A 72,089-nucleotide genomic window follows, 5' to 3' on the forward strand; every position below is an offset into this window, starting at 1 on the left:
ACTCCATGATGAGATTGTCATCAATGAATAGACTGTAAAAAAACCACAAGGAATAACATTAAGACGATCTCAAAAAGGAGATCTGTTATTCCGGATGACTATGTTGTATAATTGCAAGAATTTGATTTTGATTGATTTTCTGAATGTGAGTTTAGAAAGAGAAAGTCTATATGGAATAACTTGAAGGCTTCACATTATAGAGTAAAGAATACATGGTCTGTAAACTTAAGATGTCAATATATGAACTTAAACAAGCTTCCTGAGAATGGTATATTAAGTTTAATGATACCATTATTTCTTTTGGTTTTAAGTAAAACACTGTTGATCAGTGTATATACTATAAGGTTAGTGGGAGTAAGTTTATATTTATGATTCTATATATATTGATGGTATTTTGTTTGGTAGTAGTGATCTTAGTTTATTATATGAAACTAGAAATTATCTCTAAGAACTTTGAAATGAAATATATGGATGAGGTATGTTACGTGATAGAAATAGATCACGTGAATTTTTAGGATTATCTCAGAAAGCATATATTGAAAGAGTTCTAGAAATATTTGGCATGGAATATTGTTCAACCAGTATTGCTCCATACATAAAAAGGGGATAAATTCAGCCTAATGCAATCCCAAAGAATGAGTTAGCTAGAAGGTAAAAAAACGAAAAATATTCCTTATGCATATATTGTGGAGTTTGATGTATATATAAGTTGGTATGGGACAAAAGATTATATGCTCACACTTAGGAAGACATTTTTTTTTAATTGGTTATTTGTTCCTTTTGACTGAAAGAACAATATTATGAAAAAGTGCAAAGTAATTTTTTATTACTTTATCTATTATGATTTTTTTATTTTATTTTATTTTTAATTTGTATTAAGATTACAATTTATGATTGTAGAATTTATTTCAGGACTTGAACTTATGGGTACTATTTTTAAATTGTTGAAAATTTATTCTGCAATTGTTGATTTTCTTGTATAAAAAATTATAGGTATTCTAAAGTTGAAATACTTTATCACTAAAGAAGATATTTAGAAACAATGAATGTCTATTGAACATATAAGCACACAACTTATGAGTGCAATCCATTAACGAATGAACTACCACTTAAGATATTTATAGAACATATTGAAAAAATGGGTCTTGAATATAGTCAATGTTAATTATTTTTTAATTGTTGGATTGCTTAACAATGCTTATATATATTTGACATTTTGCGCTCATTAAATGTGTTTCTGATATTTTCTATTAATTAATGTACATGTACGTATTGCTTTAATAAGTGGTAATAGGAATAGTCTTGGAAAAGACATTATTGTTAGATCATTATTGATACTTCACATTTATAGACTATGTTGAATAGGTTACTAGTGTTATGGTACATGGAAGGGAATGTGTCATTTAGTGATATATAACCGCCAGAACTCGCATTAGTAATTTATTTACTATGGTATTTATGATGACCAACTTAATAAGTCAATCTGATTTATGGTGCACACTAATGACTATTTTACTAAATCAGAAGTTATCATATGGGCCAAGTGGGAGACTGTACGATATTTTCTTATATTTGTGGCGTACATGGTTTAGACACGTAATTTACTTCTATTATTTGGTGGTTAAATCAAATAGATATCAGATTAATATTATATTATTTGGTAAGTTATAAATTACCTTTATGATAATTAATTATTGGAGAAGTATTTTCCTATTTATTCCTTACTTTGATGGAAAGTGGAATTAATGTTACTAAAAAGGAAAACTGGTCATCTCTCTACCTTTATAAAAGTGCATATATCCCATCAATTATGTACGCTAATGAAATAACACGTATAATGTTTATGTGTGCAAAAGGTCAACAGAGAGAAATCGGTTTCCACGCTTTGCTCTTGTAGTTTAGCATGTTGTTCGTTCCGCAGAAAGGATCTCAACGTTTGTTTTGATCTCTTCGAGTTTTACAATTACAGATCGAGGTATTTATATCTAACTATTTATTTATGCATTATAGATATGTGAAAATTATGAAGTTCTAAGATATGGGATTCATATAAATTTGTGATTAATGGTTTTCACGAATTATTAAAGTTTACAGTACTACCTATATATATATAATTAATTAATCAAAATCAATGTGTCCAAACGTACGTATCAAGAATCAAGATTACTCTTTTCCGTTAATTAATTGAGCTTCAGTGGGGTTCTCCATCATCATACTGTTCATCATGTTATGGATATATTGTATTTTAAGATTATTTTGATTGTTTATTGGGCTAATTAATTATGTCTAAAGTAATTGTTATTGATAGACTATATTTTAAGATTATCTTTGATTATTTATTGGGCTAATTAATTATGTCTAGGTTAGCTAGCACTATCTAGTGGTGGAAGATATATACAATGCATTCATCTATGCAGGAAAATAAATAATGTTACAATTCTAGCGTCGGATCCCGATAGAAATTGTAATGGGTATATATATGATTGGGTAATAATTTTACCTAAAAAGTTAAGTTATGAACCAAGTAACCTTGACAAGGTGTATCTTGGTAATGAAGCCTTACAGCGTCGTTGGCAAAAGTGAAGTGCAAATCGAGCTAAATGGATCGGTTTAGAAACTGAAGGATGCGAGGCACATCCCTGACTTGAGAAAGAATCTGATTTCGGTGGGATAATTGTCAGAGGAAGGTTTTGTTACAACCTTCAATGGAGACTCATGGAAAGTTTCCAGAGATGCTATGACCATTGCACGTGGTAAGAAATCTGACATTTTCTACATAACTATCAGTATTTATGGGTTTATAGAACTTGTAGAAAACAGAGAATATCATAACCTTTGGCACCAGAGACTAGGTCACATGAGTGAAAGGGAGTTCAAGATTATGCACTCAAAGGGAAAACTACCAGGCATATGGGCGATTGATATTGACTTCTGTTAGAGTTGCATGATGGGCAAACGAAAAAGGTCAATTTCAGGAAGAGTGGCAGAGATCTCAGAAAGGAGAAACTTGAGCTAGTTCATACAGATGTTTTGGGGCAGCCATAGTCTTATCCATTGGCGAAAAATCGTACTTCGTGACTTTCATTGATGACCATATGAGGAAGGTATGTGTTTATTTTTTGAAGCATAAATCTGAGGTATTTGATGTGCTCAAGAAGTGGAAGATCATAATGGAGAATGAGATGAGTTTGAAGATCAATAGGTTGAGGTCAGACAATGGTGGTGAGTATGAAGACATCGGGTTCAAGAAGTTCTGTTTTGAGAATGTGATCAAATTAGAGAAGATTGTACAAGGAACCCCACAACAGAACAGGGTGGCAGAATGGATGAAACAAATATTGACAAAGAAAGCCAAAAGAATGCATATACATTCGAGTCTACCCAAGCAGCTTTGGGTAGAAGCAGTCAATAAAATAGCCTACCTAATTAATCGTGGACTATCGATGCCTTTAGAACATCGAATACCGGAAGAGGTATGGAGTGATAAAGAGGTAAATATTTCATAGTTGAAAGTTTTTGGTTGTATTGCATATGCACTTATTAGTGACCATGCTAAGGGAAAGTTCGACCCTAAGTCACTAAAATGCATCTTCGTTGGGTATGGCAGAGATGAGTTTGGTTATCGACTCTGGGATAACTAAAACAAGAAAATCATCAGAAGTAGAGATTTTGTTTTCAATGAAAATGTGATGTACAAGGATAGAGATACAGCATAATCAACTAGTCATGTATAGAGTAAGGCTAAGTTTGTCGAGTTGGATGATGAGCCAGAGAGTATTGTTGCGGAATAGACAAGTGAGGGTTCATGGTCAAAATTCATAGAGCATAATTCACTGCGGATTCCAATTCCTTCACCTGGCATGGACCTAGAAGGATCGTGCGTCCTTATGTACCAAATCGGCGGTATATGGATTATATATTGCTCACAGATGGTAATGAGCCTGAATGCTATGAAGAAGCATGTTAGGTTAAAGATGCTAGCAAGTGGGAGCTTGTAATAAAAAATGAGATTAAATCCTTTTATCTCCAACAAAACGTGGAAATTAGGGAAAAGAAAATTCTTCACAACAAATGGGTGTACAGGGTAAAAGAGGAACATAATGGTTCCAAGAGATACAAGGCAAGATTGGTGGTCAAAAGGCTTTCAACAAAAGTAAAGCATTGACTACACACATATTTTTTTTCTCGATTGTGAAACAAAGTACAATTCGCTCAGTTCTTAGCATTATTACAGTAGAGGAGTGCACCTTGAGCAATTAAATGTCAAAACTACTTTTCTCAATGGTGACCTAGAGGGGGAGATTTATATACAACAACTGGAGGGTTTCTCAGTCAAAGAAAAAGAGAAACTAGAGTGTAAGTTGAAGAAAAACTTGTATGGTTTGAAACAAGTTTCGAGGCAGTGGTAAAAAAAGTTTGATGGTTTTATGAAGCGATATGGCTACAACAATTGCAACACTAACCATAATTGCTATTTTAGGAGGTTTAAGTCAAATTTTACTATCTACTACTTTATGTTGATGACATATTAGTGGCTGGTTGGATACTCAAGTGCTAGATTAAATACTAAGTAGAAAATTATAGACAAATATAGTTGGATACATTTAATAGTGGTTAATTACATATGCAAGGTTGACATTGATGGGTACCAAAAATTAATACTTTTGTCGGTGCAATTAACAATAATGGAGCCCAAAGTATTACTAATGCTAATACTTTTGTCCTTACCATTAATTATGGAGCCCATAAATTGAAGTGTTACCTACCACGTAAATTGATATGTGTTTATCTTGTTGCTAAGGTACACACTTTTTTTATATTTTATTTTATTTTATTTTATCTTTTTTGAAAGCTAGATTACTATTTTACAAAAGTAAGGGTTCAGGCAGGGCCGGCCTTGGGCCTTAGAATTTTGGGGGCCTCAAATTTTATAGGCCCATGTATGATGGGCTACAACAGAAAAAAAAAAAAAAAAAAAAAAAAAAAAAAAAAAAAATTGTAACTAAATGTATCAAATCATTTAAGGGGCCTCAAATTTTATAGGCCCATGTATGATGGGCTACAACAGAAAAAAAATAAAAAAAAATAAAATAAAATAAAATTGTAACTAAATGTATCAAATCATTTAAGGGGCCTCAAATTTTATAGGCCCATTAATGTTGGGCCACAAAAAAAAAAAAAAATTATAACCAAAATGCAACAAATAAAGGACCTCAAGAATGATGGGCCATAAAAAAAAAAAAAAAAAATTATAACCAAACCATAGCAATTGAAACTCGCCTCCAAATTTAGGGCCATCAAAATGGAGCAAGAATGATAGGCCAACCTCCAAATGCAACAAGAATGATGGGTCATCATCTTCTACTAGGGCCTCACATTTAAAGTTTGCCTAGTGCCTCTCAAGAATTTTTCAATCTCAGGGCCGGCCCTAGGTTCAGGTAGGTACTAAAATACGCTTTTGACTACACTCGAACTTAAACCTCCCTTCCTCCTTGTTGTCCTTAAGAATCTACAGTTCTTTAGGTAAAGCAATGCGGAAATCTCATACACACACACTCCATATTATTACAAAGCATAGTCGCTCAATGGCTATTCCACAACAAGTGTTGATTCTATTAGCTAGCAATTATATTGGCTATCTATTTTGTAGGGTATTGCATACTGATATAAAATTAATATATTGTAATAATATATAAATTAATTGAAAAGAGTTCATGAGACTATTTTGAAGATACAACAAATGACATGGGCTGAGTACGATCCAGAGGGTGAAGAGTGGGATAAACAAGAACAATTATTCAGGACCAAGCCTCCATTTGTCAAGCCCATAACCGGAGAACCATGCTGAAAGCCCAACTTTAGATAGACGGAATTAAGCCCATAATCAAGAAGAGCCCGGAATAACAGCCCAATGCAAGGAGTTAGTTAGAAATTATCTAGAAGGTCTGTAACAGTCTATAAATAGACTGAAAATAGAGGGAAAAAAGGTTGGAAAATTTTGAAGTGTAGAATTATTCTTTCTAATTTGAGAGAGAAATTTCTTGCATCTTTAATGGCGCCATCCGTAGGAACTAAACAAGGTTGATTCGCATTCAATCAAGGTTGATTAGATCAAGATTGATTCGTGAAGAAGAAGCTCGATATCGGTCAATTGGATTCAGATCGGTGAGATTGTGCTCTATCTTGCAAAGACCTGGTTTTGGTTGATCTTTGGAAAGTGGACTTAGATCTGAGAAATATCGATCTGTTTACTGAGATCAGATTTGACAAATTCACGGCAAGGACAGAATCAATAGACTGTAGATCAACTATGGTAGAAAGAGGTTGAATTTCAGCCAAGTTTCAGGCTAGATCTGGTGCATTCGCATTAGTAGCGGTCAAATTCGATCAAGAATTTGCAGTTGATGACTCTGCTTCGATCAGGAACAATGATAGGAGGCGAAAGTTCTAATCTACAGGAGAATGGCCAGTAGACGAAGTTTGATGAGTTGATGAGCATGATTGAAGCTCTGAGAAAAGAGAATGCAGAATTGCGAGCTGGAATGGAGCGTCGGGAGGCCCCGGCGATTCCACGGCCACCTCCAGTAGGGGAGCGTGCCTTGCAATCCGATGTTGCTCACCATGGCAAGCAAGAAAGGAACAATCACGTGGATCTTCACCGCGAATAGATCAGACCAGGAGATTTACCGCCAGGTGCTCATCGAGTGGAGGATCGAGAGGGATCTATTTATTTTGATCCGCATCACAAGCGGATCAGGCGAGAAGAAGCCATGGAGTCTGGATGTCACAGGGCTATGTCACCATGGCAGAGAGAACTCATAGAGGAAAGGTCATTCAATCCGCCCTACCGGCCTTTAATGGCTACGCACGATTATAGGAGTTCAGATGGTAGATCTGCAGATCAGAGAATTTTCCTAAGGCTTCAGAGGGAGAATGAGGCCCTTATTTCCTCAGCACGAACGGTTGATTCAGCGTTTACTTATGACATCCTGAACGCACCAAATCCGAGGAAGTTTTCTATGCCAGTTTTCATTCTATTCGATGGAACAACCGATCCGATCGATCATGTTTACCATATCCAGTTGAAGATGGCTCTGAACACGAAGAATGATCCTTTGATGTGCAAATGCTTTCCTACGAGCCTGACTGAACCAACGTTCAATTGGTTCAAGAATTTGGCGAAAGGCTCAATTGTAAACTTCTAGGACCTGTGTGACAAGTTCATAAGCCATTATTATAGGAACAAGCGCCCAGCCAAAGATATCTCAAGCCTGTTTATAATGAAGCAGCATGCAGATGAGCGTCTTCAAGCTTTCCTCACCAGGTTCAACCTCGTCAAGAGCATGGTAATGGAATGTCACCTATCCATAGTGGTTCAAGTATTCAAGTTAGCAATGAATCAAGGGACACCATTCCACACAAGTCTGGTGGTAAATACGCCAAAGACCATGAACGAGCTGAACGAAATGACTGATGGATTTGTATGTTTAGAAGAAGAAGAAGCAGCCAATGCAAGAAAGACATCAATTATCTCTACGGAGAAGAAGTCCAAAGCCAAGATCCGACAAAAAAAGCTCTGTCACAGAGTTAGACCTCCTGGAAAGCAGAGAAGAGGCCAAGAGAGGACGACTTGGTAACTCCACTTAAAGTCACCCTGGCACGGCTGTACTAAGAGAACAAAGATAAGTTTTGCTCCCCCTACCAATCAGACAACCTCTCGAATAGAGAGATCAGTCTAAACATTGTGCTTTTTATAGCGATTTTGGTCATTAGACTAATGAATGCAGGAACTTGAGGAGGCAAGTGGAGATGCTGATAGCAAGGGGAGAATTCGCAGGATATGTCCAAGGGCCGGCAGTAAAGCAGAACCGACCGGCTGAACAAGTGAAACGAAGTCAGAAGCCCAGTCAGTATAACATCCAACTTGTTTGGATCATTAGTGCAATTCATGGCTAACTTGAGCAAACAGAAGAGTCAGAAGAGCTGCTCAGAACGCGTCTCCGCCAAGCCCAAATGAAGAAGAGAATAGGCAGTGTGAATGTTCTGCACCAGCAGAACGTATCAGAACAAATAAAGTTTGACAGAACAGATCTGTTGCGCATTTAGACCCCTCGCGAAGATCCACTGGTCGTCAGCTTGACAGTGGTAGAGTGCCTGGTATGGAGAGTTTTGATTGATCCAGGGAGCAGTGCGAATGTCATGCCACGAATAACGTTTGACAAGGCTCGAGATCAAATCAGAAAAGCTCAAACCTACCGGAAATCCATTGCTTGGGTTCGATGGGAAATAGGTGGAACCCATTGGTATGGTGGAGTTGACAATACAAGTTGCTAAAAGAGTTCTGATAGAAAGCTTTGTGGTTGTTGAGATCCATCCGTCTTACAACCTTTTGATGAGAACAGGGTGGATTCACAAGTCCAGGGTGTCCAGTCGACTCTGCACCAGGTGATGCGATACTTAGGCCCAGATGAGAACTAGGTGATTGATATTCACGGAGACCAGGTCGCGGCCAAAGAATGTACTTTGTAACTTTGAAAGTTGCTGGAAAGGGAAAAGCTCTTATCCATTCTGCTAGCCCAAAATAGCAATTACAGGAGCCTCCACCCAATGAGAATGGGGAGAAGGAGCCTCCGGTCCTAACCAAAGAACCTGTCATTGATGTGCAGATCGATTATGAGAAGCCAGACCGAACCACAAGGGTTGGATCAGGCCTTGCATAAGGGGAAAAACAACAGTTGATTGATTTCCTGACTCAGAACGCAGATGTGTTCGTTTGGAGCCATACGGATATACCGGGGATCGATCCCTCTATCTCTTGTCATTCACTTAATGTAGACCCGAACATCAAGCCTGTAAGACAGAAGTAGAGGAGATTCGCGCCGGAGCGCAACCAGATCATAGCTGATGAAGTTGACAGATTGTTGGAGGCATGGTTTATTAGAGAGGTTCAGTACCCATCCTGGCTCTTGAACGTGGTTGTAGTGCAAAAGAAGAATAGGAAATGGAGAATTTGTATTGACTTTACCAACTTGAACAAAGCTTGCCAGAAGGATAGTTTTCCATTACCAAAGATTGATTAAATGGTCGATGCAACTACTGGGTACAAACGGCTAACCTTTCTGGATGCTTACTCAGGTTATAATCAGATCCCAATGGATCCAAATGATGAGGAAAATAATTCATTTGTAACTGAATGAGGAACCTATAGCTACAAGGTTATGCCATTCGGATTGAAGAATGCTGGGGCCACTTACCAGAGGTTAGTCAACAAGATTTTTAAAAGTCAAATGGGAAAGACTGTAGAGGCCTATATTGATGACATAGTGGTAAAGAGTAAGAAAAAGGACGATCACTTGGGGCATCTGAACGATGTGTTTGGTGTATTAAGGAGGTAAGGAATGAAGCTAAATCCAACCAAGTGTTCGTTCGGTGTGGGCTCAGGGTAGTTCCTAGGACACATCATCAATAACAGAGGAATTGAGGTTAGCCCAGCCCAGGCAAAAGCTCTGATAAAAAATGCAGAACTGAAGACGGTTAAAGAGGTGCAAGCACTCGCAGGACGGGTGGCCGTATTGAGTTAATTTATTTCTAAGCTGTCAGACTACTGCAAACCATTCTTCGATACAATAAGAGGCCATGGAAGGCTGGCGTGGGGGGACGAGTAGCGGTAAGCGTTAACTAGTTTGAAGGAATACATGCGGAACCCTCTAGTATTGACTGCTCCCGAGCCGCGTGAAAAGCTCTTTCTGTACCTTGGTGTATCCAGCATAGCGACAAGTGCCGTTCTGGTGCGCTGTGTAGAAGGAAGGCAATTCCCAGTGTTCTACGTTAGTAAAACAATGGCTGAGCCAGAAACAAGGTATTCAAAGGCCGAACGAGTCATCTTGTCCTTGGTGAATGCAAAAAGGAAGCTCAGGCATTATTTTGAATCCCATCCAATCGTCATTCTGACTACTTTTCCTATAAGGGTGATCCTGCATAAGCTAGATTTGTCAGCAAGAATGACAAAATGAGCTATAGAGTTGAGCTCATTTGACATAACGTATGAACCCAGAACGACCATAAAAGGGCAAGCGGTGGCTGATTTCCTGTTAGAATGCAATGCAGAAGTCATAGAAGAAGATCTTGGAGATTCTTCATGGAAGCTCTTTGTGGATGGCTTTTCTAATCAAATAGGGGCAGGAATTGGGATCAAATTGCAAACACCAGAGGGAACCACGCTGAGTCAAACGATCAGACTTGAATTTGGCGCAACCAATAATGAGGCAGAATATGAAGAATTGTTGGCTGGACTTAAATTGGCAAAAGAATTGAAGATTAAAAGTCTGGTTGCTTTTAGTGATTCACAGCTGGTCATTCGGCAAGTGAATAGAGAGTATGGAACAAAAGATGAAACAATGGAGGCATACTGATCTGTCGTTCTGCGCGAGGCAAACGATTTCGATCAAATTAAGTTCATCCAACTGCCGAGGGAATGTAATGAGGATGCCGATCTATTGGTTTGTAGCGCATCAAATTCTAGAGAAACATTGGCTCGGGTAATACCAGTTGATGTGCTATCTCAGCCATCCATTTTTGAGGAACCGTCCGGCTCGAACCCTAGGCAAGTAAATGTTATACCATATGTGTAATACCCCTACTTTTACAAAGGATAGTTCTGGAATTTCATTAATTATTTAATTGCAATTTTTAATGGTTAATTGTCATTCTTTGATTTATTTGAATTACTTATGATTATTTGAATGATGCGTCAGTTTACTTGATTATTTAATTAATTGGTTTTAATTGCATTCATTGTTTACGTTAATTAATTAATTGTTTCATTTGGGTTTATTTAATTAAATTTCATTATTGTTTTGCCTTAACGTGTCTGTTTATTGTTGCATATATATAGTCACATTAGGTTTAAACTTGGTATGGGTAGCCGACGTTGTTTATATCACAGGATGGTTTATGGGCTGAGTTGGGCTCTGTCTCTAATCTTACAGGGATTAGGGTTTTAGGGATTAAAGCTTATAAATACATCATAATAATATAGGTCTAGGGTTACGATCAAAGCACTTAGTCCACAGACATAACCTATGTTCTGTAAACACATAAACATAGGGTTGAGAGTAGAGTATTGAAAGGTCTGCCAAGGGGAAAAGTTAGGAGGGCAACGAGGAAAGGCTAAAGGAAAGTTCTAATCTCACTCTTTCCCTTTTACTCATGTTCTTTGCATGCTTAAGCAGTTCCAGGAAATCATTAAACGGAATTAATTGACTATGCATGTTAAAAAACTTATTACATTAGTATGTGTTGAAACGAGTTGTAATTTGCTTATCTTGTGTTCGACTGTGTATTAATTCTTGTATTTGCTGTTAATCAATGCCTAAAGGAGTTAGATAGATCTTCTCTGGTTAAGTCTGAACATAATTAAAAGCGTTAGAGACTGTAACAAAGAGGGACGGAAGCCATGGAGTTCATCGGAGACGAAACAAGTAGATAGAAGGAGAGAGGGAAAGAAAGGCAGCTCTATGGAATCATGGAGCCGGCCAAATGACTTGGAGGCAGCTCTAAGTGGTTTGGAGCCGGCTCCATCTTGTTTGGAGCCGGCTCCTTTTATGTTTTCTCCAGTTTTGTTTTTCCTACGAGACCTGGGCTACTGTGGGTGGATTTTTAAAGTTCCAGGTGGAATTAGGGGTTATTCTGGGGAATTACAGTGATGTCTAAACCCTTAATAAAGCTTCAGAAGGCATGGTAATACTTCAGACACCATAGGAAGCTAATATAGAAAACAGTAGGAATTTCTACTGAAAGTTTGAGGGTTGGCTTGGATGTGAATGAATCAAGTTACTTAGGTTTAAAGTAACAATTGACATAGGGATTTTATGATTGAAATCATGTCGCAGTAACACAAAAATAAGCATGCTAATTGTGATAATTCTATGGATGCTTAATGGGAACTCAGTTGTTAACTATACAATGTTGTATCTTACCAACTTACGTGATATCGTAGAATAGTTTTCAGTGAGTATGTTAATTCTGATATTGTTATTTTTATGCTCATAGTGGAATTACAGGATGGATTATACCTATTCTTGATGTTTTAAACTGATTGGAGAACCATGTATCAGTAGTACAGAACAAACATGTTATATACATATTCTTATTTTACTTGTGATGGGTTCTTGTTATATTTTTTAGGATGGACTAGTTGGTTTTTACTTCAGTTATTAGTATAATCAACTGGTAAATGGAGTAGTTGGTATTTACTTTCATTACTAGTATAATCGACTGTTGGATGGATGGATTGTATGCACCAGTATGGGACGGTGACATACTAGGGACGGATTAGTTTCAAATACTACATCTTACCTATACGGAATAAGGAAATGAATTATAAAATAAATCCTACTTATATTTAAGTCAAAAAAGCTGCACAAGTTAAATAACTAGATGGATTACTTGTTATCTAAATTAAGTCAAAGAAGTTGCACAAGCTGAATGACTAACAGGATTGGTTTGGATGGATAGGATAGGACTTTAAGTATATATTTATGATACTGCGATTTGAGCTTGAGTCTCAGAGTCGTCGGTTAGGGAGCGTATATGCAATAGGATACATAGTTGGATATGAGAGGTTAAGGTATACCCTGTTAGGTCTAGGTACTCATGCCCACCTTTGGGTGTGTTTTCGTATGTGGCCTTCTATTCAGGTTAAGACCCCCTCCGTAGTTCAGTGAGAGTCCTTAGTGTGGTTATACTTATGTACGGACTATTAGCTATTGTTGAATTGCTTAGGATGTATATGCGTATCGAGTTTCTGCTTGGATTGTAGTAGGTTAGAACTTGTTCGTGGGCCTGACCCACTTTTATATTTCAGGTACTCGTCAGTATCAGACTTAGACCTGATTGTGCTAAGCAGAGACTACTACTCACTCTTCCGACCACGTAGGATTCTCTCCACAACTTATTTCTAGATATTTCTTTCAATTGTTTTATTTCAGTTTGGATTATTATTAGGGGTCCACTAGAGATGGATTCCCGAGTTGTAATCATAGAGGTTTTGGAAGTTGAATTTTATTAAGTTTTATCAGTTGAGGATTTTATATTAGTATTCTTTTCAGCTTTTAATATTTATTCTTATTTCATTTTGTCATCTGTGTTCATTTTTAAAATATTAATTGTTTGATATTCCCTCGGGTTTGGGCCTAGGTCTGATCAACCCGTGTCTCGAATCTGAGGGATATCACAATATGAGCCGAGCTGGATTAACCCAATCATAACTTTCATAAGGGATGGTGTGTTGCCCGAGCAAAAAGATGAAGCCAGGAAGATCAGGTCAAATGCCACAAAGTATGCTATTGTGCACGATCAGTTATACAGAAAGGTTTTTTTAGGTCCGTACTTGAAATGTGTAACTCCCATAGAAGCTAGACAGATCTTGCAAACCATCCATGAGGGAGTGTATGGCAATCATTCAGGAAGGAGATCTCTAGCGCACAAAGCAATGACACAAGGATCCTTTTGGCCGAACATGTCACGGGATGCAGAAGAATTCTCTAGAAGATGCGATAAGTGGCAAAGGTTTGGACCGTTGATTCATCAACCACCTGAAGACCTGCACGTAATGGCCAAACCATGGCCTTTTGCGCAGTGAGGGATGGATGTGGTTGGCCCTTTGCCGACCGTAAGGTCATAAAACAAATATGTTCTGCTAACAACAAACTACTTTACCAAATGGGTAGATGCAGAGCCGTATCCTAGTTTAACCTAAAATCATGTAAGACGTTTCATCTAGAGTAATATTATTTGTCGCTTTGGCGTGCAAAGATCAATCATAATGGACAATGGGATTAATCTCGATAGCAAGCAAGTGAGGGAGCTACTAGAAGAGTATGGAATCAATCAAAAGTTGGCAACGGTCAACCATCCGTAGGCCAATGGTCAAGCTGAGATCACGAACAGAATAATCTTTGCTTGCATCAAGAAGAAGCTTGAAGATGAAAAAAAAAATGGTTGGATGAGTTTCTGAACGTCTTGTGGGCTTATAGAACAACCTCGAGACAGTCGACCGGGGAGAGTTCATTCGCTATGGCATACGACACTGAGGCAGTAACACCAGTTGAACACTTAGTTCCGACTGTTCGAAGTTTAGCATGGAATCAAGAGCAGAATAATAACATACTGAGGTTTAACCTTGATCTGCTGGAAGAGAAAAGAGATACAGCGGCGATAAGGCTCGCATCTTATCAGCAGACATTCGTAAATAGCCAAAATAAAAAAGTAAGGCATAGAGGCTTTGCACTTGGTGACTTCATTCTGAAAAAGAAGGTGGGGATTGTCAAAAAGATGATGTCATTATGGGAAGGCCCATACAGAGTGGCAGAAGCCATAGGAAAAGGGGCATATACTTTAGAAACTATGGCTGAAAGGTTATTCAGCAAACCATGGAATGCCACATCACTGAAAAGGTACTACCAGTAGATATTGAATTGCATTTTAAGCAATACTCATTTGAGGTTATGTTGTTGCAAGTGTATGAACTTTTCAAAGATTTATAAAAAGAGTTTATTCAGTTTCAAAATTTGATTTGAACCAAACACTTGACTAAAAAAGTGTGTGAAGTGGCAAGTGGCATTCTAGTCGAGCGCCAAACACTTAGCAAAGTAAGTGGCAAGTGACACTCTAAGACGAACGCTAACCACTTGCCCAAGAAAATGCCAAGTGACAAGTGGCATTCTAGCCGAGAGCCAAGCACTTAGCAAAATAAGTGGCAAGTGGCACTATTAGCCGAACGCCGAACACTTACCCAAAAAAGTGTGTGAAGTGGCAAGTGGCATTCTAGCTGAGTGCCAAACACTTAGCAAAATAAGTGGCAAGTGGCATTCTGAGCCGAATGCCTAAACACTTGCCTAAAAAAGTGTGTGAAGTGGCAAGTGGCATTCTAGCTGAGTGCCAAGCACTTAGCAAAGTAAGTGGTAAGTGGCACTCTGAGCCGAACGCCAAAACACTTGCCCAAGAAAGTGCCAAGTGGTAAGTGGCATTCTAGCTTAGCGCCAAACACTTAACAAAGTAAGTGGCAAGTGGCACTCTGAGCCGAACGCCAAACACTTGCCCAAGAAAGTGCAAAGTGGCAAGTGGCATTCTAGCTAAGCGCCAAGCACTTAGCAAAGTAAGTGGCAAGTGGCACTTTGAGCCGAACGCCAAACACTTGCCCAAAAAAGTATGTAAAGTGGCAAGTGGCGCTAAACACTTAGCAAAGTAAATAGCAAGTGGCACTCTGAGCCGAACGGCAAAACACTTGCCCAAGAAAGTGCCAAGTGGCAAGTGGCATTCTAGCCGAGCGTTAAACACTTAGCAAAGTAAGTGGCAAGTGGCACTCTGAGCCGAATGCTAAACACTTGCCCAAGAAAGTTCCAAGTGGCAAGTGACATTCTAGCCGAGTGTCAAATACTTAGCAAAGTAAGTGGCAAGTGACACTCTGAGCCGAACGCCAAAACACTTGCCCAAGAAAGTGCCAAGTGACAAGTGGCATTCTAGCCGAGCGCCAAGCACTTAGCAAAGTAAGTGGCAAGTGGCACTCTGAGCCGAACGCCAAACACTTGCCCAAGAAAGTGCCAAGTGGCAAGTGGCATTCTAGCCGAGTGCTAAGCACTTAGCAAAGTAAGTCGCAAGTAGCACTATTAACCGAACACCAAACACTTGCCCAAAAAAGTGTGTGAAGTGGCAAGTGGCATTCTAGCCGAGCGCCAAGCACTTAGCAAAGTAAATGGCAAGTAGCACTATTAGCCGAATGCCAAGCACAAATGCAGACTAAAAGTCAAGTGGCAAATGACACTAATAGCAGAATTCTGAACACCTATGAAATGAAAGTCAAATAGGAAAATTAAGTTATCAACTCATTCAAAATTGAAGAGTGTGAGTTTTGCAAAACAAAAATATCATTTCATTCATCACAGGATAAGTTCTTGGAGTACATAAGTTAATATTTCCTTAAAAAAAAAATCTACAAAGATCAACAGAGCGCTAGTCTGCAGTTTCTTCCCCTAGTCTGGATCTATTGTCTTCCCCATCATTACCAATTAGCTCGTTGCTGTTATCTTCACCATTGACTGCATCACCATCTCTTGGGGGAGAGTTAAGATGAATGACCTCCTCGGTCAGCAAAATTATGTCAAAAGCAACTGATATGGAAGGAACGATGGTGGTGATGGGAGGCACGATCAAAGGGCGGAAGGGTGGAATGATCCCTGAAGTTGTGATCTCTTGGCACTTAACAAAAATATTCTCAGCAGGGGCAGAGGGTGGATCCTGGTAAGTGTTTGGATGGTCAATGTTTAGACAGGTATCCAGCTCATCTGGACCAGCACAGGAGCTCGATTCGCCCTCGAGGGGAAAACGGTCAATAAAACCATCTCTATACCCCTTAGCATACTTAAGAGCCCCAATCCTGGTGAAGCGAGCATGGAGAGCTCTCATGCCACCATCAACTCTGCCTATGACATTCAGCAGAGCAGAGCATTCGTTTGAGAACTTCTCCTCAGAATTGGAACGGGATAACCGTTCAACAATCAAGGTACGCTGGAGGTCCCCCTTCTTGGCTTTCAGTGTAATCCTCTCTATCTGCACGACGTTCCTCTCTGTCTTTAGAACGTTCGCATCATCTTGAAGAACATCCCGCTTAGTTTTTAAAGCATCCTGCTCAGCCTTAAGAGCGTTCCTTTTAATCCTCAGAGCGTTCATCACCTTTTCTGATTCATTCAGCTTAACCAGCAACTCAGTGTTTTTGTTTTCAGTTAGTCTCTCTGAGTCGACAGATCTTTTGAGACCAGCGGAGAGGGATTTGATCTTCTTGTTTAGAACTTTAATGCTTTTTGAAATGTGAACATCCCAAACAGAGTCTGCACAAAGGCAAATGTGTTCTATTAAATATAACAGTCAAGTAATCAGAACGAGGAAAAATATATAAAGAGGAAAAGAAGAGTTACCTCAACAGTAGCTGCCGGGAATCTCTGATATATTTCATTGAAGGTCATTTTGTTCCGAACTTCAATGTCTTTAAGAATCCAAAAGCCTTTGTAGAAGGCAAATGATGTGTGAGGATCCTTCAACAAGGAATCTATGGGGGCAATGATTGACCCATCCTTACGACTAAGTAGGGGGCGCCATAGGGTTACTGTTGGTAAAGAACCGGAGGTTCTGGCTGATTTGCCTTCCGGAATGGAGAGTTGAGGAGAGGGGGTAGGGTTAGTGACCCTGAAAAGGGTACGGGCCGTCTGGGTTGGAGGAAGGTCACTCTGATCAAGACCTCCTTCAGGCATGAGTCTTTTTCCCAAGCTCTTCTCTGAAACACCAACCTGGGCAGGAGGAGATCCTCCACTGTTCTGAGAAGAATCCTCAACATCCTGAGCACCATTTGGGGAAGCCTCAGTCAGAATGTCAGAGGGTTCATTGTTCAGCACAGCAGGCTGAACTTCAACAGAGGTAGAGACAGCGGGCTCAGTGGTTAGATGCTCGGTAGTTGGAGCCAAAATAGGGGCAGCTGAGGTGGTCGTTGTAGGGGCTGGTGCAGTTGAAGGAGTAAGAGCCGAATGTCTTCTCCTGCTGAAAGAAGGAATTTGAATACTCTCTATGGTGGATCCCAGAACTGATATGTCAGAGAGGTTTTCAGGGGTGAGCAAGTCAGCAGCTGAGGGGATATTGTTCTGAACCCATTCATTCAGAGTATCAAGCCTGGCCCTACAAACGCTATAAACTAACTCATTATGATTTATTTGAAGGCAACTACAAAGAAAAGTACCGAAACGAGGAAGACAGGATTCACAATGGCAGTCGGAAAGATTTTTTTAAATTTCTTATATTGAAGGACAGAACACTCTCCAAAAGTGGTTGGGATAGGGAAAGTCTGAACGAATGGAGTTCGCCAATTTCCACTGATCCCAATTAAGTTTTTCTTCCAGCCCTTTTCAAATGAGAGCTTATCCGTACAGATGGATCGTTTCTCGATAGGATGGAAGTGAAAGTACATTTCATTGCTTCTGGTTTTGACGATTCGGTAACAAAGGATAAGGTATATGATATCTAGGTTAAGACCCCTATCATGATTCAAAATTAAAAGGACTGAAATCACCTTAAGGAGTTAGGGTTAACCTGAAGAGGGGAAAACTCTAATTTGCTAAAGACATAACAGAAGAACGGGCGTAGAAGAAATCTGATTACATTTAATGAAGAGCCGAGAAGAGAATCTCCCAAGGAAGAAGACCCTCACTAGTGCTCTTATCTAGATTCACCAGATAAACCCTGAGGCAGACATCATTTGGGATATTATTTTTTTAATGAATCGCGTTCAGACCAAGGGGAGCCATTTGAAAGGGGGGGGGGGGGAATTTTTAAAGGGTAAAAATCTTTTCTTCTAAAAAGAGAGCAGCAAGAGTAAGGAACTGACCTTGAAAAGGGAGTTTGCAGAGTATCCAGTCACAAAGCAAGAGTCAAATCGCAACAGGAAAAACTCGCCGGTGAAAATAAGGGAAGCTCGCTGGAAAATACAGGCAAGAGACAAAAGTAATCGAAGAGAACGACACTAGAAGATGGAGAAGAGAAAGGTTGAAGAAGGACAAAAGATAGGAAGTTGGGGTTTTTTAAAGGACAAATGATTCAACATTCAAGGGGTTGTGTTGAAGATGGTGCAGCAAATCTCAAAGCATGGGTCTCTGAGCCAACCGTTCACTTCCCTATGTCACCACTTCGAGTCGTCAGGTCATGATTATGTCCTTTCGATAATCTCACCTTAATTAATGAGGGAGAGATTATGGGGGTAGATGAAGATACCAAAAATGACATGGGCCGAGTACGATTCAGAAGGTGAAGAGTGAGCTAAACAAGAACAATCATTCAGGACCAAGCCTCTATTTGTCAAGCCCAGAACCAGGGAACCATGTTGAAAGCCCAGCTTTAGATAGACAGAATTGAGCCTATAATCAAGAAAAGCCCAGAATAACAGCCCAATGCAAGGAGTTAGTTAGAAATTATCTAGAAGGTCTGTAACAGTCTATAAATAGACTAAAAATAGAGGGAAAATGGGTTGGAAAATTTTGAAGTGTAGAATTATTCTTTCTAATTTGAGAGGAAAAATTTCTTACATCTTCATATTTATATTCAATAAAAAAATAAAATCAGTAATTATTTCTTTTCTTATAAATTGACTTTTCTTGAAAAAACAAACAAAAATAGAAAAATATAGTTTAAAATGCATGTAATTGCACGGCTATGATGGAATTTAGATTAGGAATGTCAAAATAAAGTGAGGGCTTGAGACCGGAGTGATCTTAGTTGAATCGAGAGCTAATGCCACACCCCGCCAAGTAGGAGGAAGTAACACGCAATTAGTGAAAAATAAATAAATAAATTTGCACGAAGCCTGCATGTCAAACTTTGGAACAAGTTTTTAGAGTGTTCATAATTGTGTACAAATTAGTAGATTGTGGTGGTGAAGTGTCACACCCTAAATTTTTAGCACAATAACCCTTTGTTCCGTATATAAAATTTAGAGTACGTACGACTTATAAAAAATCTCAACAATCTTCCACCATAAATAATAAATTGAGGTAAAACTCCATCTAACAGTTTATTACATAGATACTTCCAAAATAATAATAACATCATCTAAATTAATCCAAGTTCTCTGAACCAACTAAATACGGTTCTACAAAAATAACATAAGCCTTATTATAATGATCATAATAAGGAAAAGCTAAACTAAAACAAATCAATGCGCAACGAGCTAATATCCATCGCTGCAATATGATTCCATCATGTTCCTACTCAACGTGTACCTAAAATATTATAATGGGGTAAGCTCACAAACTCAGCAAGAAATGCTAAACACAATCATTGTTCAGCAAGCTAACCTTACCTTATATTTTCATATATATATATATATATATATATATATATATACGCAACTCAAATAAGTGCATTAATAAATATAAAAAAATGGTTAACTCCAGTTAATTACAAACTCAATAAATAACCATCATTTACTTTTGTTAAATTCACATATCTCACATAAGCCCTGAACTCCCATCCAATAAAGCGGTGTGAATCGTATAGTTCCAGACTACCGAAAACACACGTATGGCTGGGTTGTACGTCTACTCCTTAGATGATCCCGGATCACGTCCACACACTAAGGGCACATTAAGCCCATGGCCATAGGCACCTGACCATACCCAAAAAGTCATTATAGGGTCAGTCCCTGACTACCCCTCCTACTAATCCAACTCATCCATTAAATATCAATTATGATAAATTCTAGAAGACATTAATATTTAATAATCCGAATTAATAATTAAAGTACCAAAATACACTTTTAATTCAAAAACAGAAACTAATGACCCAACCACTAAGAGTACAAAAATTCTAGACATAGCCTAATATTAGATATGACCTGCAAAATTTCAGAAACTAACTCTTAACATTCTTTTCGTACTTTCCATCTTAGTGTTGAAAATAATATTTTTTTCGGATTTTAATTTCGTAAAACTACAAAAATGTATTTCAGCAAATTAAGTTTATTATACATAAAACTAATATTCTGAAATTTTCTGCAAATTTTTGGAATAATAGTACTATTTTTCCTAATTTCCTTTAGTTTAAAATTAATTAAAAAAAAGTAATAATTAAATAAAAAGAAATATTATATTATATCGCACGCGGAACCCAATCCGTTTTCAATGCCCGGTATGAACCCAGGTCATTCACTAAAAACAATTATGAAAGACAATATTAACATGCAATCTAACCTATCACAGATGCATGTACAATGAAGTCAGTCATTTTAAACAAGAAAACATACGTATAACATATACTATTGTTGTACACATTACCCAGTACCCCCACATGGTTAACACGAATCAATGTAACCTCTGAACAATGCATTTTGTGTATCTATATATATATATATATGTATATAATTATATATCATTAACAGATGGATAAGGTCTCTGAAATTAATTTTAACAGCAATCAATTAGGTTAATATTAAATCATATAATCATCCCAAGAGTCCTAAATCTAATTATTAATTATATAAACACATACACATACACGTACTGAGTCATGTATATACCTTCATACATTAAACTTAATTGTTGCAATACAATATTGCTAACAAAATTCTATAATCACACACACACACACGCACACACATATATATGTGCCATCTATCAGGAAATAAAATAACTAAAGAAATACTTGTTTAAAAATTGATGTTTTCAAACAATACACATTATGCCAATCTAAGATTAACTGTCTTTATAATGAACTCCAGTAATTCAGGCAGAGCATGCTAAAATAATATACATAAATCAAGATTCAACCTTGACAAGTCTAACCTAAATTCATTTTCAATAAATTAATATCATATAAAACCTTAAATAATACATTAAATAATTCATTTTCAATAAATTAATATCATACATTAAACTTAATTAAACACATACACGTACTGAGTCATGTATATACCTTCATACATTAAACTTAATTGTTGCAATACAATATTGCTAACAAAATTCTATAATCATATATATATATATATATATATATGTATATGCCATCTATCAGGAAATAAAACAACTAAAGAAATACTTGTTTAAAAATTGATGTTTTCAAACAATACACATTATGCCAATCTAAGATTAACTGTCGTTATAATGAACTCCAGTAATTCAGGCTGAGCATGCTAAAATAATATACATAAATCAAGATTCAACCTTGACAAGTCTAAACTAAATTCATTTTCAATAAATTAATATCATATAAAACCTTAAATAATACACTTATCAAGTGACAAATATACTATAAGACTACAAAGCAAGATTACTGGAGTTTTTAAGCAAGATTACTGGAGTTTTTAGAGTGTTCGTAATTTTGTACAAATTTGTAGATTGTGGTAGTGAAGTCTAAAGAATTTTAGAGTATATAAAAGCTTTGGAGAGAGGGTAACTATGTATGTTTTTATATACTATTCTAGAGAGTTAATCATGGTGGTGCATTTGTAATCTATCCAAACGGTTCATTGGAGTAGAAATATGTTTATAAAAGGGGCGGAGACCTCAACTTCTTTAGCAAGCACTGAAAGAATGTCTAAAGCCCTATCACTCAATAGTGCTTTAAGTGAAGTTTATAATGAATGAGAGAAGAATTTTTTTTTTTAATGTTAACATTACAAAAGTTAAGAATTTATATAAAAATCTGTAGAGAATTTATTGTTGTGAATATTATCAGATGCCCACACCGTGACGCAATTGAGTTGATCAAAGTTGCTTTTGGTCAAGTCTAGTGTAGATACATTTTGTTGTGTTTAATAAAGACAAAACTGATTCAACTTCCATACAAATCACATATTTAATGACAACAAACGGCACGTTTGGTAATATAGAATTTATTGCTTATAAAAACATATTTGAAGAATAAACATGTTTGATAATAGCCCTTTTATTCATAAATTATCTAAACGCATAACATTAGCCTATGGGATTAGCTTTTAAATTGTGCAAAGGCGAAATATTTCCCAAACTGTTCTTTTATGGAAGCTGCTCTAGGATGCACTCCCTCCTGTGCTTGGCGGAGCTTATGGTCCACAAAAGCCGTTGTTAAAAAAGGCTTTCGATGAATTGTGGGTGATGGAAAATCTATTAATATTTGAAACAATTCTGAATACCTTCCATTGAGACCTTACAGTGTGTGAATCCACAGGTGCCTGTTCATAAAGTGGATGAGCTCATTGATTATTCTACTTTTTCGTGAAAAAGTCATCTCCTCTTTCAGCTGTTTTCTGGGGAGGTTGTGGCAGCTATATGTGGGATTCCCATTAGCATGCGGGGTCTTGCGGATCGTCAAATCTGGGGTATATGGAATTTTTTCGGTTAAATCAGCTTATCACGTGGCCTTTTCTCTTCTTGCGCCTCAGGTAGATAATCAAAATTGTAATCCAAAGAGCTAGTCACATATTTGGAATTGTGGGTGTCCACAGAAGATTAAACATTTTTATGGCAGTGTGTTCAAGGGGTGCTTCCAATGAAGTCTGCTTTGATGATCAGGGGCTTGGTGCATGATGATTTTTGTGAGGAGTGTGGTGAGGACCTGACAATGTGGAGCATATTATTTTCCGATGCCCTAAGGCTATTCAGTCTAGTGAGGATGGTATAGATTTCTCCTCTGCGTTTGGATGGTACAACTTGGGCTGGTCAGTCTTTTGAGGATTGGTGGTTAGCTATGTGCATACAGTTTTGGGGTTGATGTGCAGGATATGGTGGCTTTTGTTGCTTGGGCACTTTGGAAAGCTCGAAATAGTTTGGTTTTAAAGAGAGAACTTTTTACCACTTCGGGAGTTGTGAGCTTGGCAGTGGCAGCCTTTTGGGAGTTTAGAGATGCTTGTCAGCTTAGCATGGACGTGTCGGGAGTTGATCCTTCCAAGGTTCTTTCTTGTTGTGCTCGGTGGAAGCCTCCAGACTTTGGATCCGTTAAATGTAATGTTGATGCTACTTTCCTTACTGGTCAAGGTTGGGCCGGGGGTGGAATTGTTTTTCGCGGTCATGGCAATGTCGTTTTGCGAGTGGTGGTGCTCAAGTCTTTTAAAGCTTCTTCAGCCCTTTCGGCAGAGGTGTTTGTTTTGTGGGAGGCTTTGCTTTGGGCTCGGGATTTTCAGTTTCCTTCGTTGTATGCAAAGCTCGGGATTTTCAGTTTCCTTCGTTGTATGTGGAAACTGATACTCTGGTGTTATGTGAGGCTGTGCGGAGAGATAGAGTTTGTCCTGCAGCCATTTTTTCCTTGGTCTATGATATTCACCAGCTTTTGAATGATTCTCATGTTGTTAGGATTACTCATGTGCATCGTGATGCAAATACGGTGGCTCATGATGTTGCAAACCTTTCACTTGCTCAGCATTCTCTTTTTAGTCAGGTGTTCCATGGTTTGCTTGCTCAGTTGGGTGGTGGGCAAGTTTTTGTTATTGCTTTGTTTTGTTTTTGTTTGCCATGTAAAAAATAATAAAAATAAAAATAATTAAAAATTGTCTGATTAAACCAACTTTAACATACATGCTAATAAATATAAATAAATAAATGTAAAAAATAAAAATGTGAACTATATTACATTTATTAATTAGCCCAATCACAAATAACAGCAAATAAGAGACTGTCTTGAAACCTTAAAAGGGGTGTGTGGAAACCCCATATTTACATGAATACAGTAAGAAATAAAGAATCAACTACTTTCTGCTGAATAAGTTATGTCCAAAGACAGTTCATACAATGTAGGTCTGTTTTGAGCTCCTCCTACCGCGTTTTCTTCTCGGGTTAGCACTGATCATGCAAGAGAACGCATTGATAAGCTCCGAATCCTCATCAGTGATCAGAATCTTCGCTGCTAGGGGGTCAGCAAGGAGTTGTTTCGACACAAGGTATCCTGCAATCGACCAGGTCTGGAACAGGCGCGATTGTTTCCCGATGAACCTTGCTCTTTTGGTGTCATAATATTCGGGCCACTTGTCCCGTGATATGCGCCTCTCTGCAACCTCAACAGCTTTCGCCGCAATTTCTGGTCTATTCATCTTAATGCATGCAACAGTAAGCTGCAAGAGGCCAATTGAATACGTCACACTGAATTTTTTGTTAATTTATGCTCATCCATGTTACTACTATACTATGCTAAAAACCAATCCGGTTATATCAACATAAGTCAAATATTTCGTACTCTCTACATGTTTACAAGGGTAAGGTCTGAAAATGGTTTATGTTCACCCGAATAGGTTGGTAATTGATGACAGAAAGCTCCTCGAGGAGCTGGTATCCTGAATATTTTATAGTGTGGTATTGGTGCAGAGTTGCAGACATGTAAATGTATACCCAGCTGATCATCCAGCAGGATCCTAAATATCTTTCAAAAAGGAAAATCAGAACAAAAATCATCCTCAAAGGATGCCATTACCATTAAGAGTTCCAAAACTTGCACCTATGCAATTTAGGCCGATAGAAGGAATTAATAAGACTTGTGAGTATGTGGTGTAATTTAACACAAAACACTTTCCTTTCGACCTCCAAAATGCCTATGAAATGAAATTGGTTAATAAATTGATTTAACGCAACAATAAAGCATGAATATTTATCATCAAACTCGAGATTCTAAAACAAATGACTACCTGCCAGAGCAACGTGGGCCAGGCACCTGCATTGTGGTAAGACCAAGGCCTGCATTAAAAACAACAATGAGAGAGGGTGAGATGAACAAATAAATAAATAAAAATTAATCCGAAAACAAAGAATGAAAAACAAAAGCAAAGTCTAGAAATGTTACGTGTTCTTGGGATCACAGCCTGTGATAATCTGCCACTCCTGACCTTCAAGTGCAGGATAACAAATCTTCAATGGCATGTCTGCTACTAAATCTGCCCATTTGGCTTCAATGAGATCCAATATTGCATGTGACTGATCCACTGTTGCAAGACCACTCACTACAGACCACAAGTTCCCTAGTGAAAAGAAACGGAAATCCATGTGAGCTGGTTGCAAGTTCCCAATCAAAAAGCCTCCTCTATTAGGCATCCATTCCACCAGCCAAGGAGGAATCTGATCTGGGTAGATGTTGAACTTATTAACAGCATCATACGAGTATTCTTCAGTCTTGTAACGGTAAATTTCATTGACTTTTTTCAGATCAATCCAGTAATACTCTCTGATATGGAATGATAATGCAACAAGACGATTGTTCAGTGCTCGGACGAGATCAGCTGATCCATCCTCTGGAGCGAGCATCTCACGTGCAGAAAGTAATGCTGAATAAAATAGTGCCTACAACAAAAGGCAACATTTTACCATAATTATAGAGTAATAAGACGCATGCTAAAACATGCCTATATGGCTATATGACATGCAAGATAACCTAAATTTGTATAATGCATCAGATATATGTAAAGCTTATAAGTCTTGATGGTCATCACCATTTACTCATGCAATCCTTTTTGTATTGTTCATTACAATCTTCCCCTCACTGTTCACATAAAACTGGTCTGTGGATTCTTCTAGTCCCATGTTATAAGGCAATCTGTGCCAAATAGCAAGTCAAAACATTTTATCATGTTCTATATTTCGGTTCTTTTAAACATTGAGTTCAAGATATGTAAATACACATTCAACAATTATCTAGTCAATTATCCACTCGCGAACACGCCTTTGTTAAACCATCCCCCTTTCAGCACAGCAAGCAAGTGATTCTTTATTTATCATTGCAGGAAGCCACTTCATTTGTTCATTCTATGAAGGGAAAACCTAGCGACATGCCACTAAACAAAGGCCATTATAACATCAGATGCCCTTACTAAGAGATGATGCAATTTACACACCACAATAGTTGTGTATTTTCAACTAAAAAAAAAAAGTTGAAGAACTTTGAAGGGGAAGCAAACCATACAGTTAGAATAGTAAACAACTTCTCTGTAACAAATCACGTCTTAAAGATCCACTAAGTAGATTAATCTCTTAATCGTTGACTGATCTTTGTATTTGGAGAATGAGAATCACAGTAAACAGTCTGATATCTTTGATCATGTACAAGTCCGCTGCTTTCTCAAGAGCATACAATAAAACCAGCTTCATTAGCTTTGTAGCACACTCCCTAAAACGAAGCTGTATTATCCCCAGGGCTTGCAATTTAAGCCCACTCAATCTAAATTCGTCACGATCTATGATCTAGGTGTAAACTTTTTCAAAGAATCTTTCATTTCTACTTTTAAATCATGTATTGAAGTAAGAGTTTTCCCTCTATTTCTGTGCCCATATTACTTGTTCTCATGTTCAAAGGATGATAAAAGTAAACTATGGGGACATTATTCACAATTATGTGCTTCAAGTAAAAATCTAGAACATGGTATTCACCACTGTACACATAAACATACCTCAAATTATCTAGTTTACAGAACCACAATCTTAACGATGTGAATTGACATGAATGAACATACTAAAGCATACAATACTCAGATGTCTCACTCTATTGAGTTCTCAAAAATATTTGCCATCATGAAACTTTAGCAATGGGATGATAGATAATTTAAACACTTCGCATCCAGCAAAAGAAGAGATTTGTGATGAGGGAAAAACACCCTTGGGGTTCACCCGAACAAGGCTTTCCCGAAATATAGTTCCAATTGTATTATCAATTGATCGTTATAAAGGGTGTGAGTAATAATGTGCACAATCAATTAGTGATACCATTCAAAGTGAAATCTCAACCAAATTTCACGAAAAATCTTCTCAAATTTCCTCTTAATCTGTGATTTGGAAATAATAATGCACCTTCTTGTGTGGAACTTGCATTTGAGCTTAAAGAATGATCAAAATCTAGGTACTAAAAAATATATAAATAAATAAAAAATATCAAAGTTTTGACTATTAAGGTTCATTTGACATGGCACTCCTCCATTGTCATTATAACATTCAAAGAAGCACAATAGATTCCTTAAAGTGTACAGAACCCAAAATCCTCAACCAATGAAGAATTGTAGAGGGTTGCTGAAGGCTGGGCATTGTCCAACTATATTCCCTTCATCATAACTACACAAGTTCTATGAAGGTTCAAAACCTTGAAATCCCCTTTCCACAAAGTCGCAAGGAAAGGGTACAAGAGAGTGTCTAATAAATAAACAAAAATAGAAGTAGCCAGCCTCCATTTATCTTATGCATACCATGTTCTATATTTTTACTTGAAACACATAAATGTTAATTTTCTTTTCTTCTTCTAACAAGTAAGGTGCTGAGTAATTGGACATGCACAATTGAACTTCAATTATTCGTACAACTTACAAGTGTATCTCACTCTTTATCATTCTTTCTCCCTTTTTTATTATTATTTTCATGATAAGTACCATACATATCTGTGTTCCAAGCAGGATGTGAATTGTAAACCTATCTCTTGGAGAGTTGTAGGAGATACGACTCAAAACTTCTTCATATTGACAAGAAAAATGGAGGGAAAATAAATTATTTCAGATGGAAAGATTTGGATATCCAATCCTCAATAAGGTTACAAGATTTCACCTTAGGCCTCCACTTGTATTAAATTGGCCGTGCGGGAGGTTTTAATCCATATTTGGACAAATCACTTTCTAGGAAGGGGTATCTAGTTCTTTTATTGATTTTATAGGCACTAGGCAGTATAAATTCTAGGTAGGTTTTAGTCTATCAACAAGGGTCTCTTTTGTATACTTCATGTATGCTTGGACTGGGCCTCCTTTGGGGCTTTTCAATGATCTTTTACACAGCAAATAAAGCATACCACTCAAACCAACAGCTGGAGGTCCTCCGATTATTTTTTCTCTTTCTTGCTTCCGCCACCTTCATGAACCTCAGAAGCATGAAAGTATCTCCATCAATTACACAATGTGACCAGGCCAAAGCAAAATTTACCCCTTGATCCATTTCAATGCATTAAGCATCATAAGGGGAACTCTATCTTTCCCCTTAATCTGATAAGTACAATACACATCCTTGTCCCCTTGTCCAGTCAGGACTTGAACCCTGAACCATTACCTTTAGGAGTGGCAGCAGACGACGCAAACTAACAATTGATTGTATGAAGAGAACTATGTTTTAATTTATTAATAATTAATAAATAGAACACCATTCTGGTGCTCTGAGCATTCTTTTAGTAATACCCTTACAACTTTTTTTAAACATCTTTCGGAACTACCACAACCCCTCATTTGTAGGAAATTCAAATTTTTCAATAGAAGCATAAAAATAACATAATGGATCCCCTTAAACGAATAAATAAATTTAAAGATATTATAAGGTAAGTAACACTTGATTAGAGTGCATCACATGCTAGTATTCAGAAAAGAAGGATCATATGTCTTGATAAATTTATTTGTATTGAATGAAGCTGTCCAGGGCTTCTATGGGTGTCACAACTTGTTTATTAATACTTATTCCAGAGAATATTAAGTCCAAAACTTTGTTTCGGCAATGTAAAATTTAATTGTCGAATCTTCTCATGGTAAGGATTAAAATTTTGTTTCGGTTTCTGAAATGTGAAAACTGAGAACACAATGAAAAAAAGGATGGAAAACGTGAAAACGCTTGAAAACATATAATAAAAATATATAAATGCATGAAGATAAGCCACATAATTGACTCATTGAATCAGGCCTAGATATCCATTCACATGAAAGGAAACTAGGGTGAAAATCAGGATTTAACGCAGATCCGGAAGAGTTATCATATAACATCAATCGATTCTTCACTAGTAAAAAACAAGTATAAAAGATTCTAAAGCTAATATTTCTGCATAATGTTGAATTACTATAATAAAACATAGCATTAGGCTATTGTAGACATGGAAAATATAATATGGTAGTAAAACCGAAATAATATTTTTGACACGTGTACACATAAATAACAACCTAAGTAGAACTATTAGCAAGTTAGGTAAAATTGTTATTTTTTATTTCTTGTGTTTTAGGATTTTAATCATTCACTCCCCCCATTATTTCAAGAAGGAAAAATTGGATACTAACTTTTATCAGTCTTTTGACTTAAATCTTGACAGCTTGCTGATTATTATAAAATGTGTACATATGGATTGCTTTATCACTTCATATTCATGTCTTGCTTAATAATATAATGGCTATAGAGTCTAAGAAAACTTTCTTCTCTTTTAGTAATCTGAAACACATCCAATTAAGAATGGCTTGAGTAACTTATTTACCTGAATTTCCAGAGGGTGGCCATGAATTCCCATACGGCGATCTATCATGCAAGAACCATCAGTCACCAATAAAGTTGGGAACATATCAAAGCCATCAGCAAGACATAGCCTTAGTATCATCTTAATTCCTGTTTGAACATCAACTCTCTCCTGAACAGAGAGATCTCCAGAACTTTTTCCATATGCACGTAACAGTATGATCCACCATAATCCTGAAAATTACATAATGTGATGCATAAAAATTCACACATGAAATCCTAATGCAAAGAGATTTTTATTTCTCATAATAAACTTTTTTAACTGACATTTTATTTACCAGAATCAACTGGTGCAACACGGCCAATTGCAGCCTCTCCAAAATCAGGATCCAATACCTCTTCTGTTGCGGTATCATCACCATCCAGAGGAACTGTGCGGACCTTGAAACTAGCGGGCATCAACCCTTGACCAGGACTATGGCAATCCATAGTTTTCTCCCAGCTCTGCAAAATAAGGAGTCATGTACACCCGAACGGATAAATACACTATATAACCAACTTATGATTAATCATTTTCACTAATAACTTGTAAGCAATATTTTCATATGAGACCAATGGGCCAGTGGCCTAGCGGTATCAGGCCCTTACCTCCCAAATGGAGGTCAAGGGGTCAAGCCTCCATGGAGGCATGAGTGTGTGTGAGTACCCAACTATGAAAAAAATATATTTTCATATGTGCATGCATTCAAACACCCTGCCGAGGGTAGCATATATGTGGTATATAACTATATAACCAGTGTAGTGAAAAGCTTGCATTGTGAAAAAATATAGAACAATGCAATGACATAGGCATTGATATTCGATTGTTCACCCATGTTCTAGCAAAAGCCCAAATATTTGTCATGTATGCTAATGCATGCAAATAGTATGTCTATAATTACAGAATTGGTGTAACATAACTACTACATACAAAGTATATGCAAATAGTGTGTATATGCTCATATGCAACCACACTTGACAACTATTATCATTCAGGATTTCACTTATATGATTAACAAATATCACACTAGTATTGGGCAAATAATGAACCAGCAGAAGGCACACTGCTGCTTAGATTTTTCCAAGTTCAGAATTAGAAGTAGAAATCGAAGGGAAAATTTTAGCATCTGTCTTTATCATAGAAGCTGCAATTCTTTACGCACGAGTCTCCATTTGACTAAAAATGTTCCAAACATACATTCGTAGCACCCAATAGCACATTAGATATTTTAAGAAAAATCTCAACAACACGGATATAAAAATTACAAATAGATAATTTAGTTGTATTACCACTGGATGGTTGAAGACTTTTTTATGATGAGAGAAAAGGATATGCAAACATTTGGTTGCTAGTATCAAGTAGGTAATGGAAACAGAAGCACTGCAATTACCTGGAGCTGAAGTGTGTTAAGGATGAAGTTGCGAACGATGTCATACTCTCCCTTCAATAAGAAAGCTATACCAGAAGGTATAAAATCACGAATAAAGACCTGATCATAGTTCAAAACGCTGGAACCGGTTGTGTCCTGTGCAGCTATTGTTCCAATAGGACTACCACAATAATAAACCATAGATTCCCGCAGTAGTTCCCACGCTTCATCCTCAATAGAGTCAATACTAACCTTGTGCAAGTTATCTCTTGCTGTTCCCGATGCAGCTATGTTACCATTGGATGTGAAACTCTCCTTTTCTTGTTTTACCTCTTCAACCTTTTCAAACTCAAAAACATTTGGTGCATTCACCATACCATTAATTGTATTTAATTTCTTTGCGTTTTCTACGTACCATGTTCCATTACCATCGTCTGGAGTTACACCCTTAGACACTCTTTCGGCCTGTTGGCATTTGCAACTTAGGCGCATTAACCGATCAATTGAAATACTTCCATGTGAAACACTACGTATACCAGGAAACTGATGAATGCCAATGCTATTTCTTAGCACGCTTGAACAGTTGAGAAATTGCATATACATTGAGCTTCTTCTCTTTCTTGATTTAACATAAGATTTAGAAGGATATTCTGAGTCTGATTTGCTAAAACATGGATCAGAACCACAAAGGCGAGGTAGAGCCCCGCACAGAACTTGAAGAACAACCTCAGAAGTACCAATTGACATAATTATTATTCAATGAAATGAAGATTAATAAACTCAAATCTGGTAGGTTGAAGAGAATTCAAGATCTCCACTTTCCTTTGGCACTCCTATTTAATTAAAGCACCTTTAAAAAATAAAAATAAAAACAGTGAAATAAGGATCAATATAAGAAGTTAGTCAGATGGCTAATTGTAATGCCAAAATTATGTTAGAACAGAATCAACATACAAAATGATCAGTGGAATGAAATCATAGTAGTTGATTTAGAACATAGAGAAACAAGTGTGTGTGTGTGTGTGTGTATTATATATATGCATAATATATATATATATATATATATAGGTAGTATTTAGTGCGCCATCTTGATTCTGCAACAAAAGATATGAAAACATGAATAGGAAATCAAAATTCAAATCATCTATCTTTCATTGTTTAGGAACTGATAAAACTAACTCCTCCACTTAAAATTGGGCCATGTGTAACTGTCCATATCTCAAGATGGTATTTGTTCCATTCTGGTCACAGATAAATTAACACCAGAGTCGAAGGTAAGATATTAGTTAGGTTTTTTCCTTCAAGCTAACATCAGACTATTGAAAATCTTTGCTTACTGCAAGTACGTTGCCAATTTATATATGACATGTTCCTGCCTATGTAATTTATGATGGGCTTGTCATGGATTACACATTAGAGAAGTGGCACCAAGCATGCAATTGGAAAATCATACAATAACAAAGTTCATCAGAAAGCAGAATTTTCATATGCTCCAATGCAAAAATCTCAAAAACTTCCACAAAAGTAAAATTGCAGCAAAACCCTTTCAATCTTGGAAAAAGGCAAACCAGTGCACGAAGCTCCTGCCATTCCGGGGTCTGGGAGGGTAGGATGTAGCCTTACCTATGCATAGAGAGGCTGTTTCCTTGTTTCGACACCCTGACCTCCATTGGAGGTCACAATGGAGCAACCTTATAGCTGGCCCTCAAAACCCTTTCCAATCTTACAGGCATTAAATGAATTCTTTTGTAGCAGAGTCTGCAGAATAATTAAACACATGTATACCACATAGAAACACAAATATATACATACACAGCACGCATACACGAGTCACTAACTTAACTTTTTCATCAAAATTCTTACTTTTTGTTGCTAATACCATTCAAATCTTTCCTATTGCAGCATACCCATTTCATATTTACTCAAATTTGATTCAATGGAAAATATAAAAGAAGAAAAAAAAAATAAAGCAACAAAAAGTATCGAAACATTCCGAATAACAGAGAACCCAGAAAAGTTTCGACCTTTTTGAGTTGATTAATGAAATAGCAGAAGGAATCGAGACCGCAAATAAAATATTTAGACAGACAATAAAAGATTTGAAGAAATATTGTAGTTTTTACCTGGTGATTGAAGAAGCATAAACAGAAATCTCTGGCTCGTATTGAACTATTTGGGACCAAAGGAAATGGAAAAAAAATGGAAATGTTTAACAACCAACCAATATTGTATTCAAACTTCAAACAAGACCACAATCGTAATCAGAGCATGTGATAAAATTGATAATATATTGTCTACGAAAGTTAGATGGGAGATCAGAGGAAAGTTCTACGGTTATTTTTGTCCATACATGTATGATTTTTTTATGCTTTTTTTGTTCTCCCTTTTTTTTTTTTTTTTTTAGATTATTTATTTAGTATATAGTATACCCTCTTAGTTATAATATCTGTATTAAATTTTGTAGAATTTTACAAAAAGCAAACTTTTTTTTATTCATTAAATATTCTCTGTGTTTTTTTTTTCTTTGGATAAATTTCACTGGCCTCTCCAAAGGTTTGAACAAATTACATACCCATAGAGCCTCTTCACTATTTTTTTTTTTTTTCGTTAACCCGGGGTGTCTAAGATGACATGAACCCTTAGAACCCCTCCCCACTCAGATCGAGTAAGTCACTATAGGGATAGCAAATACTAGCCACAAAGAACACCCAGCGAGAATCAAATCCCAAACTTTGGACTTACTAAGCTCCAAAGCCTAGTAAATAAACTTCTGGGCCATATTCAAAGTGGATCTAGCCTTCACTACTTTAACATCTCTAAAAATGTGAAATGTCTTTCATACCATTATATAATTTAATAATAATAAAAAAAATCTATCCAACCAGAAAACTTTATTACCTTTTTATTTTTTTCCCATTTTATAAACATTATATTACCCTACGTGATTTTAATTTTTTTTCAAAAAAAAAAAGAAACTTGATTAAACCCTTAAAAAAAATTTAAAATGTATATATATATAAAATTAGTATGAAAATTAATATTTTGTATTTTAATGACATTTCATGATATTTTTGTTATATATCAAAATATCTTTTAAAACGAGGTTATTAAAACTAAAGTCTGCTATTTTATCAAATGCCATGCTTTTGGGCAAATATTAGCTCCTATTTGAAACTTATGTCGGTCCACGCATTTTGGAGTAGCAGTTGTGCATAGTGTGTGCAAATTGCACACACATATAATATATATACATACACGCTTTAAAGTAAAGTAATTATTGTGGTTGTAATAGTTGATAGGCTCTTTTCCTTTTTCTTTTCTCTTACGTGACGCATAGCCGCATAAGTCAACCGCCTAATTTTCGTGGATTTCCCTTTCAACCAATCTTCAAATAATACTCCTGTTGAGAATAAATTTTGTCCACACATTTTGTGAGACGTCGTGTTTCCACACGCACTTCAATAATTTTTCATGGAATTTATTATTTTTAAAATCATTTTTTTTTTTTGTTGCTCTATTCAGAAATGTGGATGCTCATCAAATTTAAATGAAGCATGATTGTCGTGCTCATTAAATTTAAATAAAGTGGAAATCAATAACATTTATTTTATACAGTCAATTTCATAATACAACATAATTAAAATTTCAAAAACTATAAGAATGATCATCAAATTCAATATGCATCCATTTGAGACACTTTGGCTGTTTTTTTTTTTTGGTTTGTTTTAATTTTATTTTATTTTATTTTTAAGAGAAAGATAACTAAATGTTCTCTCTGTGAATTCATCAGTTACTTGTCTTTGGGCTTTGGTTGAAGTGGTAATAGGTTCATTGGGCTTAATCATGCATCGCTCTAAAATGGTACTAGTAAAGACAATAATCACTTGGTCACATGCGTTAGGGCTGCACGTGGGTCTATTAGCTTTGGACTACTAAACTTTATTTATAAACACCACAAAAAAATAAAAAATCAAAAAATAAAAACCACAAATCTATTTTGATTTTTCTGCAATAATATGTAGTTCTTAAATAATAAACGTTTAGGAATTAGTGGTTAAGAATTGGATGGTCCAGGGTTTAATTTCACTCTTGAGCCAACTAGGATTAGATCTTTATTTGTGAAGAGTAAAACACTATCACGTGGCCAATAGATCATTATTCCATTAGTGTAACCTCTTCTTTTTAAAAAAGGATCAAGGAGCTGGACTTTGGTAGTGGACAATTTGTAAACTGTGTATTGTGATTTGTGACACAGTGAACTTGGAAAAGAATTTTCTTGGTAATCAGTATAAAAACCATGAAGATAGCAACAACCTATCATTCCTTAAAAATTTTCTAATGGGCAATGTGTAAAATGTGTGTTGTGATTGAGGTGAAAATAGAGGATATGAAAATCGTAAAGACAATGATAACCTATTTTTTATATGAAATTCGTAAAAATAACAATAACCTATTCTTTCTCAAAAAGGGGATGAGAAGTACCAACAGGCATGTGGCCTAGCGGTACAAGATTCCTACTTCTTAAAGGGAAGTCAGGGGTTTGAACTTCAGTGGAGATAGTGTGTGTAAGTTCCAAAAAAAAAAGGATGAGAAGTCATAATGTCGTAATAGACAATTTATAAGGTGTGTGTTGTGACCAAGTGAAAATAGAAGAGAATTTCCTCAGTAATTAGTATGAAAATTGTAAAGATAGCTGCAACCAATTCTATGCTCAATGATCAATATTGTAATTTGGTTAAAAGAATTTATAACATGAAAAAGTAATAAAAATTATGCAACCTAATAAAGAAATATTTTTGTACCAATAATATACTCATGATAGGAAACTTCTAAAAAAAAAAAAAAAGAAACTTCTAAAAAAAAAAAAAAAAAAAAAAGTTATCATTGATTGAATGTTAAATTTTATATACACAAGAACTAAATACTTGAGACTAAATGTTGTATGTTGAAGTTTCACTTTCGAATCACACTCCTGACTTGAATAATACGTGGGTTGTTAATATGTTGAAGTCTCGCTTTTCAACCACACTCTTGACTTCAATAATACATGTATTGTGAGACCGATATACGTGTTCTAAAAAAAAAATAAATAAATAAATATTGTACGTTGAATTGTAATATTTTTCCAAATCTCTTCAATACTTTCTTCTCTCCTTAAATTGTAATATTTTTCCAAATCTCTTCAGTCTTTCTTCTCTCCTTGAGGGTAACTTAAAACACAAAAGTCACTTTTCTTTTCCTTTCCTTTCCTTTTCCTTTCCTTTCCTTTCTAATCCATCCATCCAAACGAAGCCTAGATGAAAAAACAAGAGAGCTACAAGAGATCTAAAAAAAAACCAAGAGATCTAACGCCTACAAGCAAATAACAATAAAAATTGCAAATACTAGTCAAAGATATGGTAGATAGACCACAACGAACAAATAAAAATTTGAAAATTACTACATAGATCAAATGGCAATTTGTTGGACTCTTACCAATGATGTATCCAAAGACCATAAATATTAAATCCACTGTGACAGAGAGCAGTTAGATTTCCCGCTTTCTCCTACTTGGAAGACTACCAGAGACGTAGTTGCTTTACAAAGAAACTAACAGTTAGATTATGGAGAGTGGTCAGATTTCCCGGGAATTTTCCCGCCAAAATTTATATATATTACATATTACATATGAGCACCTCCTTGATTGAATTTATTCAAGATCGCCTTTTGGTGTGCAATGATCCATGCTTTTGCTTCTTTTGTCGGAGCCTTATTTGGATCTTGACGCATCATATCTCTTTCAAACTCCATTTGAACTCTTTCATTCTCATATTTAGCCATCCTCTCTCTTGATTCTATCTCCAGCTGTTTAGTACGTTCTTGCGCCAAGCTAATTTCGATTTTGGCTTGGATTTTCCATCGCTCTCCTTCGAGTCCTACTTCGTTTACCATGCGGTCTTGTTCTTTAAAATCTTTACCCTTCTTCGCTGCTTTTTGTCCAAGGGGTCGTGGTAAGTCATGCGAACCTTGAGCACCGGCCGGTGGGTCATCATCACCAAGGTTTGCTGAAGCTGGAGTTGATACTCCAGGAGTTGATGGAGTAGATGGATTGTTCTGAAATGAACCTGGTGTTGTTGAAACCGATTCAGAGGAATTTCCAAGCTCATTACTATCGAGATCAACAACGTCTCTCTTCCTTGTTTGTTGATTTGGCTTTTGTTTCTCTTGTTGGGCGTTGCAATGGTTATGCCATTTTGCCGAATTCCGAAGAATATACCAACAGTGATCCAACTTAAAATCGACACCTACTTGTTTTTTATACAGTTCTTTAGCAGTTTGGATCTATAAAAAATAAACAATAATTGAATCAGTCAGATTCTCAATTAAAATTAAGAAATTAAAAATATTTACAAAGTAATAAACTTACTAGATCTTCAGCGTTGAAGCGACTGCTCGGAGTGTCTTGGATGGTTTTGTAGCATCCACAAAATTTGTTTACTAGTGGATGAAGGTAGGAAAAACGGTTCATCAAACCACTGCTATTTCTTGCTGTCGTGCCCCCCGGTTGGCTTTGAAAATTAATTTGGATTCGTTCCCAATACGTTGACCCCATGACTGGATCTTTCCCAATCATCATCCATGCATTGCATAATGCTTCATCTTCTTCTCTGGACCAATTGAGCTTATTTTGCCTCGAGGGACGTTGGGATTGAGAAGGTTGATGATTAGACAGGGATGGACTTGCCGATTTAGGACCATCTATCTCCACAATATCTGTGAATGAAGAATTAGTAGGCCCTGTTCCAGCTGCAGCCGAGTAACCTTCAGAATCTTTAGCTACTGAAGATGGCAAGTTTGCATTAGGCTCTCTCCCTCCAGTTGCAGATGCATGCATCAGTGGATCTGAGGCAAGAGGAGGAGGAGGACCACGGGATTCTGTTGCTGGCAACGAAACTGGATGGTTTCCGAATAAGTTCTTCTCGAGACCAGTCTGCACGACAGCAACATGGAGACGCAACATATAATGTCACAGGAAGATTAATTATCAAGACCATCGACTCTAGCTCTCATGAATTATACATAAACACAATGCCAGGCATCCCTTCACCTGGTTCTTTGCAGCCCTTGTATCAATCTACGTGGCGTGGGGTGTAATAGCCAAAAGCTTGCTTGGCCTGATTCATTTACTTTAGTCTCTCTGTTGCATTATAATCCGCACCACATATAGGACCTTATAGGTTGGACAAAATAACTTTGGCTACAAACATGCCCAAAACGCTTTCTTTGTATACACTTCTATCAGAGTACCATCTTTAGATTATGTCTCCTCAATATCTAAATTCCTCTCATAATGAATTCTCATATATTTACAGATGAAAGTACTTCCAAAGTCACCTCATTTATACCATTGAGGAAAATGGGAAAAAGACAAAAGATCCCATTCTTTCCTGTTTTTATTCATCCATCAAAGACGATGGGAAATATCACCTCATAATGATATTAGCACAGTATAAGGAGCACAACTTCCAAAAATAAGACCACTAATAGAGACGATTTGTAATATCTTATTTATTATATGCGGTGAAACTTGTGCGGTTTGATGGAAAAAGATCATTTAAGGAAAGAAAAAAAAAAAGTCAAATAGTGTTAATAGAGTAACAAATTCATTGCAATAAGTTTAGAGCAAAGCATCAGAATTACCAGCATAATTGCCTCCTTCAGCTTTGAATGAAGATGGGATCCTGAATCTTTGACAATTTTTGGAGGCCATATCTACAACAACAAAGCACCATTAAAACAAACCACTCAAAGCAACAAACACAACCAAAGCACTTCTAAATCAACACCACAATCTCAACGAGTAATCTGCTGATGCATATTCCAAAGGATTTTGATTTTCCTAGTAGATGTCAAAAAGAATTGAGGTCACTGAAACCAATCACAATTTAAGATGACTTCCTTAGTTCTTCTCTACTATTGATTCGTTGATTGCAATAAGTGGTTTGAATTCATCCATTAAGTTAAATAAGGATAATGAGGCCTAAGTCATGCATACTGAAGCGTTCCAGGATTAAGCATTTTGAATGCCAGGATCAAGTTAGATTTGACCTTGTTCTGCATATATTATCAATAAGTTAGACCAAATGTAAACCATCCCAAACAGAACAGAGGAACTCACTCTAACATTAGTTGTTTGTAGGATCGAGAAGTTCAATGTCATTTTGGTTCTTGGAATTGTGAACCAGTTCATGAGTCATGACTAGGCTCAGGCTCAAAACCAGGAAAACCAATCCAAGCCAAGTTCCACCTCTAAGTTGCAGGACTCAATACTATCTTTATATTCCATAGAGAGTTAGCACTCTCTTTATATTCCACAGTGCTAAAACCATCTTAATTGATTAGAGCAAAAGTCAAGCTATCTGAAAAAACTCCATTTGTTTCACAAGCAAAAAAGTTCCGTTTTGTTTTTCTTTCCTTTTGGTGGTTTGGGGGTGGGAGAGGGGAGAAAGCAATTGTTTCCTTCAGATCTTCCATGAAAAAACAACAGAAATCCTAATTTACAAGAAAAAATAACCACTTCCTCATTGCTAATGTGTAGAACACTAGACATTTTACTCAGCTACTTATGCACAGAACTTATCATAGGCTCCTACTCCTGCTATTCTCGTCTCATTATTCAAAGTTCCTAAAATTAAAGCTCTTGGACCACAATCTTTAATAAAAATAACTCAGTAACTCACCAATATGAAGTCCAAAAGCATAATGTTCTAGGAAGTAAGTACACAAGACTATGACTGTTGTTTCTTTCTACCAATCCCTAGAACTCCAAATAACAGTTATTGAGTAATCCTTATATTCTATACACAAGCCTTGCACAAAAACAACACTTCAAGTTAAACCTTAACTCATAAACTGATCACATCTTCTCTGTATCTGTCACTAGCAAATTGTGCTCCAGTAACATAAAGCAGTTTAGTGCATGCTTACGTTTTCTGAGTTTTTTTATTATTTTTTTTTTTTTAAAGCCCCGTTCAGCACAATCACTAATCAAATTGAGAAATCGTCATTTGCTAACAGTAATTTGCGAAAACCAAGATGTGTTTATGTATACCTTAATTCGAAATCTGAAACACTGTTGAGGACTGAGAACTACAACATCCTGACAGGTGTTAATCAAAAGAAACCAATTATAGATGTGACACTGTTTATAACTTCTTGAAATAAATCTTACCGAAGTGCTACAGTCAGGACACACATATCCAGCTGGCGCAGTGTGTGGCGGAAAACTTTTAACATGTGAGACTAAGCAATTCGTATGTATAATATCTAAAATGAGCAAAAAGGAAATGTGAGTTTTGCAGTGTGACTTCAACAGGATTTCATTTTTAAAAAACATTAAAAATATAAATAAATAAAATTGCATTTAGGAATTTTAAATATATATCACAGAATCACATACGCAAGCAACCCAATCGAGTAGTTTGAGAATCAGACTCCTCTTTAAGCACAGCATGACAGTGGCAGCATTTAGGAGGCCAATCATACTCTCCAGCTATGACCCATTCTAATGAAGTACGAACCTACGACATTTGACAATTTAAGTAAGCATCACTCAAATAGATCAAAATCCTATCTGGCCAACAAGATATCATTTGATAAAGTTAAACTTCAAATACAGTGTATGCGTGCACACACGATACAGATATCTTATCAAGAAAATAATACAGATAATCCTATGAAAAAGTGAAAATAGCCATACATAAGTAACCAGTGTTTTTTTCTTTCCTAATTGGTACTCACACACACATGCCTTCATGGAGACTCAAAGCCCCTGACCTCCCTTTGAGAAGTAGGAACTTGGTACCGCTAGGCCACTGGCCTGTTGGTTAAGTAACCAGTTCTAATGTCTTTCTAGGAAATCCTACCAAATAAGTAAGAGAAGCTTGAAGTGCAAACGGACCCAACAAAGAAAACACCAAAAAAGAACAAAAAAGGAAAAATGTAAAAGTTAATAATCAATGTTACAATGCCAAAAGGAAATCACTAACAAAAAGATATGATGTCTTCAAGGGTCGTCACATTTAGTTCTTGATCATAAACAGAAAATCTGAAAAGACTATACACCAGTAGTAATAACTGATTTGAAAAAAAAAAATTCCTGTAAAGCGGGCAACCGGGTCCAAAAAATAAAAATTTGAAACTGACTTTCTTTTCAAACTATTTACCATTTCCATTTTAATAAATCTGGAAATAAAAGCAAAATGAAAATCAGTTTTTCAAAATGAAACCAAACACTTTCCAAATATCTAAACCAAACACACCATTCTTGAGATACTTACACAGTGCGAGTCCACAGAATAAAAATACATGGAAACCAAATCATAACCGTTAGAAATAGTTACATCAGACAAATGACATAAACATCACCATAGTTGCATCTGAATGACATCAATCTCAGAACTCAAGAGGAACTGTGAACAGGCTAGTAAACCTAAATTCTCTAGACCACCCATTTATGCAGATTCACTCCATGCCTCCATGGTATTGATAAAATGACTAAGCAACAACAGAATCATTTGTACATGCTGCTGAGTTAATAGAGAGAACACAAGCACAACTCTGGCAGGAGCATACTGACACTCACAAAAACACATGAACATAGTTTATGACGAAAAGCTAGAGATATTGTCTTGTGCTGTGCATGTGCTCCTTGTCAAGACAAGATCTCTCTCTCTCTCTCAGTTCAGCAAGTTACCTTCAAATTCGGAAGTATTGGATGATGTGGCAAAACAAAAATTTTGTAAAATTAAAATGTCACCTTACCATTATTTATTGAGAACCTGACTGAGGGACAACACAAGCACTGTGGCATGAGCATGCACACGCACACAAAAACACATGAAAATCATCACTAAAATTTTTTATTCACCGTGCTAAATATATAGTCTTACAATATGCAAGTCTTCCTTGCCCCTATATGCTCTCTCACTTCCAGTTTTCTCAAACTTACAATTTATTGAGTTAAAAAAGTTCCCCTCAAACTCAGAGTGGTGGATGATGGGGCATATTTTTTTTAAAGGGTTAAAATCATAAAACCCCCCTCTTGTTTGCCAAAGCTATCAACTAAGCCCCTCATCTACAAAAACTATCATATTCCCCCTTTAATTTTTCAAAGATGTATCACATCACCCCATTCCGTTAGTTTGCAGTCTGAAATTAACGGGAGAAAAGCACGTGAGAGTCATGTGCAACCATTTAATTATTTATTGACCAATTTACCCTCATAATCATGCATTGACCAAACTGCCCTCTTAAACCCCATTCAATTATCATGTGCCTCACTTGCAATTTGCAAACCCAATTCTTCATCTGATTCTTCCATTGTAACATAGCAAACATAGAAGCCTAAAATCATTCTCATCGTTTGAATATATATGGGTCATTCATTATTTTAATTGAAGAGATGGGTTTGTAAACTGGTGTTATTATAGGTTGGAATCATCCATTAGTGTAATTGAAGATATGGGTCACTTTACAGACCCATTTTCATATTATGAAGCCGTGGTGATATGGGTAACTTTAATTGAAGATATGCAGCAGTGGCGAGCATGGTTAGCAGAGAGCTAGGAATGGTGGGGAAGAGGGAAGACGGCGATGGACCTGCAGCGTTGCACGACGGCGATGAGTTGAAACGGTCATGAGCAATGAAGAACCCACCGGCGGGCAAAGATGAACCGAGCAAGGACGCGGCTATGATGGAGGTTCTCGGCGACGGCGAGCTTACTGGCAAGCACAATGAGCAGCGAGGAACAGCGGTGATGTCTGGCGACAACAGAGATGAACTTAGTGGTGACACAACAAGGATGTCCTCGGCGGTGATGCTCTTACCGGCAAGCACGGATAGGAACGGCAGCAAGGAATGATTCAAAAATCCGGCGGCAAAAAATGATTCCACGTGAACAAATTATGTTAAAAATAAAGATGGAATAAAAAGGAAGATTAGATACTAAGAAAATCGAAAGAATAAATAGATAACACTAAAAAAAGAGGATAAGGATAAGCAAAAGAAAGAAAGGTTGAAGAAGAGGATGTATTTACATGTGTGTATACACATATACAATCCTATATATAAGGGTATAATCGTCATTTTCATAGTAAACATTTTGAGTCTTACGATAATAATAAAATATGGAGGTCAATTTAGTCATTTAACACTCACTTAACGGCTCTGTCACATAAAGGGAGCACCGTGATAGATTATTAATGTTGAGGGGGTTATTTAATTTTATAGGGGGTTAAATGAAGTTTTAACAAACAAGAAGGGGGTTTAATGATTTTAACCCTTTTTTAAATTAATATTTTACTAGCAGGGGTTGTTGCTTCATCCAATGGTAAAAGCTCGAGCTGATGAGTGTGAAAATGCGGATTCAAGTCGTGATTTGTGAAGCAGACACTTTGTGAAGGTTCAGTTTGTTTCCCATCTTCCCTTCTTGACATTCTACCTAGGGCCCTAGGCAGTACACCGTTCACTGATGATGCCTTCTTAATATTTCTTTTTTCCAGTAAGTGCCTTTTTGTAACATTTCACCTCATGCATTTTATTGAGATGATGTTTCATATATTATGGGAGTAAAAATTTATCAAAAAAAATATATATTATGGGAGCAAAAAGGTATAACCTAATAAGAGAAAAAAGTTCTCTGTTCTTACCAGTTACCAATGACAAAACCCTCAATCACATCCACAATTTCAACTGCAGAGTAAAGCCTACTAAGAAAGAACATAAATAACCACAAACAGAGAAATATGTGTTTCCTGAAAGCATCTAGAAGCCCTAAACCAACCTCTATGCTCACCATAAACAATAGCACAAATTTCACAAAAAACAAGCATATCCTAATCCAAGACCACCAACGCAACCCAAAAATTTCCCTATTCAGAACACACAATCCTCATGGTCATTTGCCTTCTCAAAATCCAATTTGAACAAAATCTCCCACTGGATTTCCCGCATTTCTATAACACCTTGCCATGTATCAAAGATCGATTCATTCCAAATAAAGACCCCTTGGGAAGAGCATATAGTCCTTAAAGCACTCCTTTCAATCTTCTAAAGAGAACCTATGCAATTACCAGCAAGGACTAGTCAATCTTGTGATGAATTCGATCATTAGGAGATGGATCTATCCCATTACATTTCAGGGATGGAAATGGATCTATTCCCATTAAAATCTCATTATGGAGATGGATTTACTACCATGAGTCTATTCCCATTAAAATCTCATTATGGAGATGGATTTACTACCATGAGTTTCTCAATTTTCTGAAAAGCATCCATGTAATTATAGAGACTAGTCACTGTGTTGATGGTTTAAATCTAGGGTAAAAATACAAAAATATATATATATATATATATTTAAAAAAAAAAAACCCATGATTATCATTTTTTCCAGGTACTATTAATTTCTGTAGAAAATCCTAAAGTTTCTCAAAACGTTGCAATTACCCTCTAGTTGTTTGTATGCGGTTAGAGAAGAAGCAAAAATGTACACATACGCATTGCACGTGACTTATATTTTACCTAATGACCAACATATCCTTTTAGCAACCTATAATGCCAATGGCTCACAATCTACCAGAACATAACTGATTCGGATCAATTCTTTTGACCCGATTAACTCTCTTTACAGTCTTTTTCGCTCTATACTCTCTCCATTTTCTCTTCTCCCTCACTCTCTCTATCCATTTCTTTTCTCCCTCTCTCCCTGCTCCGTTTTCATAACAACGTGAAGTCATTTAAAAAATTAAGCAACTCAGATTCTTTTGTAACAGATCATAAGCTTGGCTTGGATCTGTTATCATTACAATGACACTAAAGCAACCCTGGCTTAAAAGGACAGTTGCATTTAAAAATAAAAATATTTACAAAAATCCACTGCTCAGCAAACCATGCTTGAAATTTCAAACTATCTAAGGAGTAAATATTTTTGACAAGATTAGAGAGAGATAGAGAGAGTCAAATCAAAATTAGTCAGTCTTTACTGACATAGAAAGGGGTCTTAATCATCATTATTTACAAGAGGTTTCTCAAATTCTTTAAGTTCATCTATAGTCTAACACTTTCCTTAATATAAAAATAAAACTCAGCAAATAACGTTAATGATCCAAACTTAATTATTCTTTCATGTACCCCAAATTAGTATATTAACAAGTAATTAGAAAAGAATCAACATTTTTATCTTACCAAGAAAAAGAAAATCATCAGCATTTGCATTCAAACATATTGTGAAACAATAAATGCAAAGTTTGAAACAAAAAAACTCAACCAAAAGTATTCAAAACAAAAAATATGACCAGAAATTGCATGTAAACATTGATAGGAGTAACAAGGCATTGCACTCAAGTAGGCCCAAACATAATAAAATAAAATAAAATATAAAAAATTGCCTCAAACCCAGATGGAACAAAAACCGTTGAGTGACAGAGAAAAAAAATTGTCAATCAAGAAGTTACTCATCATATACAATTTGACCAATTGCAATAAGTTCATCTTCCAGATGTTAGCATATGAAATAGAAGACAAAAATCAAAAAACGTAGAATTAAATGTCATACCGTGCATATTTGGTGCTCCGGGAAACATATGCATTCTCCACAAACAGGGATCTTGTGTACGAAACAGTGTAACTTGGTTGCCTGAGACCCAAAACCTCCACATAAATTAGTCTTCAGATTTAAGAATCATAAAGAAATAAATTCAAAGCATTAACTCTTAATAAGAACTCCCAATTTCAAATTTAAGTAACACAAATACGGACACTTCATATTAACTTCCATTAACAACTTCAATCACTCAAATACGGACATTTCTAGCTATTAAAACCTTTAAATGAACAAATTCAGAGACCGCTTAGAATTTGTATTCGATCTAAACTCTCTTGACTGTACAAACCATAAGGTCATAGAGAAATCAAATTGCGAGCTAATAACTAAGTGATCTATGAATACACAAAACAAGCGTGTGTGTGTAGAGAGAGAGAGTACCTTGGGGCATTTGCAGACCACCATCGCATTGGGTGTGGTAACAGAATTGATGCCGTCGAGATTGAAATTTCAGAAAGTAATTCACAGTTGGAACTAACTAGGTAGAAATCTGCGTGTAGATTTGTTGTGAAAATTTAGGGTTTTAGATGAATCGAGATGGAGGAAAGAAATGTAGAGAGATCGAATACAGCGATGAGAAGGTGTCACTCACTCCGTCTTGCCCATGATGTTATTAGTCTTACATAGTCTAGTATTAAGGTCAATCGCAAGTCAAACACATATTTAAATATTTAAATAAATTTCACACATTTACTTGCTATGTAAATCACAGGTCAACATCTAAACAAATGAGTCTAATTTTATTCAAATTTTTTACTGTTTAATTATGTAATAATTATTGATTAATCTAATTAAGATGATATAATTTCAAATTGCTTAATATTTTCTTTAAAGTAATAACCCGACATTAGTTAGTGTGAGGGGTATTCAGATGCTATCTAGAAAGATTTTTTTGAGGGTGCAATACTCATTATTTCAAAATAACGGATATTACTAATTTGAAGTAACGATATTGTACTGCTTGGTAGCATAACTACGAACATGATTTTGAAATGAAATTATGTTGTTATTGTAATGATATATATATATATATATATATTTTATTCTTTTGTCATTCGAATGTATTTATATTATTTTTAAGATTATTGACAATATTACTCTACGTGTATTTATGTAGATAAGACTTGTGTAAAAAAATATAAAACTATGGATCAAATGTCTAAAATAATAAAATTTAATTTTCAATTGTAAATACGTATATGAAGTATCATATATGTATTCAAGGAATGTATGTAAACACGAACACAAAACGATTACAACTCCTTCCTTAAATGTGTTTGCGCTTTCAGAGCAATGGCGTTGCATTTTTATTTAGCGGTTTTGTAAAGGCAATGGAAAGCATGTGTACAATTGATATGATCCTTTTCATATTGTAAGATATCTGAAGAAGGAAGTAATCACCAGGCTCACCACCTGACAGACAAGTGATCACCATTTAATGCTTGACAAATCTCTACAACTGCAAGAGTTATAGATTGAAATACATCATATTTGATTGCCTAGTTATTGTGATTTGAAGTTTTTTTTGTATTTTTTATTTTTGACATGTTTGGATTTTAATTTTGATTTCAAATTTAGAAAAGGAAATGATATGAATCACTCTTAAAAGAGTCATCATATATAAATTCAAACGGTTCGCAGGACCTCTATAGCGTTCTTCGTGGTGTTATTTTCGAAAATTTCTGTTCGTTTAAAATGTCTTTCGGTCATGAAAAGATGTTTGGTGAATGAATTTTTAAAAGTTTTTGAGATAATTAGAACAATTTTCAATTGCCAACATTATCCATGACCTAAACATGTTCCATGTATTCAAGTAAAATTATTCAATTAAAATATAATAAAAATGGTTGTATGTAATTGAATGGCACAATGGGTTCATATATGTGTGTATATATATGAGTAATGATCTCTTGCCCTTATGGAGCAAGAAAATTTTTCCGCACTTTCCCTACAAACCCACTTTGTTTTTAAATTTAAAATTTACCAATACCACTAATTACAACAATAAAAGGTAGTAATTACCAAACAACTAAAAATAAAAATCGTTTCACCTCTGGAACGTCTCACTACCACTAATCTGAAATTCTTGTTTTATTTGATGTCTTTGTTGTTACTTTACACAGACTTTCATACCTTTTTTGCTTACAAAAAAAAATGATGAGAGTGAAAAAAAAATATAATGATAGTATAATAATAGCATAATAATAGCAATATTAAAGAAAACACTATGAAAAAACAACTAATTTAAAAAGGAAATATGAAATTTAATAGAATAATAACATTTTTTGTTGTGAATCTCCTCATTACGTTAATAAATTTTTGTTATTATAGTAGAACTAGAAAAAAGATATTGTGCCGACTTATTATGACATATGAGTAATTGGGATGTTTTTATAACTAGTTAGAATCTGGAATAAAATAAAACAAAATTAACAAGAAAGATGAAACAAAAATTTATTATTTTTTAGTCGATGTTTTGTATGTTAATAATGTAATTTTTAATTTCTTTTTTACACTCAAACAAATAGGCAATGTCCAACTTTAGTATCAACTATTAAGTTATGAATGCAATTCTCTAACACTTGCAAATTTTTTAAGAAAACAAAATTCTGATTAGTGGTGAGACGTGATTTCTAGAGGTGAATAGATTTTTATTTTATTTTTTTAGAACTTACCTTTTATTATTATAATTTATGGTATTGGTAAATATTAAATTTGAAAACTAGAAATAGTGATACTGATTTTGTATTAAAAGGAAAGCATATAAGTGAATTTAGAATATAACCATTAGATTAATGGTCACTATAAAAAGTGCGAAAGAATTTTCTTACTCTATGGGAAGCAAGAGATCACTACTCGTGTAAGTATATATATATATATCATTTCTTAGTACACATCAAAATTCCAAAGCATTTCTACCTTTCAAAAGGGCATGTGACCAAATTTGCTTAGCGTAGATGACGATTGTCTATACCAGTTGAAGAAAAAGGAGTTTCATAAATCCTCCACAAATACAAACATTCTCTTAGATATTTATGAACTTATATATAATAATAATAATAATAATAATATAATCTATTATATTGAAAATGACACAGGAATTTTGTTCACATATTTATATTTCATCTCTGAGCAGGCATCCATGATCCATGGATAGAAACATGAAAGAGAAACTTGAATTGTAATTAAATTAAGAAATAATTTCAATAAAGTTAATCATCTATAAAGGAACAAAATACACAGGACAAAATAGGAAGTTTTGTGTTTGTTACTTAAAATGATCTTGTATCCCGAGAAGTTGTTGGAAAAGCAGATTTTACTAGCTTTCACTAAACGGATTTTTAAGCGATTGGTTTTTTCTGGAAGCCCGTTTCAATATCTCCGCCAAACACACAAATTTTTTAGGAAAGGATTTTTTTGGGGCCAAAAGCCTGTTTTGAGCTGCCAGAAAGCCCAGCTCTCTAATCCTAAAGTATGTTTTTACTTCACCAAACACTACTAACACTATTTTTTAAATTCAACGAACTTTATGGGGTCAATCAAACAGCCAAATTTTTTTTGAAATTAAAACACTTCAAAACTTTGATGTAAAATCACCAATAAGTGAAGCCTACTTTTTATTCATTAAAAGCCCACATAACATATGTCCTCCATTCAGCATGGCTATACATATCCTAACATACTATCACATTATTAATAAAGGTAAACATAATTCACCTTACAAGAAACTGAAAATTCAAAAGTGACCATCCAATGTTTTCAACAAGAAGACGTAAAAAAAAAAAAAAAAAAAAAAAAAAAAAAAACTTTTACATAGCGTGCAAAATGTGGTAAAATCTTTTTACAACATGCAGAGAAAATATTTACGAATTGCTAGATGGGTATTTACAAAGCTTTTGAATCCGGTAAATAAGAATCACTATTTACCACCTTGATTCATGGAACTCGTAAAAAGTATTTACAGATGTTTTGCACAATTTTTCTGTAGTGTACCTTAAAACTCTGCAGTAAAAACGCCAATAAGTGAAGCATACTCTTTATTCAATTATCTCTAAAAACCCACAAAACATCCGTTCTTATTTTATTTTTCTACAGTATGATTATACACATTATTCTAACATACTATTACATTATTAATAGATATAAACATAATTAATCTTACAGGTGATAATTGGAAATTCAATAGTGATCATCCAATGCTTTCTACCTTCTTGTCTTAATATCTTAAGCTAAAGGATAATAAGGAATATGACTCACACATAGATCTTTTTTCCTGCCAACTACTGCACCAAAGACCTCAGTCATGTCTAAATCTTCTTGCTTCTCTCCATCAGGAAGCTTCCAGTCAAAATGATACAATAAATTTGCAAGTGGAAGTTCAATATTAGCTATCCCGAATGAAATGCCAGGACACATTCTCCTTCCAGCACCAAATGGTGTGTATTGAAAATGAGTCCCCTTGTAATCGACTGAACTGTCAAGAAATCTCTCTGGCTGAAAGCTCTCTGGATCACTCCAATTTTCAGGATCTCTAGCAATTGCCCATGCATTAACAATGACTTGGGTTTTTGCAGGTATCTCATATCCATTGATTTCACAGCTCTCTCTACTCTCTCTCGGAAGTAATAGAGCGGCAGGAGTGTGTATTCTGAGAATTTCTTTGATAACTAACCTCAAATAATTCAAGTCATGGAGGTCATCTTCATTAAGAATATTTCCCTTTTTACATAAAACACGTCTCACCTCAGCTTGTGCCTTTTCCATAACTCTTGGATTTTTTAGCAATTCTGACATTGCCCAATTTAAAGTTGTAGATGATGTCTCAACCCCGGCAATGAACATGTCCTAAAAAAGCATTGAAATTGGACCACCATTACATATTGAAATTGGTGTTTGAAGATGATCAAATGTATAAAACTAAATTTTAGAATGTAAATAAGGTTTTGGACTTAATTCATTGAAAGTAAATGTACTAACCAAGATAACAGCTTTGACGGTTGTCATATCTAAGGGAATATCAAAGTTACCCTTCTCCTGAACTCTTAGAAGAACATCTACCAGGTCTTTTTGATCAGCTTTACCATCACCGTTTTGTGTTGCCACCTTCCTAGCTTTATGTTCATCAATGATCTTATCAAATACCTTATCAAGTTTTCGATGAGTCTCTTCAGCTCTAGGCTTCAGCCCAGTTATCAAAGCAAGCAGTTTAATAGAAGGAAATAGATCGGCAACAGTGAAACCTCCTGATAACTGTATGGTATCCCTTAGAAGTCCTATGAATTCTTCTTGCCCATCGAATTTCTTACCAACAGCCGTCTTTGTAGTGATGTTATATGTCACGGAGAAAATCTTTTCAGTGAGATTGCACAAAGATCCAGCTGCATGGGTCGAAATAGATTGGATCAAATTCGAGACGGCTTCTTCCCTGATGGGTCGGAATGATTGGACACGTTTGGCACTTAGAAGCTCCAGTATGCAAAGTTTTCGAAGTTGTCTCCAATAATCCCCATAAGGTGCGAAGGCAATGTCCTTCTTAGATATGATATCTGTAGCAAGAGAATAAGGCCTGTTAGCAAAGACAATGTCATGTGTTTTCATCACTTCTTTGGCATATTCTGCTGAGGTAATCACAACAAAAGAAAGTTGTCCAAGTCGGAGGTGCATCAGAGGTCCATATTTCTTGGCCAAATCTCTTAGGTCGCGATGGGGTAGAGATCCAACAAATTGGTGAAGGTTTCCTATTAGAGGTAGCTTTGGCGGCCCAGGAGGCAGTTTTGGCGATGAACTGATCATGATGGTTTTGAGTACCATGAACAGAAAGAGAAGGAATGTGAAAATCATTGGGAAGGAGAGGAATGGGAACTCCATCATCAATTGTTAAGCTGCATTCGAGAGTTCACTTGTCTCAGTGGTATGATGGCCCTTCCATCAGATTTATGCTTGGTGTGGAACCTTGAAGTTCTGCAAAAAAGTCTTAGCATTGTCAGTCATCTTTTCTAGCTTGTATGCATAAATGGTTTCTTTGTTTCTTGAATAAAGATGCTTTAAGTTGGTCCCATATTTGCCTCATTTAAATATGTGAATGTTTAGCTTTGAATCAACAAAGACATTTAGATACATGTTACAAATGAAGGATTTATGAGCAGGTGAATCAGACCTTTTGACAAGATTCTTTATTGACTTGCAGATATTTTTAACATATCTACTTTTCAAATAAGATCGAAAAACCTTTTTAATTTGTATTTATATTTATAATTTTTTTTGTTTATTTTTTGTTGAAAGTTTAAGAAAAAACACAGGCACGAGAAGAGTTTATACCGAGAGTCTATTGGTATTTCATATCCACTAGCTTGTTTCTTCAATATAAGACATAATATAGTACTATAATAATGGGGTAGAAGATGATTTAAAAAGTCTTTTGAAACCTTTCATTGCATTCAGAAACTTCATTGACTTCTAGTTACGTGTGAAAATATAATTTATTTCTATAGCGACAAAATGGTGGATGCAAATTAAGGAGAAAACGGAGGAGAGGGTCATTTTACAAGTCTTTTGAATATACACATCTATTCGGGAAGAGTTGTACATATCCATTCGTGAAGAGTTATACGTAACAATCACACATCACACAAAACATAAAGATTTAATGTGATTTAGATTATGACTTACGTACATTATAAATATCAACAAACAATTTCCACTTACTATGCAAAGAATACACTATAAACATCAACAAACACTATGCAAAGAAATAAGAAGATTACAAGTCTTTCAAATCCTTTAGCTGAGAGTATTTACTTTCTTTTTTCATAATAATAGTAAATAAATAAAATTAGTTGAAAAAGGTGGATGCATGTCCAGGTAGAGCAAGAGAGAGACTTACAGAGCTTGGGGATAGATATAAATCTAATTAATGAGTTACAGCTCGAGTTGAACGAGAAACCGTACTTGAAAAGCGAAACAGAGAGAACAAATTAAATAAAGCCTGTGAATTACAGAGAACTTTGCCCTCTAATTTATAGATGAGACAAACTTTGCCCGCGTCATATCTTACGTTGCATTGTTGAACCACTTACAAATATTTTCTTCAATTAAGTGTAGTCCAGTCGTCCAGACTTTTTTTTCATTTTCTTTCTTTTTCGACTTGTAAACTTACGGAGTCTTTACTTGGACCAAATAAAAATAATAAAGATATACAAAATTTGTTTTTGTATTATTCCTCATAAAAATTATCATATTTAGAGAATCATAACTCATAAACATGACACTTTTTATTAAATGGAGGGATTTTTTTTTTTTTTTTTTTTTTTTTTCTTAACCAGTATTAACCTTTATAAACTTATTATGTCTTTACATGCACCAACTACAAATCAAAATAAAAAATTTGTCTTTATATTTCTATTTTTCAACAAAATGTTCAACTTAAAAAGATTTTCTTCAATTAAGCATAGTAAAGACTTATAAACCTTTTTTTCCCCCACTCTAACGGTATTAACACTTCTAAACCTACAAAGTGTGTTTTTTATTTTATTTTATTCCTAGTAATTAAAACTTACAAAGTGTTTACTTGCACCAATCGAAATTTCTCCTTGTATTTTTATTATTTTTATTTTTAGATTTGTCTTTGAGGGGGCGCGTACCTTTTAGTGTTGAATCGAGTCTTCTGGCTGTTTCTCGTCCTTCTTCACCAGCTGCAGCAACAACGCCGTGAACGGCATGTGCCGGTACCCATTACCGGGCAGCTCGATCCCCACAGGCTGCGTGTAGCACAAGTCCAACCTAGAAGCCCATCAATTGGGAGGCCGAAACCGACGGAGGAGATGTACGGGGAATGGTTCCGGCGGCAGTGGAGATGGGATCGGCCGGGACAGTGCCCTTCAGCCAAAACCTACTCTACTCTATCACCATATATATCAAGATTTTTTTGGTTGAACCTGCTGAACCGCACGTACCACAAGCCTTTTTCCTTATGTAATTGATTCCTGGTGAACTGAGTGAGAAGTGAAGAGGCTAGAAGTCCTTTCTTTCTTCCACGTGGACGAAAATGAAATGGAATAATAATCAGCGATGGATAATTAAGGCGGATGTATAGCAGTAGCAGAGACAGCAACCATTTTATCTAGGGATGTGGCTACTAATGAATCAATATTTATAGTTGCTTGCTTGCAATCAATGCCAAATTACTTAGTTTGGTATCAAGTACTGTCAAGGGACCTAACCTAGCTAGTGGACTTCGTTCCAAGCTTCTTGATGTAATTGCAATAGGCCTGACCATCAGTTACTGTATAGCCCGGTTTCACATATAGACGTTTTGTTGCTGTTTCGGCGTGAGGATGAAGACGCCGCCGGCGAACAGGGTGGCTTCTCCAATGATCCGGGTTTTTGGTTAATTAGTAAAGTTGGTAAAAGGGTAATATAGTTATTTTCCAAGAGAGTTTAGGGGTAATTTGGTAATCAAGATAAGTTCCATATTTTTGTAAACATTAACTTTGACTTCATGAATTTGGCATTTGACCATGTAAGCTCATTTTTTTTGAAATTATTCCAATTTTTTTTTTTTTTTTTGGCATGTAAAATAACATTGATTCCATTTTGATTCTTAGTTAACTTAAAAAATATATATTAAAATAACTTCCATACCCTTTCACTTTGAATATATAAATTTAAAATTATTCTATCCCGCATCATATGTAGAGACAAATTCCACCACCACCAATTTTGTGATCCAATTCCTGTAGTTAAATATCACCACCGCTAGCTTGTTCTTCTTTCTCTCAATTCCCTCTCTCATATCCACTTCCTACAGTTGCCACCTTCAAAACACACACACAAAACCGATCACCACAGTTGGCGAGTCCATTCACAAAACCTAGACCAGCGACCAAATTATTCGACAAATGCTGCATCAATTGAAGGGGAATTGATGGAACTGGGTGTGACCGATTGCAGAAGCCTAAGGCAATCTGAAACATAATCGAATCATCAACGATTTTGATAATTTGATTGCGAGTGCGTCATATCCATATCCGTAGGAGCCGTTGCCGATGACTACAACAGAACTAGAATCCAAATAAAAACAAGAACCAAAATAAATCAATCTCTATTTGATTCTGTTTCTTTCAATATTTGAGTAATTAGTTAATAGGAGTAATTGCTTTAAGTGAATTGGTTTTTCTTTTTCGATAACCTAAGTAGAGGGGTTTTTGCCCCGACTAATCTATGTGCAAGTATTAAAATCACATAGTAAATATTTAAATAAATTTGATACATTTACTTAATACATAAATCACAAGTCAACATGCAAATACATGAGTCTAACTTTATTCAAAATTTTAACTACATAATTATATATTAATCTAATTAAGATGATGTAACTTCAAACCATATAATATTTTCTTTTAAGTAACATCCCGACAAATTTTTTGAGGGTATTCAGATTCTATCTAGACAAATTTTTTTGAGGGTGCAATACTCATTATTTCAAAATAATGGATATTATTAATTTGAAGTAACGATATTGTACTGCTAAGTAGCATAAATACGGACATGATTTTGAAAATGTAATAATATGTCGATATTATATATATATATATATATATATATATATATATATATTTTATTACTTTGTCATTCGAATATGTTCATATTATTTTTAAGATTACCGACAATATTACTCTATATGTATTTGTGTATATAACACTTGTGTTAGAAAAGTCTGAAACAATCAATCGTCTAAAATAATAAAATTTAATTTTCAATTACGAATACGTATATGAAGTATTAGATATTATTTGAAGAGTGTCTGTAAAGTATCGATGTCTCACACAGTCACACGGACAAAAAACGAATAAGACCCTTTCCTAAATGTGTGCGCGCCCTTTCAGAGCAATGGTGTTGCATTTTTAGTTAGAGGTTTTGTATGGGCAATGGAAAGCATGTGTACATCTCATGTTATGATCCTTTTCATGTTGTAAGATATCTGAATAAGGAAGTAATCACCAGGCTCAGTAATCACCAGGCTCACCACCTGACTGACAAGTGATCACCATTTAATGCTTGACAAATCTCTACAATTGCAAGAGTTGTAGATTGAAATGGATCATATTTGATTGCATAGTTATTGTGATTTGAAGTCTTTTTTTTTTTTTTTTTCCTTTCTTTTTGACATGTTTGGATTTTAATTTTGATTTCAAATTCAGAAAGGAAATGAATGATATGAATCTCTCTTAAAAGAGTCGTCATATATAAATTCAAATCGAACATGTGTATGAATCTAAAAAGAATCGGATTTTACTTATAATTCAGTTTAAATCAAGTATACTATACTAAATTAGATTCCTGTTTTATTTTGCTAATCGAGTATGAATCATGTCGATAAATCATATTTGAAACTGAACATAAATTCTGATAGGAGTTTCAAATGCATCTACTCAATTTCATTAAAAACCTGTTCATTAAAAGTACGTTTTTACTTCACCAAACACCACTAACACTATTTTTTAAATTCAACAAACTTTATGGGGTCAATCAAACAGCCAAATTTTTTTGGGATTAAAACACTTCAAAACTTTGATGTAAAATCACCAATAAGTGAAGCTTACTTTTTTATTCATTAAAAGCCCACATAACACCTGTCCTCCATTCAACAATATGCATGGCTATGCATATCCTAACATACTATCACATTATTAATAAAGGTAAACATAATTCACCTTACAAGAAACTGAAAATTCAAAAGTGACCATCCAATGCTTTCAACAAGAAGACGTAAAAAAAAAAACTTTTACAGTGTGAAAAATGTGGTAAAATCTTTTTACAACATGCAAAGAAAATATTTACTACGTGCTAGATGGGTATTTACAAAGCTTTTGAATCCGGTAAATAAGAATCACTATATACCACCTTAATTCATGGAACTCGTAAAAAGTATTTACAGATGCTTTGCACAATTTTTCTGTAGTGCACCTTAAAACTCTGCAGTAAAAATGCCAATAAGTGAAGCATACTCTTTATTCAATTATCTCTAAAAACCCACAGAAACATCTGTTCTTATTTTATCTTTCTACTGTATGATTATACACATTATTCTAACATACTATTACATTATTAATAAATGTAAAGATAATTAACTTTAAAGACTGATAACTGGAAATTCAATAATGACCATCCAATGCTTTCTACCTTCTTGTCTTAATATCTTAAGCTAAAGGATGATAAGGAATAGGACTCACACATAGATCTCTTTTCCTGCCAACTGCTGCACCAAAGACCTCAGTCATGTCTAAATCTTCTTGCTTCTCTCCATCAGGAAGTTTCCAGTCAAAATGATACAATAAATTTGCAAGTGGAAGTTCAATATTAGCTATCCCGAATGAAATGCCAGGACATATTCTCCTTCCAGCACCAAATGGTGTGTATTGAAAATGAGTCCCTTTGTAATCGACTGAACTATTAAGGAATCTCTCTGGCTGAAAGCTCTCTGGATCACTCCAATTTTCAGGATCTCTAGCAATTGCCCATGCATTAACAATGACTTGGGTTTTTGCAGGTATCTCATATCCATTGATTTCACAGCTCTCTCTGCTCTCTCTCGGAAGTAATAGAGCGCCAGGAATGTGTATTCTGAGAGTTTCTTTGATTACTAACCTCAAGTAATTCAAGTCATGGAGGTCATCTTCATTAAGAATATTTCCTTTTTTACATAAAACACGTCTCACCTCAGCTTGTGCCTTTTCCATAACTCTTGGGTTTTTCAGCAATTCTGACATTGCCCAAATTAAAGTTGTAGATGATGTCTCAACCCCGGCAATGAACATGTCCTGAAAAAGCATTGAAATTGGACCAGCATTACATATTGAAATTGGTGTTTAAAGATGATCAAATGTGTAAAACTAAATTTTAAAATGTAAATAGGGTTTTGGACTTAATTCATTGAAAGTAAATGTACCAACCAAGATAACAGCTTTGACGGTTGTCATATCTAAAGGGATATCAAGATTACCCTTCTCCTGAACTCTTAGAAGAACATCTACCAGGTCTTCTTGATCAGCTTCACCATCACCGTTCTGTGTTGCCACCTTCCTAGCTTTATGTTCATCAATGATCTTATCGAATACCTTATCAAGTTTTCGATGAGTCTCTTCAGCTCTAGGCTTCAGCCCAGTTATCAAAGCAAGCAGTTTAACTGAAGGAAAGATATCGGCAATAGTGAAACCTCCTGATAACTGTATGGTATCCCTCACAAGCCCTATGAATTCTTCTTGCCCATCAAATTTCTTACCAACGGCTGTCTTTGTAGTGATGCTGTATGTCATGGAGAAAATCTTTTCAGTGAGATTGCACAGAGATCCAGTTGTGTGGGTCGAAATAGATTGGATCAAATTTGAGATGGCTTCTTCTCTGATGGGTCGGAATGACTGGACACGTTTGGCACTTAGAAGCTCCAGTATGCAAAGTTTTCGAAGTTGTCTCCAGTGATCCCCATAAGGTGCGAATGCAATATCATTCTTAGATATGATATTTGTAGCAAGACTGCAAGGCCTGCTAGCAAAGACAATGTCATGTGTTTTCATCACTTCTTTGGCATATTTTGTGGAAGTAATCACAACAAAAGAAAGTTGTCCAAGTCGGAGGTGCATCAGAGGTCCATATTTCTTGGCCAAATCTCTTAAGCTGCGATGAGGTAGAGATCCAACAAATTGGTGAAGGTTTCCTATTAGAGGTAGCTTCGGCGGCCCAGGAGGCAGTTTTGGCGATGAATTGATCATGGTTTTGAGTACCATGAACAAAAGAAAGAGAAGGAATGTGAAAATCATTGGGAAGGAAAGGAATGGGAACTCCATCATCAGTTGTCGAGGTGCGTGCGAGAGTTCACTTGTCTCGGTGGTATGATTGCCTTCCATCCAGATTTATGCTTGGTGTGGAACCTTGAAGTTCTACAAAATAGTCTTTAGCATTGTCAGTTTTCTTTATTAAATTGAGTTGCTTTTGAATTCGTACTCAATATATAGGATCTTTATTAAAATATTATATACAACATAATTACAATTCTCACGATATATCTCTTTCATTGTTATTATTTTTAGTCAAATTATAAACATTTTCCAAGAGTGTAATTCAATAAAATTTATCAGTATTGTAAATTACGGATTTCAACTTTGTTGTGTCATGGAGTGTTCTGTTATAGAATCCCATAGCAAACTTAATTAAAACCATGTAAATAATAACTTAAAGAAAAGTGACTACACGACTTAAAGTCCACAATCATTTTCCCTCCTTCAATTCTTAGTATTGGTCATAACAATCACACACCACACAAAATATGAAAATTTAACATGGTTCAGATTATGACTTGCGTATAGGGGTGGCAAAAATCCCCAATCCGATGGGGAACCGCCCTGCCCCCGCCCTATTTAAAGCGGGTTTGGAGAGCCGTTTACTTAAATAGGGTGGGAATGGGGGTTAAAAAAAAAACCGGCCGGTTACGGGGCAGGGGCGGGGGACTAAGATCCCCGCCCCATAACCGCCCCGTTTAATATTTTAAATTACTAATTTATCCTACCATGTTAATATATTTACCAAATTAACTTTCACACACACTCTCTCTCTATATATATTGGAAACCCTACACTTAACACTTCCATATATATATATGTGTGTGTGTGTGTGTGCGCGCGCGCTATGATTGTGTTTAAATAAAAATATAATCGGTTATGGGGCGGAGCAAGTGGGGCGGGGGCGTTTATGGGGTTTAGAGGCAAAAAATTAACCGGTTATGGAGCGATTTTGTGGGCACCAAAATTAAACGGGGGCGGGGATGGGGAATGAAAAACCCGCCCCAAACCGCCCCATTGCCATCCCTACCTGCGTACGCTATAAACATCAACAAACAATTTCCATGTAATATGCAAAGAAATAAGAAGATTACAAGTCTTTCAAATCCTTTAGCTGCGAGTATTTACATTCTTCTTTCTTAATAATAATAAATAAATAAAATTAGTTGAAAAAAGTGGATGCATGTACAGGTTTCTTTTTTCCTAATAATAATAAATAAATAAAATTAGTTGAAAAAAGTGGATGCATGTGCAGGTAGAGCAAGAGAGAGACTTACAGAGCTTGGGGATATAACTCTAATTAATGAGTTACAGCACGAGTTGAACGAGAAGCAGTACTTAGAAAAGTGAAACAGAGAGAACAATTTAATTAAAGCCTGTGATTTACAGACAACTTTGCCCTCTAATTTATAGATGAGATGAACTTTGCCCGCATCTTCCGTTGCATTGTTGAACATATATCATTGACCAAAAAATTGGTAGATTTTCTTCAACTAAAAAGTGTAGTCCAGTCGTCTAGACTTTTCGCTTTTTCTGACTTGGAAATTTTCGGTGTGTTTTACTTGGACCAAATAAAAATCAACAAACCATATATGAGAATTTTTTTTTTTTTTTTTTTTTACATTGACAAGAAATTCACACGTTCATTTGTCTTTATAGAGGAGATGGACCTTTTACAAATTTGGATCTAAAGAGGGCTGGGCTAGGAGGGCCAATCCCCCTCCCAAAATTTCAACTTTTTATTAATACCCCCAAAAAATTGTTATATTACAAATGAATCTGACTTGTAACAATCAAAGAGTCTTTAACCGATAATATACTCAAAGAGGAGGGTAGGGGTTTGAGCCCGGGCATGGATAAAAAAAGGATGTATGTTTACATTAAATAAATAAATAAAAATCATCTAAATTGTAACTCCTAAAATTAATAGAAAATTTTAATCCCCAAAAAAAATTAAAAAAAGTTTTATCTTCTCAAAACTCTGTGAAAATTTTCAAAGATAAACTTATGTTTCAAGAGAGACAGGAAAAGTGACACTAATATTTCATATTTAATAAAAATACATTAACCTTCCTGGTCAATCATTTTTCTTAAATAAATTTTACAAGATAAATATCTAGAATTATACTCCATCTTGGAAGTAATAAGAAGTATGAAAAAACTAAAATATTGTGAGACAAAAATGATAAGAATACCAACAACAAACTTATTAAAAAAAAAAAAAATTGACAACAACAAGGATAATATTATCTATGCTAATATTTTTAATTTATCAGATGACATATTGTATAGTTACTACTTATATGTGTACAATTTTTTATGGGGAAAAAAGGAAAAAGAAAAACGTATTAATCGCTGTTTTATTTTTGGAAAAAAAAAAAGAAAAGAAAAGTGATTACCATCATTGACCAACAAAACACTGTTTCTTGTATCCTAAGTGGTTGAAATCATTAAGCAACAAAACAAAATCTTCAACTTTAAATTTCTTCTCTAAATTTCTTCAACCAGTCCCCACTAGTAGTTAAGACTTATAAAACTCTAAGTCTTTGCACCAAATATAAATCAACAAATAAATTTGTCAAGGTTCATGCTACAAATCTCATCTTAAACACCTTTCAAAAATTATCATCACTCACATTGTAAAAATTAATGAGATAATTCTAAAACAGTGTTCTTTGTATCTTACCTTGTTGAACAAATATCATTGAGCAACAAAACAAAATCTTCATACTTTAGATTTCTTCAACCAGTCCCCACTAGTAGTTAAGACTTACAAAAGTCTTAAGTCTTTGCACCAAATATAAATCAATTACTCAGGTTGTAAAAATTAATGGAGTAAAATCTACCCTTTTCAAAAAAAAATGGATTTATGGAGGATAATTGCCAAAATCATGAAAATCTACTGTATATTATATATTTATTCTTAACCTACTTTTTTTTGTTGAGTGTAAAAAATCTCCCTAAACTATTGCAAATATCACCCTGAACTAAAAACTGTTCCCCTAAACTATTGATTTGTTGCAATTAAGGACAAATTTATCACAAAAGACTATTTTACCCTTTCTCATTAAAATTTTTATTTCTTATTAAATTATTTTTATTATCTTTTCTCTTATGTAAATATTAATTATACTATTTACCTTAATTTTATTATTAGTATCAATTTATCATGAAAGAAAAAAGATAAATAGATTTGTAACTATCATTTTCTAAATTGATTAATTTATTATTCAAACTTTATTATTTATAAAAATATATATATTATAACCAATTTAAACATTTTTATCGTTAAAAAAAAAAAAAAAAAATCATCTTTTTCATACAATATATTGATGAAAAATTAATAAAATACTTTTGAAAAAAATATTTTCTTTTCATGTAATATATTCATTAAAAATTAAAAAATTAATTAATTTTTTTTTTAAAAAATTGTACTTAAAATTTTATTTAAATAATTAATTAAAAAAATTAAAGGTAAATTTATACAAATTTAATTAAAAATATCTCATTAAATTAGTATGAATTTTTTTATTATTTATTTAGATAAAAAAAATATATTAAATATAATTTAATGAGAATGTGCATTATGATCATTTAATAAAATATAATATAGTTCTTGAAATATGTCGTAATAAAATGAGAGAATTTAGGAGGTTGTATGCACAAAATATAGTTTAAAGAGTTATTTGCAAATTAAGCATAGTTTAATATGGTTTTTTTTGCACTTTACCCTGTTTCTCCTCCTCCATCACCGGCTGCAACACAACGCTGTGAACGGCATGTGGCGGTACCCATTACCGGGGAGCTTGATCCCCACAGGCTGCGTGTGGCACAAGTCCAACCTAGAAGCCCATCAATTGGGAGGCCGAAACCAACGGAGGAGATGACGATACGGGGATTAATGGTTCCGGCTTCAGTGGAGATGGGATCGGCCGGGACAGTGCCTTTCAACCAAACCCTACTCTACTCTATCAACCTTCAAATTGACCATATATATACAGATTTATTTGGTAGAACCTGCTGGACCGCACGTACCACAAGCCTTTTTCCTTATGATAGACCCTCTCTAGCTTGTCAAATTCTCTTTCATTGTGTAATTGAAGAGGCTAAAAGTCCTTTCTTTCTTCCACATGGAGGAAAATGAAATGGAATCAAGCGACATACATCTGCTTCATCGTAATAATCAGCGGCGGATGTATAGCAGTAGCAGAGTCAGCAAGCATTTTATCTACGCAGGGATGTGGCTACTAATGAATCAAAATCCAGATTGTTGCTTATCCATGTTTATAACTGGTTGCAATCAATGCCAAATGACTTGGTTCGGTGTCAAGTACTGTCAAGGGGCCTAACCTAGTGGACTTCGTTCCAAGCTTCTTGATGTAATTGTAATTGGCCCGACCGTCAGTTACTGTATAGCCCCGTTTCACATATATATGTTTTGTTGCTGTTTCGGCGTAAGGATGAAGACGCCGCCGGCGAACAGGGTGGCTTCACCGGGTTTTGGATAATTAGTAAAGTTGGTAAAAGGGTAATTTTGTTATTTCCCTAAAGAATTGAGGGGCAATTTGGTAATCAAGACAAATTCCATGTTTATAAAAATATTGACTTTAACTTCATGAATTTGGCATTTGATACGGTAAGCCCATTTTTTTGGAATTTTTGAATGGTATATCAAATTTTGTTTTTGTTTTTTCATGTAAAATGACATTGTTTTTATTTTGATTCTCAATTAACTTAAAAAAAAATTTGAAATGACTTGCATATCATTAAACTTTTAATTTATAAATTTAAAATTATTCTATCTCACATCATATGTAGAGAGTCTAGAGACAAATTCCACCACCACCACCACCAAATTTGTGACCCAATTCCTGTAGTTAAATATCACCACTGCTAGCTTATTCTTCTTTCTCCTCTCTTCTTTCTCTCAATTTCCTCTCTCATCTCCACTTCCTACAGTTGCCACCTTCAAACCATACACACACACAACCGATCGCCACAATTGATGAGCCCATTCACGAAACCTAGATCAGCGGCCAAATTATTTGACGAATGCTCCATCAATTGAAGGGGAATTGACGGAACTGGGTGCGACCGATTGCAGAAGCCTGAGATAATCTGAAACATAATCGAATCATCAACGATTTTGGTAATTTGATTGCGAGTGCGCCATATTCATATCCGTATGTGCTGTTAAAGAACAATTTACCCAAAGAAAACTTTTAAAAGAGTTAATATCTCCGCCAATAATAGCAAGTCAGTCTAAATTTTGATTTAGTTTTTAAAACTTTGGGAAGAAGAAATTGGATCATACATTTTTTTCAGAAATTATAGACAGTCAATTGGTAGTTCTAAATTCGAAGTCTTTTAAGAGCTGTCTAGACTCAAGGCAACACTTACATTCCATTTAAGCGCACTAAACACAACATTAGTTTATTGTCCAAAATTGAAAAGCTTCTTCCATTTATTATTTTATAATTTAATTTTTGTTTGATATATTTTCTGTCACTACTCTTATTGAGAGACCAAAATGGTTGACTTGCTTATCCCTGTTCACAAAGAAAGACTTTGATTCAAACTGAGAATGTTGGTGGTGGGAAAGACAAACCAAAGTGAAAAAGGTGAATATGAAATGCCTTTTGCCCGACTGCATTAGCGTCTCTTTTTTGACTTTTTAATTAAAAGTTGTATTTATTTTTTATTAGACCATATTGTGGCGGGGATAGAGTAACTAACCGTTCTTAAGTCTGAATTGAATTAATTCACGATTTAAATAGTTAAAATTATCTAATAATTTCTTACTTTCACTTAAAATTGTGCAAATGATTTTATCAAAAAGATGGAGGACATTCAACACAAATAATAATCAATTTATGTATTTGTTATTAAAAATGTTTAATAATTATAATTTTTAGGAAATTAATTATTAAAATTAAACTTAATAATAAAATAAATAAAATTTTACCACATATAACATGTATGTTAGACAAGTATTTTTTATTTTTATTTTTAATTATTAATGTTAACAACCACAAGATTTTCAAATGAAATAAAGAACATAACAGTGGAGTATAGTAATAGAAGTAATAAATTATGCATAATTTAAATTTTATAATGTTTTGAGTCTGTATTTGTTAAGTTTTCAATGTAATACTCACAATCTCAAGTGGGGCGTCTAGTTGGGCCGTCAACAGACTATTATAAAATCAGCGGCAGAAAAGTCAAATTTATAAAATTGAAGCCAACAACCCACGTGAACTTTTGTCAACAAAAACAATTATGGTAATGACCTTTTTTTTAAAAAAAAAAAAAAAAAGGAAAAATCTTTCACTTCATGATTAACTTACCGAAAAATATTATATATATTTATATAGTAACGAATGGTTTTCAGTCAAAGTCCAATGCACCTAGAAAGATGGCCATTTATAAGAAAAATTATTCATTGCGTGAAAAACAATAATGGATAGCAAGGTCAAGATCACCTGGTCTTCAGTTCAACGTGAAAGGCAAATTCAAGAAAAAAAGCATAAAAAATGTTGATTAAAAAAACAGTCAATTAAATTGTAAGAAACAGTTTCACACCATATATTGAAATATATATATATTTTTATACAATTGTGGAGCAAAATCTTTCACCAATCATGGTGATTCGGAGCAAAATTCTCCACCAATCATGATGCCTTCTTTGACTATTGTACCACCTTCCATATATTCTTATTTTTGTCATGCCTATATACTCAAACAATATATAGATCTTAGCCTTTAGTGACTTTTTCTCTATAGATGTAGGTTTAGGTGTCGAATCATGTATATACCTGTGTTTTCTCTCTTCCCTTTTCCTATAATTTAACATGGTATTATGGTCAAGTTATTCTTGTAATCCCATCTAGAATATGAAGGGGAGTATTAAAATTATTATCATGGAGTGAATTCTCTTTGTCTTCACATTTTTTTCTCGGCGCCGGCCGAAAAAGCCGGCGTAGATATATAAAAAATGTTTACAAATACCCACATCTATGGAGCATATGAGGGGGAGTATTAAAATTATTATCATGGAACATATTCTCTTTGTCTTCACATTTCTTTTTCGGCGTAGTTCCGGCCGGAAAAGCCGGCGTAGATATATAAAAAGTGTTTACAAATACTCACCTCTATTTATAGGTGAGTTATAAAAGAGTTGTAAATAAAGAATAGCAAGACTTGTTTTACAAGTATTCCTACTTTACAAGAATATGGTTATAAATGAAAAACTTCAAAGAAAAGACAAATATAGTAACAATCAATCAGTCATACTAGGAAAAATTTATTACTCAAGTATAGTAACTTCAACACTCCCCTCAAAGCCCAAAGGGCTACATCTCTTTTTATTATAAACTCTCCTAATGTGTTTACAAATACCCACCTCTATTTATAGATGAGTTAGAAAAGAGTTATAAATAAAGAATATCAAAATTTTGATTTACAAGTATTCTTACTTTACAATAATATGATTATAAAGGAAAGACTTCAAAAAAAAGTCAAAAGACAAATATGGTAATAATCAATCAGTTATATTAGAAAAAACTTGGTATTTAATATTTTCTGTTTTAATTTTACCAATGGATGATGCTGACTTTTTCTAATTACTCCTTTCTTGATATTTATGTTAATCTTGTTGTTTACTTCGTGATCATTTAGTTTCAGTTGTTGTATTGAATATGTTGGACAACTGATATTTTACTATTTTATCCTACATGTGTGTCCTTTGTGAAAGGTTGTGTCATTTACATGACCGTTTGTTTCCTTCGATAATTGATGTATTATTTAAGAATAAACTTATTAATAACATAATGTAATTTAAAATTCTATTTAATTATTTTAATTTTAACTTATTTAAGTTAATATTAAATTAATAAAATTGTATACAAATAGAAAATAATTTAATTACAATTAATTTAGATTAGCGGAATAGATGGTAATACAAATTAATTTTATGAGTGATAATTATTAATACAAAGAATAAAAAAAATCACATAACTATTAATATGATTTACATGAAGGTCTTAATCATCTTTCTATCTAACTATTTAGAAGTTTTTTGCATTAAGGTGATGGCTTTTAAAAGTGGTGTTTGTCAATCTTAACTCATTAAGTAGTTTAGTTTTTCTTTTATAAGTCATATAAACAATAAATAATAAGTAATTTAAAAAATAAAACTTTGAAGTGATAAAGAGAGTCGGTATATGATTATTAATACATGAGAAAGAAAAAAATACATAGAAAATTTTCTTTCAACAAAATAAATAAATAAATAAATAAATTATGTTATATTTATTAATATATTAAAAAAAAAATCTTAAAATATGATCCAAGAGAATAAACTCTATGAAATCACAAAGTCCTTACAAAATTAAAAAAGGAGTTCTAACAATGTATTTCAATTTGCATACAAGTCTTTCCAAGAGAAAAATTTATTTCACAAAGATGATAAGAAATAGTGGGTGATAGAGATGGATTCATACACACTTTTTATGATGTTAAGAAGATAGTTTATCGTGAAAGAAAACAAAATGAATTCTAACCTAACATGTATTTCAATTTGGATAAACTATTTGGATACAAGAAAATATAATATAAAAAATATACGTTAATAATGACAACTTTTCAGAACAGCAATGACAACTCTTTGAAATAACTCTTCAAAAAATATTTTGTTTTTATAACTTTATTATATATAAAATCTTACAATAAAATCTATATGTCTAATTGAATAGTCCATCATAACTTTTATGCATTCTATATATTCATTGAAATAAAATAAGAAAGTGGTTTTCATAGTTAGTAAAATATGGGTACGGAAACGTATAAGTATAATTCGATATAGTTTTAAAAATACGTTTGAAAAATTCGTTTTAAAAAAAACTATAACGTAAAAATACGAATACGGATGCGCACTTGTATAATACGTTATATGCACTAAAAATTCGGGACCAAAAATTCGGCTATACATATCTTATTATTTTCTTATATATCATATATTTGTAAGGACAATGAATAATAGGTAACAAATAATAAAATAAAATATATTAAAATTAAAACTATCACAATAATCCAAACTGAAACAAACTATTTAAATATAATTAATCAATAACCATATGTCCATAACATGATCAATTCATCACAAAATTAATAAAAAAAAAATTAATTCCATTAATCAACTATGTTGCCTAAATTAAAAATAAAATGTAGGTGCTTGAACCTCTTAAGGTACTTTTGAACAAAATTCAATATCTCTAACTTTTTTCCCTGAAAAAATGTGATTTGACTATTGAAATACCTCTATGATAGTTAGAGTTTTGTTTAACATGATCCCAAAATGCATCCTTTTTTTTTTTTCTTGATAGCTTATATATTTATAATAAATGCACAAGTATATGGTGTGATATTTGTGAAAATATCTTTATATTTTACTAAAACATCTAGTGAATGTGGTAATTTACAAACTTCCAAAATAATAATAATAATAATAATAATAAAGATAAAGATACTAACAAATTTAAAAGATCTCAAAACAAAAAAAAAAAATTTATAAATGTCTACAAACATCAATAAAAATTTATGATTCTTCAAAATTATAGTGTTCCACAAGGTATATATATGTGTGTGTGTGTTTCATTACTTTGATTAAAGATCAAGCATTTGATTGACAATAATAAGAGATTAAAAAAAAAAAAAAAATAGAGTGCTAGTAGAATAACTGAGTGGACATAGCCTTCCCAAGATTGCACAACAAATACTATTATTTTGATGGTGTGAAAGAGAAGGGCTATACCAAACAAAAGACAATAATTTGTGTTAAGAATGTGTGTTTGAGAAAAATATACTATTAGAAATGTGAACGAAATAAAAAATAATAATAATTAGGTTACTCTAAAATATAAACATGAATTAAACGGAGCAACCAAAATGAATAAACGCGTTACATACGGGATGGTGAAAAAAAAAAAAAAAAACGCGTATTTTACCATATCTTTCAATTCTGATCGTCAAACGGGAGTATTTTTTCAAAATTCGTACGTACACGTTTAATTCGCGTATCATACGCGCATTTACTAACTAACTGGTTTTAACGATAAGGAAAAATAAATTATTCAAGACCCTAATAAATGCTTTAATATTTAATGCAAAAAATATATATATACATAAGTCAACATAATAGAAGAATTTTATTAACTAAACGTGAGAAAAAAAAAATTAAAAAAAAATTGAAAAATATAAATTTTCCACTCACTTGTAAATTTTATACCCTTTTATTTGAAATTAGCACTGTAATTTGTTCGACCTGCATATGTCATTGATATAAACATAATAAGGTTAGTATTTAAAAAAATAATAGATTTATGGTTTATGCATATAATGAGATTGACGAAACTTCCGTGTCTCATTGAATTGTTCCACATAATATGTAAGTATAAAGTAATTTAAGATTATGATGAAAATTCTAGGGAAAAAAATGTCAAAGTTAATCATTAATGATATGGAAAAGAAAATGATAAGTTGAAATTTGGAAAATGAAATCAAAACTCTTAGAAATAAAAATAGGTATAAATTTGTAGAACTTAAGTAGTGTATTAAATGACCCACAAAATTAAAAAATCAGGAATAAAGGATTTTATTGATTGAAATGAGGTATGATAAATGGCTGATTTTGTAAAAGAGTGACTGATGAAGATTAGTCTGCAACGATATGAAACGACAACGTTTTCTCTTGACATCGATGTGGTGCCTACCAAATAACCTCCGATGGCTAAGTCAGTTTACAAAAAAAAAATTAAGCAATTAATAAAGTGGAGTTCAATATTGCCCGTACCTTATTAGTTGATGGGAGCCTGTTTTTATAGTTAGCTGAACTAAGTGTTTGTTGCAATATTTAAGGAGAGGTTCTGTCGATAATTTGAATTTCATATAATCAGATCAAAACAACTTTTCGAATTTTATTATCTTATCCGTTTGTTCAGCCTCTTTTGTTGATTTCCTCAGAGAAAAAAAGTGTCAGTGAACAAAAACACGATGCATCATGATAGTATTACATACTATATCACTCAATAGGCTAACATCTACTAAATTGATTAATATTTAGATTTTCTTGAAGTTATTTATATTTTATATATCAAGAAAAGTGAATGCTTCCTATAAGCACACAAGTATATAGAGTAACAAGAAATCAATAATACTTACCCAAAAATAAATAAATAAATAAATAATATGAATAATTAACGTTGACTTTTTTTGCATTTTTGTCCTTTTGATTATAACAAGGATTCCAAGTGCATCGTGTTAGATTTTTTTTTTTTAGATTTTGGATAAGATAAAAATGGCTTTAAGAAAATATAAAGAGAGTAGGTATGATGACATGAAGGTTTAGAAAGGAACAATGAACTAATTTAAAAAATAGTTATTTTTCTTTTAAAAGGGAAATTTTATGTCCGACATCTCTGTGTTTTAAATTAAATATACAAAACAATAGTGTACCATGAAAAAAGAAAAGAAAAGGAAAAAAGTGTTCAACAAATCTTTAAGACAACTCTAATGAAAAGTCATATATATTAAAATGATTTTTAAGTATAATCTACCGCAAGGTTTAGAAATGAACAAGGAATTAACTTAAAAACTAAAATGGCTGATTTTGTAAAAGAATGACAAAAGAAAATAGAGAAATAAAAAGTGTCAGTGAAAAAAAAAAAACATGAACAAACATCATAGTATTACAGTATCACTCAATAGGCTAACATCAATGTGAGCATCTCAACATGAATTTAGGAAAAACACCTCTTTTTAACATCAATTGACAAATTGCCACAACACTCATGGAATCGATGGATCCAACTCTAACAGATTCTAATTCAAGAAATGAAGTCATTAGATGCATCCATATTGACTTATTGTGTGTTCAAGAAGATTTTGATGCCAGGTCCTCTATGGCATCTGTGGATCTTATGCTCAACAGTTATTCTGTTACCCTACAATTACCTCAACATCCTCCCTTCTTTGCCCATAGCAGAACGAGTCGAATGCTGCAATATGATCCTAATTTTTGGTAGAAGAGGTGTTTGAATGTGAACGCAACTCCTTAATTGTTAAAAATTTGGTATGAAACTTACATGGGTGTGAATTTTTTTCATTTATTATAATTAACTACACATGTGATAGATACACATATATTAAACAATAAGCATATTTGCACAACTACTGATGAATATATCTGAATTATGGTAAAGAAACTTCAGATGATTAAGAAACAAAATAGGAAAAAAAAAATTCAAATATTGTATCCTAAAAAACAAAAATATAAATAACACAAAATACAGATTGAAACATACCTTAAGTCAAAACAGGCATTGAGTTATGCGCTTCAAATTCGGATTTTTGAAGTAGAGTTAGATAGTAAAAGTTGAAAGAAGATGGGTAGAAAAATCCGCCCAATTATATATAACGTTCTTTAGACACCAACGGCCAGTAGACATGAAAGAAAAAGATGTGTTGGTTTGATTACTATTATTTCAAAACAATGTTAAAAAATGATTTTTTAATTTTTTTTTTTTTTTTTTAAATGGGAACAGAAAGAAAAATTGTTTTGTTTTTAAAGATTTTTTAAAATAAAACTGTTGCCAAAAAGGGTAAAGGAAAACTGTTTTGTTTTTTAAAAATTCTAATAATAAAACTGATGGTATAATATAATATATTTATCTTTAATATATATATATATTCTTTCTAAATAATTGTATTACCATTTACAGTTTTTTGAAGAACACAAACTTCTTCGCAACTGGCAAATGAGCACATCGTCTTTCCAATTGGCACATTGTTGGGTGCAAGTTGCACCAGTTAAGAACATTCTTATTTAATTTAAAATTAAATAATTAGAAAAGGATAACAATTTTACAAAAATAAATTAAAAAATTTCACGATTTTCCATTAGCGGATAAATTTTAAAGATTTATTAGTTTAGAATTAAGGAAAGAGAAAACTAAATAATACAGCAGGAGAAACAAGTCATAAAAAGAAAAGGTTAATTAAATATTTAAAGAGTATTTTGAATAAGAGAACTCTTTGAATAAATATTACATGAGTTATAAGAATAAATATCAATTTTCAAGTAAAATCAAGCTAAAAAGAATTTTCGTTAATTAAGAAGTCTTGCTAAATAGAGAAGAGATTGATTCAATGTCTACTTTATGTGTAGTACGGACAAAGATGCATTGATAAGTGTATATGTGTGTGTGTCTCTTTGTATCTAGTTTAGAAGCATCTTCTTTTTCTTTTTAAACTCAGAAGTGAAGGTTAAAGTCTCATAGGAATAAATAGGAGTTCACACTAATTGATTTGGTTCGAGTTAGACATAAAATTAAAATCAATTCGACCTAAACAGAAAATTGGAAGACTTAAACCAAACCGATTCAATCTATGAAAATAACGTTTTGGTTTTAGGATTGTGGGTTTTTACAA

At 34.3% G+C, this 72,089-nt stretch overlaps 4 protein-coding genes across 11 annotated transcripts; all 4 read right to left on the reverse strand.

Moving 5' to 3' along the window:
• Positions 1–24,110: 24,110 nt before the first annotated feature.
• On the reverse strand, positions 24,111–33,469 carry LOC132311850 (alkaline/neutral invertase E, chloroplastic-like). Of its 5 annotated transcripts, none has more exons than XM_059809977.1 (7): positions 33,253–33,469; positions 31,151–31,979; positions 30,059–30,224; positions 29,743–29,954; positions 25,339–25,832; positions 25,184–25,232; positions 24,111–24,616 (listed from the first exon to the last, which is right to left on the reverse strand). In XM_059809977.1, the coding sequence occupies exons 2-7, from the start codon at positions 31,874–31,876 to the stop codon at positions 24,290–24,292; spliced, it is 1,974 nt and encodes a 657-aa protein (XP_059665960.1). In that variant the 5' UTR covers positions 31,877–31,979; positions 33,253–33,469; the 3' UTR covers positions 24,111–24,289. The 5 variants fall into 5 exon arrangements, with proteins under 5 accessions (XP_059665960.1, XP_059665962.1, XP_059665964.1 ...); XM_059809979.1 differs by having other exon boundaries at positions 31,151–32,887; XM_059809981.1 differs by having other exon boundaries at positions 33,154–33,469.
• A 3,076-nt stretch (positions 33,470–36,545) lies between these two features.
• LOC132311851 (glutathione S-transferase T2-like) lies at positions 36,546–46,397 on the reverse strand. 4 transcript variants are annotated; one of them, XM_059809983.1, is made up of 7 exons: positions 46,153–46,397; positions 45,724–45,804; positions 40,569–40,689; positions 40,341–40,435; positions 38,810–38,881; positions 37,536–38,099; positions 36,546–37,450 (listed from the first exon to the last, which is right to left on the reverse strand). In XM_059809983.1, the coding sequence occupies exons 1-7, from the start codon at positions 46,174–46,176 to the stop codon at positions 36,791–36,793; spliced, it is 1,617 nt and encodes a 538-aa protein (XP_059665966.1). In that variant the 5' UTR covers positions 46,177–46,397; the 3' UTR covers positions 36,546–36,790. The 4 variants fall into 4 exon arrangements, with proteins under 4 accessions (XP_059665966.1, XP_059665965.1, XP_059665968.1 ...); XM_059809982.1 differs by having other exon boundaries at positions 40,221–40,435; XM_059809985.1 differs by lacking the exon at positions 40,341–40,435.
• A 3,394-nt stretch (positions 46,398–49,791) lies between these two features.
• On the reverse strand, positions 49,792–53,810 carry LOC132311852 (desmethyl-deoxy-podophyllotoxin synthase-like). Its single transcript, XM_059809986.1, has 3 exons — positions 53,412–53,810; positions 50,749–51,732; positions 49,792–50,616 (listed from the first exon to the last, which is right to left on the reverse strand). The coding sequence occupies exons 2-3, from the start codon at positions 51,640–51,642 to the stop codon at positions 49,996–49,998; spliced, it is 1,515 nt and encodes a 504-aa protein (XP_059665969.1). The 5' UTR covers positions 51,643–51,732; positions 53,412–53,810; the 3' UTR covers positions 49,792–49,995.
• Positions 53,811–56,644: 2,834 nt separating this feature from the next.
• LOC132311853 (desmethyl-deoxy-podophyllotoxin synthase-like) lies at positions 56,645–59,968 on the reverse strand. The gene is made up of 3 exons (XM_059809987.1): positions 59,882–59,968; positions 57,723–58,706; positions 56,645–57,590 (listed from the first exon to the last, which is right to left on the reverse strand). Exons 2-3 carry the CDS (start codon positions 58,671–58,673, stop codon positions 56,970–56,972), a joined length of 1,572 nt encoding a protein of 523 aa, XP_059665970.1. The 5' UTR covers positions 58,674–58,706; positions 59,882–59,968; the 3' UTR covers positions 56,645–56,969.
• Between the last annotated feature and the right edge of the window lie 12,121 nt (positions 59,969–72,089).

This window comes from Cornus florida, unplaced genomic scaffold, assembly GCF_030987335.1.
Source record: "Cornus florida cultivar Cherokee Brave unplaced genomic scaffold, ASM3098733v1 CherokeeBrave_3.0.0_Hap2_Chr06, whole genome shotgun sequence".
Lineage (NCBI taxonomy): Eukaryota > Viridiplantae > Streptophyta > Magnoliopsida > Cornales > Cornaceae > Cornus > Cornus florida.

Excerpts from the sequence above, each read along its gene's own strand:
- LOC132311851 (XM_059809982.1), bottom strand. The coding sequence starts at position 46,176 with ATGGTGGTCTGCAAATGCCCCAAG. Across the intron at positions 38,100-38,809 it reads TGAAGGAGGCAATTATGCTG|ACTGGTCTCGAGAAGAACTT; the intron begins GTAATTCTGATG and ends GCTGTCGTGCAG. Across the intron at positions 37,451-37,535 it reads GCTTCAACGCTGAAGATCTA|ATCCAAACTGCTAAAGAACT; the intron begins GTAAGTTTATTA and ends TATTTTTTATAG.
- LOC132311852 (XM_059809986.1), bottom strand. The coding sequence starts at position 51,642 with ATGATGGAGTTCCCATTCCTCTCCTTCCCAATGATTTTCACATTCCTT. Across the intron at positions 50,617-50,748 it reads CCGTCAAAGCTGTTATCTTG|GACATGTTCATTGCCGGGGT; the intron begins GTTAGTACATTT and ends ATGCTTTTTTAG.
- LOC132311853 (XM_059809987.1), bottom strand. The coding sequence starts at position 58,673 with ATGGAAGGCAATCATACCACCGAGACAAGTGAACTCTCGCACGCACCT. Across the intron at positions 57,591-57,722 it reads CCGTCAAAGCTGTTATCTTG|GACATGTTCATTGCCGGGGT; the intron begins GTTGGTACATTT and ends ATGCTTTTTCAG.
- LOC132311850 (XM_059809977.1), bottom strand. The coding sequence starts at position 31,876 with ATGTCAATTGGTACTTCTGAGGTTGTTCTTCAAGTTCTGTGCGGGGCT. Across the intron at positions 30,225-31,150 it reads TTAACACACTTCAGCTCCAG|AGCTGGGAGAAAACTATGGA; the intron begins GTAATTGCAGTG and ends CTTATTTTGCAG. Across the intron at positions 25,833-29,742 it reads GCCACCCTCTGGAAATTCAG|GCACTATTTTATTCAGCATT; the intron begins GTAAATAAGTTA and ends CTTTTGTTGTAG.